This window comes from Solanum dulcamara, chromosome 1 (genome assembly GCF_947179165.1).
Source record: "Solanum dulcamara chromosome 1, daSolDulc1.2, whole genome shotgun sequence".
In the NCBI taxonomy this organism is placed as follows: domain Eukaryota; kingdom Viridiplantae; phylum Streptophyta; class Magnoliopsida; order Solanales; family Solanaceae; genus Solanum; species Solanum dulcamara.
This window is the reverse complement of record NC_077237.1, coordinates 66357194-66429282: the sequence shown is the minus strand read 5'-3', so window position 1 is coordinate 66429282 and position 72089 is coordinate 66357194. Positions and strand designations below refer to the sequence as shown.

General features: G+C 36.9%; 2 protein-coding genes and 1 non-coding gene across 5 annotated transcripts; all 3 read right to left on the bottom strand.

The window, feature by feature from the left end:
- Nucleotides 1-37081: 37081 nt before the first annotated feature.
- Nucleotides 37082-45376, bottom strand: LOC129892965 (geranylgeranyl transferase type-2 subunit beta 1-like). 3 transcript variants are annotated; one of them, XM_055968484.1, is made up of 10 exons: nt 45257-45376; nt 42047-42100; nt 41295-41445; nt 40698-41081; nt 40320-40386; nt 39992-40140; nt 38564-38697; nt 38386-38484; nt 38193-38268; nt 37082-37408 (listed from the first exon to the last, which is right to left on the bottom strand). In XM_055968484.1, the coding sequence occupies exons 4-10, from the start codon at nt 40876-40878 to the stop codon at nt 37308-37310; spliced, it is 807 nt and encodes a 268-aa protein (XP_055824459.1). In that variant the 5' UTR covers nt 40879-41081; nt 41295-41445; nt 42047-42100; nt 45257-45376; the 3' UTR covers nt 37082-37307. The 3 variants fall into 3 exon arrangements, with proteins under 3 accessions (XP_055824459.1, XP_055824568.1, XP_055824507.1); XM_055968593.1 differs by lacking the exon at nt 45257-45376 and adding an exon at nt 44102-45223; XM_055968532.1 differs by lacking the exon at nt 45257-45376 and adding an exon at nt 43591-44055.
- LOC129893669 (geranylgeranyl transferase type-2 subunit beta 1-like) lies at nt 40900-42533 on the bottom strand. Its single transcript, XM_055969087.1, has 4 exons — nt 42501-42533; nt 42047-42100; nt 41295-41445; nt 40900-41081 (listed from the first exon to the last, which is right to left on the bottom strand). The coding sequence occupies exons 1-4, from the start codon at nt 42531-42533 to the stop codon at nt 40900-40902; spliced, it is 420 nt and encodes a 139-aa protein (XP_055825062.1).
- An 11914-nt stretch (nt 45377-57290) lies between the features above and the next one.
- Nucleotides 57291-57397, bottom strand: LOC129903964 (small nucleolar RNA R71). Its single transcript, XR_008770333.1, has one exon. It is a non-coding gene; the product is annotated as a small nucleolar RNA R71 (small nucleolar RNA).
- Between the last annotated feature and the right edge of the window lie 14692 nt (nt 57398-72089).

Sequence of the window (72089 nt, the reverse complement as noted above, 5' to 3'; positions counted from 1 at the left end):
CTTTTGTCCACTTCCCCCCTTTTAGGGTGTACCTATGTCATTCTCCGTATATCTTCAGCTATTTACACACGAATGATTCTATTCCAACATATTTAACGGGTTGCACCATATCTACATCTTCTGTTAAATCATCCCCACGTTAGGTTGCCTTTCTAGGAAACCCTAGCACAATCGTAGGGTGCTGTAATATTTGGAATATCTCGAATCGAATCTCATCTAATGATTGATACTCGAGTAGTATCCGTAATGTAGTAGTGCACTCAAAGCCACATTCCATTCATCCCAATCAGTAATTAGCGAGGGCTCATAATTGGTGCACATTCCCCACTCGAGTGTACTTAAACTTTAATGACTCATGTTTCGAGCTTCGTCATTATACTAACTTTATTCCAGTGGATACCACTAATCATTAGAGTGGAGTCACGTGTACACCTACTTCTTTACGCCTCCTGAGCTTGCATCTTTGTCGTGTGCTTTAAGGCTCATTTCTAATCCTGCTTGAAACCATATCAATTTCGTGGTAATAGGGGCCTTATCTTATTACTTTTTCATCATACTATACTTTCAATTTGTAGCTGTCTTCTTAACACTTCATATCCATCATAATTCTTTATCCCTCGTACTCTTGTCTTAGTCATACCGTTACTTCCTTCAACCATAACTTGTCATAGTTTATCCCTATGTATCAATTCAGGAGAAGCCTCTCCATATCATTTTATTCCGATCTATCAGTCTTTTATAAGTCATCTTCCTTGGCTTATAGCTCCTTTCCAACTTCGTTCTACTATATCAATATCGATCTCCTAGTTTTTATTGCCATTAATTCAGCAATTAACTCATTTCTCGAGGTCAGCCATACTTTTTTAGTCAAATCTCATCATTGTTGCGAGAACCACGTTTCAAGACATACTATAGCCTGCAGCTCATTCTCTTTTTATTTTTACGAAAATTTGGGCAGAGTTTTCTCTGTATTTCTTACTATCTCAACACCTACACGCAGAAAATGCCAACAATGCCTCACAGGGCCAACATCATATATATTCCTATCGTATTATATCGCAGCCACACAGGGCGCCCAATACTGATAGCCAACAGAGACATATATAACAAGGTGAATCCTAGGTCTATTAATACATATACATCCTGAGAGGAGATTAATAATATACCTGGAACTACATTTGACGACACCTCCTAGTCCTGTCCACTAGCCAAAGCATTAATGCAGTTCGACGAGTTCCTAGAACTAGAAGGTCTGTCGCGGTCTCTACCATGGCCTACTGAGGTATGAATATCCTGCCTTTTAGGGCACGTAGCCAACGAAAAAGGAACTCCAACAATTGATCCAATAGGTTGAGCTGCATCCCTTAATTTTTTTCTGAATGGACACTCTCTCACCAAATGGCCTTGACGGCCGCAGGCGAAACAAGCACCTGTAGTAAGACGGCATTCCCCAAAGTGAGTCTTGCCACAGTGAGGACACTAGGGCAAAGGTGTCTTTGACTGACGCGAACCTTTGCTTATTGGTGAACCCGAAACCCTAGAGCTTTGACCGACTCCTGAACATCCCGTGTTATTGAATCTTCCACCTAGGGACTAAAGAGGCACCCTCCAAGCTGGTTGGGTAGGGTATCGACTATACTGGTAAGGCTGTCTGCCTTGAGGCTCCCCCGAATCACCAGCCAACTTAGCCTTCTTATGCTGGCCTCTGCTGTAATCTTTATCGGTCTGGCGCTCACTGCATCGCCTCTTTATCCCCAGCCCATGCCTTTGAACCTGCCCTGCCATTATTCTGGTCAATAATTGAACTGCATCCCTCATTGCCCTGTCTTCTGGCCCTAGCTGTGGGGCTAGAGGCCTAGGTACTGGGGCCTCGGGGGCTGCAGCTACTGCTGCTCTAGGCTTCTCTGGGGGTGGCGGCATAGTAAAGCTCGCCGACTGGAGCATGATTCTCGGCATAGACTGGGCATGAGCCTTAATAACCCCCGAAGTCTGACGTGTTTCATCCGCTATTGACTTGCCCTTCTGAGCAACTGTCGCTTTCTTTGGAGGCATTGCTGCAAACATAATGGTACATTAGTGAGGGATCATCCTAATAACATAGCTCTACCGCACGATCTTAGATCTGAAAGAAAGTAACATCCTAACTGTCCTGTAGCCTCCTGTCTATAGATGTGGTGCACAACACACCGATAAACAAGACTCTACTAGACACGGTCTGTAGACACTCCAAGGACGAACTGCTCTGATACCACTTTTGTCACAACCCAACCCCGTAGGCCGCAACTGGGTTTTGACCTGGACCCTCTAATGCGTATTTATCAACTACACTTAAGTTGAACTGTGTGTGATGTGATACTATATACAAAAACCCCAATAGTTTAAAACTTTTTCATGTACATGTAGCCTCTTTCATTTGTTTCATATTATGAAAGGGCACGCGAGCCGACAAGGCTGCTATAACAAAAACATTCACAACATTTCGAATAGGCAACATCGAAACTAACTCACAAACAACCCACATATACATATGTCTACAGACCTCTAAGAATAGTAACAGCAACATATGGTGGGACAAGGCCCCCGCCATACCCCTGAATGTACAAATATATACATTAAGTGATCAGCATCAAAATTTAGGCTCCAGAACAGTGAAGCACTTCCGACACAGCTGAGAGGAACTCCTATGCTGATGGATCTCCAGAATAAACATTTGTACCTGCGGGCATGAAATGCAGCCCCCCCGAGAAAAGGGGGGTCAGTACGATATATGTACTGAGTATGTAAAGCATAACACATCGTAACTGAGATCATAACTGAAATAGGGATGCAGGGGATAAGTATAACAATTAATAATTTACTGTACCTGCACCTTAGGACACGTGATCCTATACACCATCATATACTGTGCCCGGCTCTCTAGTGAACTCAGTGTCATTATCATTACTTCATAATCACAAATCATTGTGTCATAATGCATTTCATTTCATCATATCATCGTATACGGTATCATACCATCGTATACGGTATCATCTTATCATGTATATCATTGTATTATACCCGGTTCACTACGGGGCTCAGGGTCACAATGTATTGCTTTAATCTCATATGCATTCCTACATAAAGTATCCGGCCCTTTAGTGAGGGACTCGGTGAATGGAGTGGTGTACGTCTATAGCGTACCATCATAATATACATATGTACCCAGCCCTCTAAGGAGGGACTCGGTGTTCCTTCCTTATTTCACCACATATACTATCATATTACTGCCGGCCTGGGACTCGGTGAATAATCATATCGTCATAACATATAACATATATCACACCTCACGTACGGCATCGTCTCCTTGTGCGTGGAACTATACACATCCGGCCCGGGATGCAGTGAAAGAAGCAGTAACACTGTGCACGATAACATATCCCGGCCCATCATGGGACTCGGGGAAGGATGGGTTACAGTCTGCACGAGTAGAGTAGTGAGAAACCATATGCAACTAAGTCATTATCTAAGACTCGATGAAAGAGTCAAGTGAACCATCACCTGAAGACTAGGGGAGTAGTTATCCAAGGTATCTCTTTAGATGTCATTAGGGTTTATATTAGTTGGGGCTTCAGGGATCACAAACATGCATCAAAATAATGCCACATAATTCATGCAATCAGAAATATAGTCTATGCAATCAGAAACACAATTTATCTAGTCAAAGACTAAACTCATGCAATCAATGGCATTTATCATTTCAGAGCCTCTAAAGAGAGGAGCTGGTACCTCTACTTTCTATTCATTATATAGCAGGCTCGAGAATAGTAGTTTGACTACTTTCAGACTCTTAATGCTCAGGAGTGACTACAAGTCACGAGTAACAATCAGAGCTCATAAATGGAATTACCTCTAAACCTATATCATATACCATTTCACTTAAAGTTAATCCATTCCAAAGGAAAGAAGAAATAGGCTTTACATGTACTAGTTTTCATCACATAGAAGACAAAAAGGCAATGACTCAACTATGGCAGAAGTTCTAATACCAAGAAGTAAACAAGAGTCTCGACTCATACTCAGGGCTTTACGAATTGATTGAATCCCAATTATAGTATACATATCATTCATAACTTATATCTAAGACATGCCAAAAGAAAAGAAGAATAGTTCTACATATCTATTCCAAAAACACGCCAAAGGAAAGCTTCACATACCTTGTATGGACTTCTCTTAATCACGTCCACATCGTTGTACTCGAAACCTATTTAACATGGAAATAATTTAAGTATTAACAACCTTGGACTTTTCAGCAACTTAGACTACCCACGAGTATTCATAACATTCATCCCTTCGCTCGCCTTCTCGGCTAGTTCCTTAACTAGTTAGGATGTTAACGAAAATCGGGAAGCACCTCCCCTATAATGTGCCCTATACGAATTCCCAACCATGTCCTTAGAACCTGAACACAACCAACAATGCAACCACCAACCCATACATATACATATTACGACCAAAATTACACAATATAAACCCCCGACAATTAACTCGAAACTAAGATACCAAAACTAGAGTCTTTAATCTTTCTTTCGCGAATTCTTTAATTGCAAAGCGGAGGGTCATGTGGCTGCAACCATAAGCTCCCACACCTCATTTATATAACTTTTAGACCATGCAACACGCCACAACACAACCAGCAGCAGCCCCTACGCGTACAACACCTTATTTTGACAACAACTTAACTATAGCGATTCCAAATTCGTTTATTCCGAACGCTGAACTTTTAAAAACTTTTACCCAACTTCCAGCAGCTCCTAAGGTGTGTAATACACCATAATTTAACATCATAAACTTCAAATTAGAGGGGAAGAACTTACCTTTCCAGAAATTGGCTAGAACTCGCCGAAATCGCGCCTCGGAATTGTTTTCACGTGCTGAATCGTTGTGGCAGCTTGCTGTCCGATTTTTGCTGCACCAAATCCTAATTTTGTACTACTAATACTTCCATATCATCGTAGTATACTCTAATTAATTAATTTACGGAACGAAAATGGGACTTACCTATTTTTTTCTCCCAAGACGTCGAAATTTTCTCCTTAGCTCTTAGGGTTTGTTTTCTCACGTTGCTGCTGGAAATTTGTTAATGAACTGAAGTAATTAGGATACATATCAACTTATATAGGTGGTCCCAAGGGGTGACACGTGTCAGACCCTAAGGATGACACGTGTCAAACCATGATTGGCCACCGTGTCATGCTGCCAATTAGGGGCTGCCACGTGGCAGCGGGGTCCACCTACCCCAAGCAGCTGCATCACCTACTTGACCCTAAGTAGGTGCATCACCTGCTTGCTTGAGGTTCTGCCACGTGTCGCTCCTCCATTGGCTTCCACGCGTCGTCTTTTTCCCTTCCTCGCGGGTTCGTAATCTCGTCTTACTTTAAGAGCTCATGTAATCCGAACTACGTAAGCTTGGTATATCCTTAAGCAACTTAAGTGTATAAGACTCTTAACTTAGTGTCTTACGTAGGTAAATCGAGTCCTACGACTCATTTCTTAACCTCCAACTCTTTCTGGATTCTTATGACTCTATCTCCAACCTCCCTTCTCGCGAGGTATCACAATCTTCTTTCCTTAGAGTTGTGTGATAGTGTCGTAGCTTATCCGGCTCACATGATAGTGTCTAAGGAACTTAAGAAGACGTTCCGAGCTCAAGAGTGTGGGGTGTAACAAACAGTTTGGACATATTGAAGCCGACTATTTGCATCCAGGGGTGTTTTGAACAATAGAAATGCTTACGTACACAAAGTGCATCAATAGATCTTTTTTATTTACTTTTGAAAGTGAGAAATAAAGAAATTACCATGGAGGTTCACGTAGCTTTGACAATCGATTCCAGTGTCATCCTAACTGATAAAGTTAGTGATATACCTACTTATATGATCCTTAAATTTAACTTATTATGCATTTTCGTAAATAAAATAGTACATTTATGACATTGTAGCCTAAAAAGATAGGTCATCATAATTTTCAGGTGATCAGGTTGAAACTACGTGAAAATGTGCCAAAGAAAGAGTTGGAAGCAGCCAAAAACATAGTAGCCAATTTTTTTGGCTAATAAGGATAAGGTGATGTAGTCGCAAGTCAACATGGGATGCTGCATCACCAAGTTTATTAATCACAACACAAAGTAGAATAGGCGGAATAAAATCTTCATATATGGTTCATTAATGAGGTCGCAACTCTAGATGTGGTGTTCCATTTCACCTGGTTCTCATCACAACTCAAATTTTTCAATTTGGATAGACTTCACCATGCGACGGAGAAGATATGATTGCATCAGCCTATGCAATGTTGCAGCACATGTGCGAGCATCAATTTTAGTCAATTTTTGTTATGTATTTTTAGAAACTACAAATATCATTTTTAGAATTTATTTTAGAGTTCAGTTTTTATCTGGTTTATAGGTTTTTGAATGCAATTTTCAAGAAAAATCAACGCTCTCTTGCAATTCACAATGTGAACGAGTTGTTGATTAAATTCAATATGTTGATTCATGATTTTACTTCTCGATCAGTGTAAGTATTTTTTCTCAAATCTTTATTACTGTTTTAGCAATGTCAATGGATAAATAACCCCATAGCTAGGGTTGTGGAGCCCTAAAATGGGAGTAACAGTGATAGTGTTGCTTTGTCAGAAATTCTAGGCGGTATTTCTTGGTGTATGATTAGTTCTTTCATCTTGTATGGGTTCTAATGGAAGTCTTTTCATTAGAAATCATCTATAGAATAAACTTACTTAGGAAAAGAGGTTAAAATTAGAAAAAAAAAACTAAGCACGTGGATTAGGGACGTGAGTTCCATCTGACTTTAGAGCTGAAATGGGAACCACAACCTTAGTTTCATATTCTCATTGACTGAAACGCATTCAAATTATTAGTTGTGAAGCACACAAAACAAACTACTTAAAATTTTACTTTACGCTAGTTTTAAGAAATAAAAACCATTTGTTTTGATGACACGAAAGAGTAATATTCTCACCATATTCTCTTTGGGATTTGATCCTAACATTGTTGGGTTCTATTTTCGACAGTGACCAATTTATACCTTCATAGAGCTGTAATATACACGTATCAAATTTTGGTGTCGTTGTTGAAAAATATGGTTAGAGACTACTTTTAGTGTAATGTTGATGCTTAATCTTTATTTCTTATATTACTTTTGTTTGTTGTTGTTGTTGTTGCTGTCCAATGTTAGGTGAAACCAGTGCATCCCGATACTAGAAGTGAAGGAAAGATTATGTTAGGTGAAATCAGTGCATCCCGATACTAGAAGTGAAGGAAAGACTTTAATTTCTCTTGATATTAAACTTGAAAGGAAATTGATAAATCGGAGAAAGCATCACAAACAACTACATCAAGTAATCGGTGAACATATAACACCTAAACAAATTACAGTTGCAGCAGCTACAACTTAGATGCAAGTTGAATAGGAAGATCGGATTGACATTGGAAAATTCGTTGGTGCCATAAACCCGCCTACATTAGAGGGAACAACCACCTTCCACATCAATGCTACTATGATGCATTTGTTGAACAGAATAGGATTATTTGGGGTTCACAATATGGATAATCCAAACAAATTTATGAGAAACTTTATTGGGGTCTGCTCATCTTTTTCTTTTCCAAGAATTACTCAGGATGGGATCTAAGCTAGATGATGCTCTATGGGCCTATCGTACAACTTGCAAGACCCTAATTGGGATGTCTCTATATCAGTTGGTTTTTAGAAAAGCTTGCCATTTGTCGGTTGAACTGGAGCATAAGGTGCTATAGGCACTCAAAATGTTGAATCTTGATTGGAATGAGGCCTTTAAGTTGGGGGTTGATCAAATAAATGACCTGGATAAGTTCTGACTATGAGCATATGAGAGGGAAGCATTGTATAAGGAAAGGATTAAAAGCTACCATGACCAAAAGATTATGAAGAGAGAGATTAGTCTAAGTGAATGGGTGTTATTGTTCAATTCTAGGCTCCATTTCGTAAAACCCAAAAATATTCTAACTCAGTTCAGTCTAGAAAGCCAAGTAGAAGACTTCAGTTCTTTAGAAAAATGACTTTTATGGATACCAATTATGGCCCGTAGAAGCATCCACGGATCATAGATAGGCCCGTAGAGTCAAATTTTAGAAAATAGTAAAAATAAGTTTGAGATTTATGGACCAAGTGTACGGATTGTATAACTTTGTGCGAGTTGTAGACTTGATTTGAGATCTAGTGTAGAAACTTAGAAGTTTCAAGTGTCCAAGCCAACTCCTTTTACGAGATATAGACCAACCTATGGACCGTTGATGGGTCCATAGATCAAAGTTCTCAAAATCCCCCAATCTCATTAATTTTTGCATGGGCGTACAAGATATTTTAAAGAAGTATTTACGATCCGTAAAAGGATCTGCAAACCCAAAGCTCAGAAACCTCATAATTCCCTGTCACTTTCTACGAGAGGGTTTCTACGGCCCATAGAAGTTTCTTTGGAACGTATATGGGCCCGTAGACAGCCTTTGTTAGATTTTAATGAGGGTTAATTCTATCTTTCCCACCCTTTCCAAGTGAAATACTCGACGTTTTTGGATACAATTAGGGTCTTTTTTAGTTTAGTTTGAACCTAATACTCTCATAATATTTCCTAAGACTAAAATCAAGGATTCAAGTGGAGAAAAGGTAGGGTTTCGAGCATTTTCTTCAAGTTCTTCAAGAGTCTAGTTCTTGCAGTTATGTAAGGCTACTCATACTGTTGGGCTAAGTTCATCCTCATCTCCTACATCAAAATTCAGTCAGTAAGAGTTTAACCTAGGGTTTTCACACAAGTTTTCTTGAATTTTGAGTTCTTCCTCCATCCCTTATTATTGAATCGTGATGCTTACCATTGAATTGTGATTTTTCATGTATTCCTTATTCTTAATTGTTCATGATTATTTATCACATGAACCCTATTTAGAAATTAATGATTAAATGTCCTTGCATTGATATTTATTATACACAATTTTCAGAAGTCAAGTAAGTTCAAGTATTTTCCTTTATTATTGAGAATGAGTTTTAAGGGAACTGAAGGGTTCCAAATGCATCAGTTGTATTGACAAAAGCACGTCTATTATAAAGAAAGAATAAATAGTTTTCAAAAATGATTTTAGTGAGTTAAAATATAGTTCTTCAGTTTATAGAAAGTATTTTGAGCATACGCTCCAAGTATCAGATTTTTTGTTTCCCCAAAAGTGGGACCTCTTTAAAGTTATTGAGCATAGTGCATGTTTTGGGAGAAGTATTGAGTACCAATTTGGGTACGAGTTAAGATAACTCAAATTCCATAACCTGCGCCATCAGCGTAGATAGAATCATGTCATTAGTTCGGACGATTCCTCACCCCTAATCCATGATAAGGACTTTTTAGAAGGATCCATAAGTTTAGTTTTGTTGTCTTATACTCTAGAAAGGTATAAAATGGCTTTGGAAATGTGGGCTAGACATTGTATTATCATGAGGCTCATAGTTATGGTTGTCGGTTAGAGAAACTCCTCAAGAAGTAGAGTTATTCTTTTCAGAATATATATATTGCATTGTCTCTGTTGTGAAGTTTTACATGATTTAATTTTACATTCATGCTTTACATTTTACTCTGTCATTATTAGTGTTTCCTTTCATTTCAATAGTATTTCATTCATCTTTATTACATATCGTATATTCCATGTACTAATGTCTTTTGATGCTGCATCATTTTATGATGTAGATACAGGTATTCAGGATCATCAATAGGTGCACCATTAAGATCATACTTTATCAACTGTTAGTGAGACATCCTTTATTTCTGAGGAATCCACTTCATTTATGCTTCAAGTTTTAGTAGCTTAATTTGAGTTAGTCATGGGTCTTATAATGACACCTATTCATAGTTGGGAGAGACCTCATAGATATAGTTGAGTCAGATCAGTCATTTCAGAGTTATGTGTTAAACATTATTTCACATTTTGTTCAATTTATTTCATATAGATACATAAGTTTTACTTATGATATTATAAATGTTCATCTTTTAAAGCTTCCACATTTATGTTTAATCTTCCACTCAGTAGTCAGCCAGGCCAAGGGTTCGCTTGGATCAACAATGATTTCCTACTACTGGTCACACCTAGAGTGTAGACTCGAGGAGTGATACATTTGTTACTAGATAAGCTTGAGTTAGAGTTTGGAGAGTCAAAGTTAATGGCCAAAGGGTCAAGCAATACTTTTGAACATCTGATAAAGTGAAGTGGATGGAGACAACATACTCAATAAAGTCTGATTGATTGGGTTGACTACATTGTGCTGCGATGTTAAATCAAGTGCTACTCAGGAGGCAATCTGATATTTTATTATAATAATTTGGAAAATATTAAAGAAATATTATCATTCTATGGAAAAAACTAAGACGCGGATATGATGCAACCCACCAGTCTAACTTAGTTCATAATTGTACAACATAAATAGGGGTTTGCAAGACTCCATCAACACCGCATCATGAGATGCAACCACTCTTGCTATTGCAATACTACACAGTATGATAACGCAATTCTGATGTCAAAAATCATTTGTATGCGACCATGGGATACGGTCGCAATATGCTATGTGGTGTGGCAACATCAACGCATTTATGAAATAGCAAGGAAGACAAGAGTCTAGGTGTTGCAATGTGAGATGCGATCAAATCTCACCGTTGTAGTCCAAACTCAATTGTGTTACCATTGTGACCATCTCCTAGGTAAAATAACACATAGTTAGAGTTTGACCCCGAATATCCCTTATATGGTCGCATCTCCACCACATGCGATAAAATTATAAATGGGAAAATTGAGTTTATTTATTTATTTTTCACTTTTCAGAAATCTCAAAACTCCTTCGTTTTCCCCAACTCTACCACTTTCCATGCTATCTCACACACAATCACAAACCAATCATACTCACTTTCATTTGTACATAATAGCTCCCACACACTCACTCGCCCTTGAGGACCTTCACAAATCTATCAAGGACCCCAACTTCTCAAAAGCTTCAATTTTAGTAAGATATTTGGACCTTACTCATAGTTTGGACTAATTAATGTACTAGAATTATTGCTTATAGATTTTTGTTGCATAATCCTAAACTTTCATGTGAAATCTTATGAAGCAGGTAGGTTTGATATTAAAAATTAAATATTGGGGGTGGTTTAATAAAATGGAGGGGGGATCATGGGATTTGTTTTAGATGTAGTTTAGGCTAATAGGGCACCTGTAATGCATGTTTTTAAAAGTATATTGGCTAGATATAGAATTTACTTTGAAGAAACATGATAAAAATGGCGGACCACTCACCATTGGGGATGACGAATAAGATGCAGCGTTTCAACCTATTTTAAGATTGCATTATGGCCCGCATCTTAGACAGGTACCCCTTCAAAACTGGTGGAGATGCAGTGGTGCAACACGCCAAACTATTCTAACTTTGATCAATCCTGAAGAGCCTAAAGAAATTGAGGAGAGTACATTGTCCAATGGGCCATGAGTGGAACCTATAGATTGTAGAAGGGTCTACGGGTCATTGGTGGGACTCGTAGGTCTGTCCAACACTTAGTAAAAATTTTGAGTTTCTGAGACCCCTCTACGAGTGGCTTCTATGGTCCATAGAAGTTTCTACAGATCTTAGAAGGCATCTATAGAAGAGGTCCTCCAAGCCCAATTTGAAGACCCATTGACATGATCCCTTCTATGACCTGTCAAAGGTTCTACAACTAGTAGATATAGCTTGTAGACCCAATACCACATTCTAGTAGCTACTAGAATGTGCACCAAGATTACACGAGCCAATTCAATGACTCAAAGAAGGGTCTGTAGACCTCAACCCCTATGAGAGCCCTAGTTCTGAAGCTTTACTCAGAATCGAAGGACTTAATGAACACTTTTGAATCCTAGACTTTTCTCCCCGCCGAAGCATTTTGTCTACTATCCAGAGTATATGAATCACCAGAATAGTATTTCTACACTACTAAGAACTAAAACTATATTTTAAGAATGAGTAAAGGAGTGTATAGAGAGAAGAGTTACTTGACAAAGCTTGATGAACAAAATGATGAAATAAGGTGGGTATTTATAGGTGTGAAGGAGACACCTAACAATAATTAAAATAATTATAAAGAAAAGTCTAAAAATTTAATGGAATATTATGATGTCATAGATAATGTCAAATGAATCTAGATCTTTCCATGGTTGGTGAGATGAGCCTTCTTTTATCGGAATACCCTTTTTTAGAGTTGCATTTGAAAAAGATAACTTCCTCATTAGGATTTGGTGTCTACATATGAATTGTTTCTGTAGAAGTCTACTTTCATATCATTTAAGAATCAATTGATTTGGAGCATCCTACAGTGAGATATAATTTTTCTTCTAAAAATACTCTATTTCGTCACAACACCATATCTTGCAACAATTATTTATTTGACCTACTTAACTCTGAAACTTAAAATATGGTCTTCACAAAATATGTAGGTAATGATGTTCGGGTTATTCAGAACTTTAAATCACCTAATTTGGATTATCCTATTAAAAGTTATGCCCAAAATACAGAAGTGATATTATTTTCATCAAGAATTAGAACATAATATACAATGTTTTTAGGGGGTGTTACGGAATTAGAGACTTCTTGAGGATGAACCCACCAGTCTTCACCGGGTCCAAATAGAGGAGGATCCCCAAAATTGCATAGATAAAATATGGAAGATCCTTAAGTCTATGCATGCGATTGAGATTGAGGGAGTTAAGTTTGTCTCCTGCAAACTTAAGGATATGGCCAATGTTTTGAACAATCAGTGGGATGAGAATCCTGGTGAGGATGTTGAGCATGATGCTTAGGATAAGTTTGAGAGTGAATTGCTAGAAAAATTCTTTCCTTAAGATATAAGGGAAGCAAAAGTTGAGGAGTTCGTGAATATGAAGCAAGAGGGGTTGACTTTGAAAGAGTGCAGCCTCAAGTTCATCCAGTTATCCAGGTATGCTCTAGAGATAGTCCCTGTGAGGTCCACGATAAGAAAATTTATCTCTGGCCTAGGAAAACATATGAAGAAGGAATGCAAGGTTGCATTATTGATTTCATACATGGACACCTCCAGACTCATGAACTATGAATAGCAGGTCAAAGAGGACAAGCGGAAAGATAAGAAGGTGCACTAGGATAAGAAATCCAAATTTGCGGGTAATGAGACTAATCACCAGAAGAGATATAATGGCAATCGATCTTTCTTTCAGATGAGATATTCTAGATTGGCACCAGCACCAGCACCAAGTGCATTGGCTTCGACAACAGAAATAACCAGAGATCTCAGAGTAACCAGAATTTTAGAGTTCATGGCTCTTAGTCTCATGGTAGTATAGCCCTAGGTTCTTCACATAAACTGCCTTATGGTAAGTGTGGTAGACTGCATTTGGGGGAGTGTCATGATGGAACTAGTGGCTTCTATAAGTGTGGTTAGATTTCTTACTACATGAGAGACTTCTCATCAGAAATGCAAGGTAATAAAGGCAACAAGGTCCAAACATCTTGAGAAGCACCATCCAATAGAGTTGCTTAGAGGGTATCTACTACAAGAGAGGGCGGAGGTTCAAACCGTCTGTATGATAGGGCTATCCGCTAAGACAAATATAACTTGCCAAATGTTGTCACAGTTATGCTTAAAGTTCATTCTTATGATGTATATGCATTACTTGATCCAGGTGCAACCTTGTCTTTGTCCTTGTGTAGATCTGAAGTTTAGGATTCATCCCGAACGTCTTTTAAACCCCTTTAGTATTTCCACTCTTGTTGATGAGTCCATTCTAGCTAAGAGAGTCTATAGATATTGTACAATTTCCATCTATCATAAAGACACCACAGTTGACTTAGTTAAGTTAGATATGGTAGATTTTGATATCATTCTCGGCATGGACTAGCTTTATGCTTGTTATGCCACAGTTGATTTTAGAACTCCAGTTGATAAATTTTGAGTTTTCTAAATAGTCAATTATTGAGTGGAAGGGTAGTCCAACAGTGTGTAAGGGGCATTTTATCTCATACCTTAAGGACAAAAGGTTAGTCTCTAAGCGATGTATCTACCACATTATTCGAGTTAGAGATAATAGTTTGGAGACACCATCCCTTCAGTCAGTTCTAGTTGTAAATGAGTTTTCTAAAGTCTTTCTAGAGGAATTATATTATACCCCGTACCTTTGTCCTTCAGAACGTCTTCTTAAGCTTCTTGAAAGTTGTCCTATGACTCAGATTATCTGTAATATTATCAAATAACTCTAAGGAAGGGAGGACATGATACCCCATAGGAGTGAAGGTTGGAAATAGGGATATAAGGATTTGAAGCGAGTTGGGGGCCAAAATAGAAAGTCGTGGGACTCAACTTACATGCGTAAGCTACCAACTTGTACATCTTACATACTCAAGCTACTGGAGTACATGTTGAGCATACGTAGAAAGGATTTCATAGGTTTTTAAAGTGAGACGAGATTATGAACCCAAGGAATAGGCGGAAGGAGATGTAGCACCTACTCGGAAGCAAGTAGGTGATGCACCTACTTGGACTAAGTAGGTGATGAACCTACTTGGACCAAGTAGGTGAAACACCTACTTGGGTATGGGCCCAGTTCCATATGGCAGCCTAGGGGTGGTGGCATGGTTGAGGTGGCCCAATAAGGGCTTGACATGTGTCACCCTTAGGGGATGAAACATGTCACCTCCTAAGGGAGTGTATATACACATGTAAATGTGAGTAAACTTCAGTTTACACTTCAAATATTCATCTTGTCTTAAAACAGTTGAGAGAAAATGTGATAGAGGGAAGAAGGGCAGCCACGGGTTTGGTTAATTTGAGGTAAGCCTCCGACTTTTGATCCATGAATTAATTATTTAAGGTATCCTATGGTGATATACTGGTGTTTAATAGCAAAAACATTACCATTAGGGTCAGAAAGATAGAGCAGCTAGTAGCCACCAAAGTTCAGCCACGTCAAGGATCTCCAAAGTCGATTTTTGGCAAGTTTTGGAAGCCCGTTTGCTAAGGTATGACTTGACTACCTTCTCCCACGTTTGGGAAAGTGTTTAAACATATTTTGGGTTTATAAATATGAGTTTTAAATGTGAAAATATGAACATTACGGATGAAGGATGTGGAAGGTCATGTAGGGACTATTTTGACGCTATTCTAGCAAGTTAAAGTTTGGCTAGTGTTGTCATTAGAGTGGTGTTGTTTTTGGAGGTATTTTATCTATGTTGCAGGGATGGAACATGGTTAAATATGAGTATATAGTCTGATGGTTTCAGCCTCATAATCCTCCATTTCGTATGGTTAAGGTTTTGCGAAATAAAGAGCTAAAACCCTACTTTGGCGTCATAGTTTTGGGTGAGTTGTGTGGAACTGGTATTGCATGATATAGTAGTGATTTGAGGGTATATGGCTGCTGCTTGTTGTTTTTGGTGTGGATGCTAAGGTTGGAGGTTAAAATTGGAAGTTTGGATAGGGAAAGTAATAGGGGAGATGTTGTCCGATTTCTGTTAACTTTGGAGCTAGCCAATAGACTAGTCGAGGAAGGCGAGTAAGGAAATGGTGCCTATAGATACTTGAGTATAGATTTGGAAGATGGAGAGTTGAAATTTATTAATCTTGGTATTACTTTCATGTTAAATAGGTTAAAGGAGAAACAAAACAAATTGGACTACAATCGAGCTACTACAGGTATGTAAAGCTTGTCTCTCTTTTTTTTTGGGCATGTCTTAGATTTAAGTACAAAATGATATGTGTATGAAGCTTGGGGTAATTCTATTCATGAGCTCTAAACATGATTCATGATTCATAATTCGTGTTCATTTTTGAATGTTAAACTCTTAAAGTAGTTAAGCTCCTATTCCTCAAGTCTTCTATATGCTGAAAAGTAGAGTATGTAAAGCTTAACTCTTCTTTTCTCTTGGCATGTCTTGTCCATAAGTGGTTGGTATATGTAATGTGGAGATAGTTCCATTCTTAGAACCCCAAGCATGACTCGTTAATCTTATTTATTTCTTGATGTTAGAACTCCCGCGATGATTGAGTTATGGTCTTGTAAGCCTTCTACGTGATAAAAAGTAATACACGTGAAGCCTATCACTCCCTTTTATTGAAATGGCTTAATGTAAGTGAAATGATGTATACTATGAGTTAGAGACAGTTCTATTTATAGGTTTTGTATGTGACTCATGACTTGTAGTCACTTTTGAATGATAAGGGTCTTAAAGTAGTTGAACTACGACCCTCAAACCTTCTATAGGCTGAATAGGGATGGAATGTGTAAGCTCTTATACCGAGGGGCTCTTGAACATATTTTATGGTGATACTTGAGGGATGTTTGACATGTTACCAAGTCTTACATGTACGTATATGCATTGTTATGTGATATGTGGATCCGGCCATCATTCCTTTGCACTATTAAATGATATGTGTGCATACGGATCGGGCCATCGTACCTCGGTATTATTATATGAGATATGGATCGGGTCATCATTTCTCGACATTATTGTAAGATATGTGGATCGGGTCATCGTTCTTTGGTATTTACCTGCTATATACATGGATCAGCCTGTACGTTCCACAGCACTAATGGCTATATATACCTATCATGATAGATGATGTATTTGTAACACCGAGTCCCCGAGCGGGTCGAATACGGTATGTGATAATGGTATACATGACTTTATTTTTTGAGGTGCAAGTACAGTACCCTATTAAATATTATGCTTGGTTTCCTGCATTCCTATTTTAGTTGTTATCTCAGTTATGTTATGCTTATATACTCAGTACATATATCGTACTGACCCCCCGCTCTCCGGGGGGCTGCATTTCATGCCCACAGGTATAGACACAGATTTTGGGAGTCCGCCAGCTTAGGATTCCACTCAGCAAGTATGTAAGAAGCTCCATTGATTTAGAGCCGAGTTGTGGTACCAAACCTCCTATGTATATTTTTTTTTATCTAGGGGTACGGCGAGGGCCCTGTCCCATCATATGTTACTGTTAATATTCTTAGAGGTCTGTAGACATGTATGTGGGTTATACGTGTAAGTTATTTTTAGTTATGTCTACATGATGTATTGTAAATATTAAGATACTATGGCAGCCTTGTCGGATTGCACGCCCTTTTGTGATAGGATACAAATGAAAGAGACTACAGGTATATGAAAATGTTATGATCCGCTGGGGTTCTTATGTATAGTTCTTATATTGATTGTTATATATGATAGATACGTATATGAGGGTCCAGGTCGGACCCCAGTCACTGGCCATGGGGTTGGGTCGTGACAAATTACCTAGAGTCCCTCCCAACAAGGAGATAGACTATCTCAGAATTGTTCTCCAAACTCTCAAGGATAGGGAGTTGTATGAGAAATTTTCTAAGTGTGATTTCTATCTTGGATTTGTGTCATTCCTAGAACACATCATTTCTGGTGGAATGGTATGAAAAGAGAAATTGTAGACTTTGTTTCTAAGTGCTCGAATTTTTCAACAAGTTAAAGTTGAGCATTAGAGGGCTTGTGGATTAGATCAGAATATAGAGCTTCTAAAGAGTAAATGGGAAATGATAAATATGGAATTCATTACAGGTTTACCGCGATCTCGCCAATAATGTGATTCCATTTGGGTGAGGTAGATCGATTGACTAAATCAGGCCACTACTTCCTGGTTAAGACTACAAATTCAGTAAAGGATTATATCAGATTAGACATTCGTGAGATATTCAAAATTATGAAGTTCCCTTATCTATCATCTACGTCAGAAGTGCTCAATTCACTGTTTAGTTATAGAAATCATTTTAGAAAGGTCTAGGCTCAAAGGTAAGTTGTAATGACCTTGAGGGTCATTTTTGGAAATTTATGCAAAATTACCATTTTACCCCTATCATTAGTGCCTCCAAGTATTATTTGTTTAGTTTGTGTGTTTAAATTTGTTAAAGTCTTAATAGATAATGAGATGGGCATATTCTCGAGTTCTATAGAGTTAAGAGGTAAAAAAGTAGTTTTTGGTACCAAATGGAGCTTCGTGTCTCTAAACGGAATTCCATCAGTTTCATTAGCTCTGAAATGGGGAGTTTGATCTAGGAAAGTCATCAGAAACAAATTTTGGGGTTAATATGTGAATTTGAGGTCTTAAGTTCAAAAGTGAAGTTTTAAATGAGTTGGTTTGACTTCAGTCAATGTTTTGAGATCCGAGCGTTGGATGAGAATTTTGTTTATTTCATTGCGTCTGGAACATCGAGTTTGATCTATTTGAGCATTGACTTAGAGCCTCAATACCTTAATCATCATTTTGAGTTTTTAGGCCAAAAGTTGAGTTTTAGGCCAATAAGAGGTTTTGGAGGGTATTTTGCTCAAAATACTTCTTTTTGGAAATCTGACGATTCCATTGAATCTGGAATGGAAAATTCAGTGTAGTAGCATATCTGATTTATTTTTATCAGACCCCAAATAATTTCTGAGGGTCCAACCAAGGGCATTTTTTTGGATGGTGTTTTAGCTGTTGTTTCTAATTTTTGGTGCAACTTCATTTGTTCTACGCGATCACGAAGAGTTCATCACGATCGCGACCTACTCATATTTTGTTCTACGCGATCGTGAAGGTTTATTTCTCTGTTTATCGCATTTGCAGAAGGTGGGGATGCGATCGCGGAGTGTATTTTCCTAGTACTTCGCGATCATGAGGGTAAGTGGCTCGCGATCGCTATGCAAAAATTGTGCGTGAACAGTGTTAAGTCGTGAAAATAGTCTTATTCTCGAAAAACCACCATTGTTATTGATCTTGATCCTTGAGTAGGTGATTTTGGGTCAGGTTCTTGAAGGTTTTCATGCGAGTAAGTTCCTTTGTCAATTCCCCATCATTTATCTATGAATTTTCTTCCTTTAATCCTTGAATAAGTCTAGTTTTAATTGAAATTTTGGAGGTTTTTTTCTTGAAATTTCAAATACGATTTTCGTTGATTTCTACCTAGTTTCATGGCCTATTTTTATGGTTTTTTCACCCAAAAACTCCTCTCAATTAGTAGAACGCATTTTTGAAGGAAATTTCCAGATCGACCCTTTTCAAAATTAATCAATGTTTGGACTATTTTACCCTCGGTTCCAAAACCTATTAATATGGGTGTAATTGGACTCCTTATGATGCGTATATTTCATTCTTGATAGTGGGTTGTCATTCCGGCCACATAATTTCAGAGTTGATCACCGGTGGAGGTGTTCGATTGTTGTTTCAACTGTCGAGGTAAGTTTGGTTATCCTTCTTGGGGCTGAGTTTGTGTGATTAGTCAAATTCTAAGTTGTAGAATTTGGGATGGCTTACTGATCTTAGGCATATTTATACGCCAAATAGCCAAATAAAGCCATGCTTTTAGTAGTTTTGAGAGCAAATCCTATGTGGGTCTTTGTAATTTAGTTGAGTTTTCTTGTATTTTTGCTAACAAGTATGATTAGGTGTTTGTAGAATGGAAAATGAGCAAAACGGGCTGAAAAAGGACAAGAATGGAAGCTAAGCTGAAGAAGGACGTGAAAGACAAGTGAAAGAACATGTTTAATGCAAAAAAGAAGATACAAAGTGGGTCCGTATCATGGACCTGGGCACTTAAAATTAAACTTGCAAAAGTTTTAGGCCGTGGAGTTCGTGATAGAGCCGCATCGCAGAGAAGAGAAACTTATTTTTCACTTGAAACTAAGGAAGCATGTCCGCGTCACAGATCTGGAGTGCCATTTTTGGCCGAAGTTTCCAACTCTATAAATACTCTAGTTTTTAGTATTTTTAATTATTATTCAAATTTTAATTGCTGGAGAACGACTTGAGAAACTTTGTGGTGGAGAAAACTAGGATTTATCTCTTTTGTTTTCATATTTTGAATTCTTGATGATTAAATAACTATATTTTGTCATGAATCAAATTATGAGTAGCTAAATTCTCTTATTCTAGAGTTGTGGATATAAGTTATGATTTGAATATCGATTTCTTTGTTTGAAGATGGGTTTATCAATAGAAGTTATTCTTGAATTATTGCTCTTATTATTAGGCTTGATCACCATTAGAATATATTTCTTGTCCATTCTTCAACTCGAGAGAGGAATAAAGGGATAGAACAAAGAATGCAGGGAACGTGTTCATTCTAGGTTAAGACTTAGAGTGTTTCATATATAGGATAGGGATATATCTAGTATATCTCATTTGGTTACGAAATAAGAAAATAGTTTAATGCTCCATAATTGGTTCAGATCTATCCCCGCTCAACGATGTAGTTAGACTATCAATTGTGGTAGGCCATTAGAGGTCGAGAGGCCATGATCGTATAATTAACCTTGTAAATCAATATCTTGATAACCCATCGGATTCCAAAGTGAGAAATATTAGACTTAAAATCATGCTAAGCTGCAGCCCTAGAATTTTCCCCAAATCTGTGACAAACTCCATTTGAAATTGAATCAATTGTTAGTTGGTTAGTTAATTAACTTAAGTAAACTGTTAGTTTGAATAACCACTCAAACCTTCTTTCACACACGTCTATTTACTTGAAGTATATAAAAAGTTAATCATCTGCTAAATTAAAGTCCTTTTGGGTTTATAATCCGCTTTGAAATAGCTACTATATTACTTGGCTGACCGTGTACACTTGCGTGTGTTATTGGTAATAACACTTACCTACTGGTGGGTTATGATAGGTGTCATCATGACTCGATAAATCAGATTGTGACAACTTCACAGAGCGGTCTAAGATCTGTGGTCCCCTAGATGGGCCGTGGATCCAACCGAAGAAGTCGACCCTTCAGCAAATTAGAACCCTCAACTTCACGAGCCACTTCACGGATCGTAGAGGTTTTAACGGTCCGTGAAGAGTGCCCATTCAAGTGACCCATTTAGTGATTTTTCAAGGGGCATTTTAGTTTTTTTAATTATTTTAATATTATATTTGGACTTTTTGGGAGTTATTTCCTAGCCTATTAACTACCCAAAACCCTCTTCTAATTTCTCATTCTCTCAACTACTCCCTAAACAAAAGTCCTCTCACTAGAATTCTCTCCCAAGGCTATCTTCTTCTTCAAGTTAGGGATTCAAGGACCTTCAAGATCAAGTCTCCTAATTTCAAGTGCATCTAGGGCTTTGATTAATCAAGGTTTATGGAAATTTCATCCGTGGAGTCCCAAAGATTTCTCAATTCTCTTCTTTATGAATTTCATCTAAAATCTAGTTTTGATCAATTTTTGCATTTGGTCAATTAAATTATGTTTGTATTCAATTATAATGATCTATTCATGCATGATTTGAATTCAATTACATGTTTTCAATCAATATTTACAAGGATCCATGCATTATGCTAAGAATTTCAAGTATGAACTATGAATTTATGGTCATGAATTTTATGAATTATGAATTATGTTCAAGTATGTTTTTAAGTAAGAAACTATGAATTGAGAAAGATTTTCTCACAATATGCAAGATATCATGATTTGGATGTTTAGACAGGTAAGTATCCACAAGTTCAAGTTATGATCATGGTTTTCAAGGAGCTATTGTTATGATGTATTTTCATGATGTTGGATTAGTAGATTTAACTTTCCTAATGACTATGTTTTATATCCTCCGTTGGAATTAACTTAGTACCGAGCGAACTTCATATTGGGGATCCACAAGGGAACCCAGTAGACACCCTTAGTTCTAAAAATACATGCCACCGTAGGTGCCTTTACAACTAAGATAGTGGATCAACATATAGCTAATATTCATGTTTGTATGGAGGTTATCTTGGAAAGTAGCCTCTCTATTCTCGGTGTGAGAGTTACATCAGATTTCATATTATAGCTCACATGGTCTTAAATGTCATTTAAGGTTAATATCTCACATATGTATATGTTATATCTATAAGTTTTAATGATGTTTTATGATGCATTGACCTTATGAAATGTTTTCAAGTGCTTTCAAGTTTTATTCATGTTTTTAATATATTGGTCATGTATCACATGTTCATATTAATTGTGTTTGTTTCTCATTGTTCATGCATGTTTCTCACATACTTAGTACATTCCATATAGTAATACATACTTTTTGCCTACACTGTATCATAATGTAGGGTCTGACGATGATCACTTGCAACCTACTCATGGCTCAATATTGGAGTTAGTTTTCCTGTTGTTGGTGAGTCCTCATGTTTCAAGGATGCGACCTTTATGATTTCTTATGTTCCTCACGACTTTTATTCTTTATCTTGCTTAGGTAGGAACTTGTCCTACGCCCCGGCCAGACTAGTAGAGGCATGTTAGTTTTTTCTATGTCTATGTTGTCATGTTCATTCAGAGGTTGAGTTTGATTTCTCCTTTATCAATATATTCATGATGATACTTATATTCCGCTTCCATATCTTTAAAGCCTTATTTATATTTACCTTATGTATCCTCATGTATGGTATGCTAAGAGGCTTGGTTGGGGTTTCTCGGGATCATAATCGTCGTGTCGCGTCTAGGGCCTAGCTTGAATCATGAAATCACCTAGATTAACTTTCTACCTCCACCATGATCAATCTACTAGAATTAAAAAATCAAATAAGTGTTAGATTGATGGAAGGACTTACTTTGACGGAGAAAATCAAAGGAAAATTAAAGAAATCGCCTCTCCCTTGCCCTAGTCTAACCTTGAAAGAGTTTTGAGAGTAAAATAACATTTTAGTCTGAAAAATAGCATTTAACTGCGCATAGATTTTGTGGCGTCCCCTCTATGGTGGCTCAGCATGGACAGTTTTCAGTAAAATGGTCATAACATTTTACTCCAGACACCAAATGATACAAACTTAGTGGTGTTGGATAGAAAAATCATAGACATTTAATTTGATAGGTCATTATTATAGTCTAAAAGATATGGTCATTTGAGGTTGACCTTAGTTTAAACTTAAGCCCTAAACTAAATCAATAAGGGCACTTTCACCTAACTTTGTGATAAGGGCATTGTTCGACCTTAATTCATAACTAATATACTTACATACCAAGGAATTGATCCAAACCCTATGAAAAATGAGATTCATATACCTTTACCACATATATTTTCAGTAATGACGGAATAGGTCATTACATAAATAAATACCCAAAAGAAATGTATTACTACTAAATAGATTTTGTTAATACATAATAAACCAGTTAAGATGCTTTCTTACCTTGAGAATCTTCATCATTGATTACATTAGCATTACTAATTGGAATATCATCCTTTTCTTCCCCTTCTTATTTTTTTCTTTTTCGCTCTACTACTATAGGTCCATGGCTAATATTTTCACTAGAATGATCCAAAATATCTATAGAATTATCTTATTCAATCTCTACCGTTGGATATTTTATTTCTACTGTTCTTAGATCAAATATAATGACATTAAAATAAGAACGAACATTGTAGTTGAACATCAAAAAGTACCTAATACTTATTAAGTAATGGTTGTTGAAATTCTTCCATCCTTTGGCTAGCTAAACCTTGAGAATGTTTCAATTCAACCTCTCATGCATCTCCACTAGAAACCTCAAGACACACTATGTCCTTGCAATGTCTGCTGACACTTTCTTTTTGGAATCCTTTGTGAGCAAAAGAAATTTGAATTTAGTTTCATACATTTTGAAATAGGGATAGAAGCGGACCTACATAATTAAAGGTAGACGGTACACACAATATTTTTATTTGACCTATGTTAAATTATCTCACATTAATTAATGGAATGAGTTATAGGTCTTGCCTATTTCTCACCTCATTAGCTAGCTTCTTCTGTTGAATAAGGCAAAAGATTTAAGTTTTACATGATATATATATTTATATAAGGATGTGTCTTACTTTGATACCATGTAAAAATTGAATCTTGGACCTTATTCAATAAAAAAATCTAGTTAATTATGTGAGAAATATGCAAGACCTGCAACTCATTCCATCAATTAATGTGGGATAACTGTGTGTACCATTTATTGTTAATTATATGGATCCACTTTTATCTCCGTTCCAAGATGTATGGAGCTGAATTCAATTTTTTTTACACACGTAGAATTATAGAAGAATTTGTCAGCACATATTGCAAGGACATATTAAACCTTGTGTGTTTTGAGGTTTCTAGTGGAGACGCATGGGAGGTTGAATTGGAATATTTTTAAGGCTAAATTTAGCTAGCCAAATGATGAAAGGATTTTAATGACTATTACTCTAAGTATTTGGTACTTTTTGATGTTAAAATGCAATGTTCGTTCTCATTTTAATGTCATTATATTTGATCTAAGCACAGTAGAAATTGAATATCCAACGGAAGAGATTGAATCATATAATTCTATAGATATCTTGGTTCATTCTAGTGAAAATCTAAGCCATGGCCCTATAATAGAGGAGTGGGAAAAAAAGACAAGGGGAAGAAAAGAATGATATTGCAGTTAGTAATGCTAATGTAATCGATGAAGAAGAGCCTCAAGGTAAGAAAGCATCTTAACTGGTTTATTAGATATTAGCAAAATGTATTTAGTAGTAATACATTTCTTTTAGTTATCAAAATCAAGAAATAAGTGAAAGTTGTGAGGAGCACGAACAACAACCCAACATTGATATTGGTAAGAGCAAAAACTTGTTATATTTGTTAAACTAATTAATAGCTTGTCTTTGGTATAATTAGATACTTGTATATATCAACGTGAGTATAACTTATAAATGAGATCCTTAATCTTCCTTAAAACCAAGTAGTAACTCCCATGTTTCAATTTATGTGATTTAATTTGAATAGACACAATTGTTTAAGAATAAAATGAATATTATTGTTGTAACTAGTGATTATAAACATGTCTTAACACTAAAATATATGATCATAAGATATAAAACTTGTGGTTTTAAATATTTCATAACACTTTAATTGAAATTATGTCGCAGTAGTTGCAATACTTATATTAAATTTGCTGCAAATCAGGAGGACAACGAAGCTAATAGTGGAAGTGAAGAAGATGGCCCAAAGAAGAGCAGTTGATACAGCTTAGTGAACCGTAATAGTGACAATTCGTATTATGAAATTGTTATAAAAAAACACTACTTCTTTGGTAAGGTTCAATAAATTTGTACATTCTATTTTCTTGTAAGCTAGATTTTTCATTGTACTAATTATTTTTTAAAAAATCTAACGATCATATTTGTTTGATGAATATGTTTATTAGATTATGAGATTTGTCAAAAGGATATGCAAAATTGACATAAAGAAAATAAGTCTTGTTAATGAAAAAGAAAAAGAGTGGAGAGTGAAAAAGTGCATATTGGGCGTGCGATTATCATAGAAAGAGGAAGCGCTGAATCTCGAACACATAACAAGATCGCTAGTGGTGACACTTGTCACTTCAAGTTGATTTAGGGCCATGTTGATGTTAATGCTTTGCATGTTCAGAAGATCCCAACACCTTGTTCCTTGAATATCTCGACTTATTAATTCTACTGGTATCTGCTACCTCCTATTAAATATTAAATTCATATTATATGTTCACACTCTAAGACTCCAAATGTTTGTCCTTGGGCGTGAAAGGAGCGTTTTTGGTCAAGGGGATGAAATTTTATATTCTTACATGATTTTGAAAAATTCTCATTGAATTAGATCCATATGTAATTTTCTAAGAAGTATATAATAATTTTGGATATAAATGAACAGTGCACAAGGAAAGAAAGTAAAGTTGCATAAAAATAAAATTTGAAAATCGTCAGTGAATCCAAGATTGAAAAGAGAAATTAAAGAAGAACGTGAAGAAAGTACTTATAAGACGATATAATTCATGTGAGTAAGAAATGATTTGAAAAAAACTTGGGAGGAGGAATGTTAGAAGATGAGTTCCCAATAGAAGAGTCACTGGACTTGTTTATCACGACTGTAGTTGAGCAAAGGATGAACATGTCATGCCTCAAGAGGGTACCCTAGGCGCGACCGGCACTCGAAAGCCATTTCTGGCCTCCAAGCAAACCACCTGATTCAGTCACACTATCACTCATTCATATTCACTCAGAGGGAGATTCAATCATAGACACATTATTCATAATATAAGGGCCGAGGGCCAATCACTATCAACTCATCGATACAATATAATAAGACTTCTTCAAAATAGCAGTCCAACCTTCCCACGCTCTAGTCTATGAAACCTCTATCAAAGTCTAGAAGGTGCCAATGACAAGCCCATGGCTACCAACATTCCAAAATAAAAGAAACAACAACAAACTATACAAGGAAACTCAACATCCTACGGAAACTAGGAAGACTCACCAACTGGCTGGAAGTGTATGTGGATCTTCAACAGAGCGCCGGTTGATAATCTCAAGTATCTGTCGTTGCATCATAAAATGATGCAGGCCAAATGGCGTCAGTACATGTAATGTACGAGTATGTAAAATGGCCGGATGAAACAAACATCACGAAAGCATCAATATCAACTCAAGATCCCAACTCATATATATATAACAACTTACTCAAGTGTCCTAAGTCTAATAAGAAGTGATTTAGACCGGACCAAATCTCATGCCACTCAACTCAACTGACTCGGAGTACTATCAAGACCTAAATAGGAGTTTCTCTTATCCGACAACCATCACTTATGAGCCAGTGAAAGTATAATAAACCGATGTTGTTGCCGCGTCCGTTCATACTTTGCCAGGGTATGAACGAATCAACCAATCATGGATCCAATCCAACCAAGTCCTATAATGTTAGGACAAACATCTTGGGGAAACATCCGACTTTAACGGTTCGATCCCCTCCTACGTTTGGCGACGTAGTTATTGGGTTCGAGTATGGACTTTACTCTTACCCAATTCAGTGCTCGATACTCCTTCCAAGACTCAATGCTCATAAAACTCCATCCAATCGACTCAATCAAATCATATCGACAAGTCTCATTTAAACCTTGTCTACTCATCCACTCTAGCACAATCAATCATCTCTAAATCATATCTTTCAAGAGAAATTTAAAGGCACATTTATAGCAACATGTGAACATAACCAATCATTTCCTCTATCCATTTAATCAATCTTTGAAACTCATTACAACTCCGAGGCCTTAAATCAACAATTCAAGGTAAGCATCATTTTTAAGAAGATAGCAACCTTTATCAAAATCTATATAATTAAGAAGTACAATAAAGCATGTTTAACAACTCATCTTCATCAACTCACACTCACATCAAGGCTCTTTTAGGGACTTCGTAGCCCAACAACATCGACACATATAGAATCAATAAATAGGGAACAAAACTCACTCAAACATAAACCATACCAAGAAACTCCATTTACATGGACATCTAACCTCAAAGCAAGAGTAGGGCACATGGGTGGACTCAACCCATGTTTTGGATAGCCTTACATACCTTAGAATAGATTCTTGAAGAAACCTTGTTGTTGGGTCTTCAATGGCAACTTGAATCTTGAAGCTCTTGGAACAACTCTTTGCTAGGAATGGAAAAGAAGAAGAGAGAGAGAGAGAGAGACTCCTAGGGCTTTTTAGAGAGAGAGAGGGGGGCTGCAATTGTGATCCCAAAATGCCCAAAGATGATACATATATAATTTGGGATATTTCCCAAATTGCCCCTTCTTAAAAGTTCTGAAAAATAGGCAAAAATGCCTCTGGCGCAATAGTGGCGCGTCGCGCCATTGCAGTGCCAGGCATATTTCGCCTAAAACCTGCACATCGGCTAGTGGCGCGCCGCTCCAAGGACCGAACTACTGAGGCACATTCTTGGCGCGATAGTGGCGCGTCGCACCCTTACAGCGCCAAGGCCAATATTTTCTGGGTTCTGGAAATTGGTTTGAAAACCCCGCACACCTCGTAGTGGCACGCTGCGCCAGGGGCCAAACTACTGAGGCATGTTCCTGGCGCGATAGTGGTTTGTCGCGCCACTGCGGCGCCAAGCCCAGTTTTCCAGCAATTTCAACCCAGGCCTGAAAATCCCTGCTGTGCTAGTTCATCTTAGGATCGTCATATCTTTTGACTCCGAACTCCAAAAATTACATTCTTGGTGGCGTTGGAAAGAAGACTCAATGACCTTTAATTTAATGAGTCGTGGTCTACTCAGATTGTCGTCTTTCAAAAGATAGGGTCATTAGAAGTCGACCCCATATACGAACTCATCCTAAAACTTAGCCACGACGAACCTTTTGGACTTAGCTTGGTCTTAGGGGTCCTCTTTGACCCCACATCACCTCCAACCCTCTTCAATTCCTCAGGGACTCATCTTAACTCAAGAACATACTTTGAAATAATTACGATTGACCCTACATGTGTATAAGGAAGGTCCAAATTTTAGGGAGAAATTTTGAGGGGTGTTATATTATTTCCCCCTTGGGATCATTCTTCCTCGAATGACGAGCAACCAAGAACGGACTCGGGGTACAAATCACAATCAACATTTCAGTCATTCAACCAATCAAATTCTCAAACAATTATCAATCAAAACACAAAATGCATAAATGAATTCAAGTCAAGGAAATGGATATTACCTTCAACATTCTCCTCGGTAGGCACGAATAGATGTGGATATTTAGATTTCATGGCTTCCTTCGCTTCCCATATGGCCTCCTCAACAATTTGGTTCCTCCACAGGACTTTGACTGAGGCGATCTCTTTGTTCCTCAGTGTTCGAATTCGGCGATCAAGAATTTAGACCGGAACCTCCTTATAAGACAAGCTATCCTTAATTCTAATGCTATCAATGGGGACTACCAATGAGGGATCGCCCAAGTACTTTTTCAACATCAAAATGTAGAACACCGGATGAATAGAGTATAGCTCTGAGGGTAACTCCAACTCATAGGCAACACTCCCAATCTGCCTCAAAATCTGGTAAAGACCAATATATCGAGGAATGAGCTTCCCCTTCCTTCCAAACCTCATGACGCCATTCATGGGTGACACCTTCAGGTATACCCAATCACCCACCTCAAATTCTAAGTCTCTCTTCCTCACATCGGTATAAGATTTTTGGCGGCTCTGGGCTGTCTTTAGCCTATCTTGAATAACTCTTACATTCTCTATGGCTTGGTGAACAAAATCAGGCCCAATCAACTCAACTTCACCAACTTCAAACCACCCAATGGGTGATCTACACCTCCTCCCATACAAGGCTTCATAAGGAGCCATTTGAATGCTTGCATGATAGCTATTGTTATATGCAAACTCTATGAGAGGTAAGTGATCATCCCAATTTCCCTTGAAGTCAAGCACACATGCCCTTAACATATCTTCTAATGTCTGGATGGTGCGCTCTGCCTGGCCATCTGTCTGGGGGTGGAAAGCCGTACTCAAGTTCACCTTCGAACCCAGTCCCTTCTGAAAGGATTTCCAAAATTGGGAAGTAAATTGAGCTCCTCTGTTTGAGATGATAGAAAAGGGAACCCCATGCAGTCTGATGATCTCTTGAATGTATAACTTTGCATAATCTTCTGCGGTGTCAGTCGTCTTAATCGTCAAGAAGTGAGCTGATTTCGTCATCCTATCCACAATCACCCAAATCGAATCGTGTTGCTTTTGGGATTTTGGCAAACCAGTGATAAAGTCCATGTTGATCATCTCCCACTTCCATTCCGGAATTTCTATGTTTTGGGCTAAACCACATGGACTTTGATGCTCAACCTTCACCTATTGGCAATTCGGGCACTTGGAAACGAATTCCGCAATATCTCTCTTTATCCCACTCCACCAATAGATTTCCCTCAAGTCATGGTACATTTTCGTAGAGCCCAGATGAATAGAGTATCTAGAACTATGCGCTTCGGCCATAATCCTTTCTCAAACATCATCGACATCAGGTACACACAATCTATTTTGGTACCTCAACACACCATCTCCCCCTTTGGTAAAGACCATTACTTCTTGTTTGTGAACAACTCCCTTCAATTTGAGAAGGACGGGATCTCGGTCTTGTTTCTCCTTTATCTTTGCCACAAGTGAGGATATAGACCCATTCTGAACAGTAACTCCGCCTTCATTGTTCTCTTCCAGACGAACTCCCAATCGGGCTAATCTATGTACCTCATTTGCCAATTCCCTCCTTCCCTCCTCTACATGGGAAGTGCTACCCATAGACAACCTGCTAAGAGCATCAGCAACAATATTAGCTTTACCTAGATGGTAGAGGATGCTCATGTCGTAGTCCTTGAGTAGCTCGAGCCATCTCCTTTTCCTCAGGTTGAGTTCCTTCTGGCCGAAGACGTATTGTAAGCTCTTGTGATCGGTGAACATATCAACATGCACTCCATACAAGTAGTGGCGCCAAAATTTAAGCGCAAACACCACAGCTGCCAGCTCAAGGCCATGAGTTGGGTAGTTTCTCTCATGAACCTTAAGTTGTCTTGAAGCATAGGCTATCACCTTTCCCCTCTGCATCAGTACACAGCCCAATCCAATTCTAGATGCATCACAATAGATCACAAAGCCCTCTGGCCCATCGAGCAAAGTCAAGACAGGAGCAGTGGTTAGCTTGGTCTTCAATTTCTGGAAACTCTCCTCACAAGCATCGGACTATTGGAATTTAGCCTTCTTTTGGGTCAGCTTAGTCAATGGCGATAATATGGATGAGAATCCCTCTACAAACCTTCGATAATAGCCGGCCAAACCTAAGAAGCTTCTTATCTCCGTCGAGGACGTGGGTCTGGGCCAATTCTTCACTGCCTCAATCTTCTGAGCATCAACCTGAATACCATCTCCAGATACAATGTGGCCTAGGAAGGCCACTGATGTATGCCAAAACTCACATTTGGAGAACTTTGCATATAATACCTGGTCCCTCAAAGTTTGTAAAACAACTCTAAGATGATAGGCGTGCTCCTCTTCATTCTTGGAGTAGACTAGAATATCATCTATGAATACAATCACAAACATATCAAGATATGGTTTAAACACTCGGTTCATGAGATCCATAAGAGCTGCGGGGGCATTTGTCAACCCAAAGGACATGACCAAAAATTTGAAGTGGCCATAACGAGTCCAAAAAGTGGTCTTCGGGATATCACATTTCCTCACCTTCAACTGATGGTAGCCCGATCTTAGGTCTATCTTTGAGAAACAGGTGGCACCCTGAAGCTGATCAAATAAGTCATCTATTCTGGGGAGAGGGTATTTGTTCTTTACGGTGACCTTGTTCAGCTGCCTGTAATCAATACACATTCTGAGGGACCCATCTTTCTTTCGCAAAAATATGACCGGAGCACCCCATGGTGAGACACTCGGCCTAATGAATCCCTTATCTAACAAGTCTTTCAACTGCTCCTTCAACTCCTTCAACTTAGCCGGAGCCATTCTATAGGGAGGGATTGAGATAGGTTGGGTATCAGGAAGAACATCAATCCCAAAGTCGATCTCCCTATCAGGAGGGACTCCAGGCAGATCTTCAGGAAAGACATCTGGAAACTCGTTGACAATCGGGACCGACTCAAGGGATGGAGACTCAATATCGTCATTTTTCACTCGAACGAGGTGATAAATACACCCCTTTGAGATTAGCCTCCTAGCCCTAAAGTAAGAAATAAACTTACCCTTAGGCACAACAGGACTACCCTTCCACTCTATGACAGCCTCATTCGGGAATTTGAACTTAACGATTTGGGTCCTACAGTCAATAGAAGCATAACAGACATAAAGCCACTCCATGCCAAGGGTTACATCAAAATCAACCATGTCCAACTCAACTAGGTCGGCCAAGGTATCCCTGTGATGAATTGACACAGTGCAATCTCTATAGACTCTCTCAGCCAAGACAGAATCACCGACCGGAGTAGCTACACTGAAAGGCTCAAGAAGGCATTCAGGAATTTTATTGAATTTACTAGCCACGTAAGGAGTCACAAAATATAGGGTGGCACCCGAATCCATCAATACATAACAATCAAGAGAAGAGACTTAATCATACCCGTCACGACGTTTGGAGAGTTCTCCTGATCTTGGCGACTACCCATGGCATATAAACGGTTTGTACCTCCCCTCGTGCCTGAAGTAGTGCCCCTCTGATCACCCCTAGCCGGTGGTGCGGTAGTAGAGAACTGGGCCTTGTCTCCCCATGCTAGACACTCCTTCTGAAAATGGTTCATTTGGCCGCATTTATAAAAACCGGCCCTCCCCGCTCTGCACTCTCCCAAGTAGAGCTTACCACACTTGACGCATGGTGGCTTACCTTGCGAACCTTAACCCACGCTAGCTTGGGATTGAGAACCTTGGGGTTTGAAATTCTAGCGACTCTGTCCTTGCCAGTCATACCTGTTCTGCAGCATAGGTGCACTTGCGATAGATGAGGCATAATTGGGAGGCCTCTTCTGGAAGAAGGACCTGTTGCCCTTGTTTTGCCTCTGATTATCCTCATGCCCGGCTGATCTTGCCTTCTTGCTCAGATGCTCCTCTCTGTATTTTCTTTTATCATCCTCCACTTGTTGAGCATACACCATTAGTCTCGAAATATCCATGTCTGAGATCAACAATGCTGTTTTGCACTCCTTCTTCACATGCCTCCCTAATCCGGAGACGAACTTCCTCATCTTTGACCTCATATCTGGGATCATTTCTGGAGCATACCTGGACAGCTGGATGACTTCAGGCCATACTCCTTAACTGTCATGCCTTCTTGTTTCAGATTCACAAATTCCTCCACTTTCGCTTCCCTCAATTCTCGGGGAAAGAAGTGGTCAAGAAAAGCTCCTTCAAATTCATCCCACATAGCAGGTTCAGCATCCTCACCTCTACCTTTTTCCCATTGGTTATACCAAATGTTTGCTACATCCTTGAGTTGATAAGACACCAACTCAACCCCCTCAATTTCCATAGCATGCATAGCTTTCAGAATTTTCCACATCTCATCAATAAAGTTTTGTGGCTCTTCATCAACCTTAGAACCCATGAATGCCGGCGGATTCATTCTCAGAAAGTCTCGAATTCTGGCCGCAGCAGACGGCTCTTGGGAACAAGAGCTGGGAGTTGGCGAACTCTGGCTACCATTTCGAGCAGCCATTAATTGAGTGAGCATTGTAATTGCCCCTCTAAATTCTGCCTCTGACGTGGGTGCAGGCGGGGTAGCAGGCACTTGAGGTGCCTCCGCATATCTCGCAGGCCGGCCTCTAGCCCTTGTCGGGCGTACCTCTGACTGGGTCATATCTTTGTTATCAACATTCCTCTGGCTAGCCGTACGTTTTGAAGGCATTATCTGTAACGTACAAACGCACGAATTAGAAAGGAGTTTTATAGAGTTTAACTCTATCGCACGAATTCCAGAGTATGAAAGAAGTGAAACAATTCCTAATGTCTTGTAGCCTCCTGATTATAAGTGTGGTGCACAACACACCCATAAGCAAGACTCTACTAGACACGGCTTCATAGACTCCCTAGGACACTTGAACTCTATTCTCTGATACCATGTTTGTCACGCCCTGGGAGGGTACCCTAGGCGCGACCGGCACTCGAAAACCATTTCTGGCCTCCAAGCGAACTACCTGATTCAGTCACACTATCACTCATTCATATTCACTCAGAGGGAGACTCAATCATAGACACACTATTCATAATATAAGGGCCGAGGTCCAATCACTATCAACTCATCGATACAATATAATAAGACTTCTTCAAAATAGCAATCCAACCTTCCCACGCTCTAGTCTATGAAGCCTCTATCAAAGTATAGAAGGAGCTAATGACAAGCCCGTGGCTACCAACAATCCAAAATAAAAGAAACAACAACAAACTATACAAGGAAACTCAACATCCTCCGGAAACTAGGAGGACTCACCAACTGGCTGAAAGTGTATGTGGATCTTCAACGGAGCGCCGGTTGATGATCTCTAGTATCTGTCGCTGCATCATAAGACGATACAGGCCAAATGGCGTCAGTACATGGAATGTAAGAGTATGTAAAATGGCCGGATGAAATAAACATCACGAAAGCATCAATATCAACTCAGGATCCCAACTCATATATATATAACAACTCACTAAAGTGTCCTAAGTCTAACAAGAAGTGATTTAGACCGGACCAAATCTCATGCCACTCAACTCAACTGACTCGGAGTACTATCAAGACCTAAATGGGAGTTTCTCTTATCCGACAACCATCACTTATGAGCCAGTGAAAGTACAACAAACCGACGTTGTTTCCGCGTCCGTTCATACTTTGTCAAGGTATAAACGAATCAACCAATCATGGATCCAATCCAACAAAGTCCTATAATGTTAGAACAAACATCTTGGGGAAATATTCGACTTTAACGGTTCGATCCCCTCCTACGTTTGGCGACGTCGTTATTGGGTTCGAGTATGGACTTTACTCTGACCCAATTCGGTGCTCGATACTCCTCCCAAGACTCAATGTGCATAAAACTCCATCCAATCGACTCAATCAAATCATATCGACAAGTCTCATTTAAACCTTGTCAACTCATCCACTCTAGCACAATCAATCATCTCTAAATCATATCTTTCAAGAGAAATTTAAAGGCACATTTATAGCAACATGTGAACATAACCAATCATTTCCTCTATCCATTTAATCAATCTTTGAAACTTATCACAACTCTGAGGCCTTAAATCAACAATTCAAGGTAAGCATCATTTTTAAGAAGATAGCATCTTTTATCATAATCTATATAATTAAGAAGAACAATAAAGCATGTTTAACAACTCATCTTCATCAACTCACACTCACATCAAGGCTCTTTTAGGGACTTCGTAGCCCAACAACATCGACACATATAGAATCAAATAAATAGGGAACAAAACTCACTCAAACATAAACCATACCAAGAAACTCCATTTTCATGGACATCTAACCTCAAAGCAAGAGTAGGACACATGGGTGGACTCAACCCATGTTTTGGATAGCCTTACATACCTTAGAATAGATTCTTGAAGAAACCTTGTTGTTGGGTCTTCAATGGCAACTTGAATCTTGAAGCTCTTGGAACAACTCTTTGCTAGGAATGGAGAAGAAGAAGAGAGAGAGAGAGAGAGAGAGAGAGACTCTTAGGGCTTTTTAGAGAGAGAGAGAGGGGCTGCAATTGTGATCCCAAAATGCCCAAAGATGATACATATATAATTCGGGATATTTCCCAAATTGCCCCTTCTCAAAAGTTCTAAAAAATAGGCAAAAATGCCCCTGGCGCGATAGTGGCGCGTCGCGCCATTGCAGTGCCAGGCAGATTTCGCCTAAAACCTGCACATCGGCTAGTGGCGCGCCGCGCCAAGGACCGAACTACTGAGGCACATTCTTGGCGCGATAGTGGCGCATCGCGCCCTTACAGCACCAAGGCTAATATTTTCTGGGTTCTGGAAATTGGCTTGAAAACCCTGCACACCTCGTAGTGGCGCGCCGCGCCAGGGGCCAAACTACTGAGGCATGTTCCTGGCACGATAGTGGAGCGTCGCGCCACTGCGGCGCCAAGCCCAGTTTTCCAGCAATTTCAACCCAGGCCTGAAAATCCCTGATGTGCTAGTTCATCTTAGGATCATCATATCTTTTGACTCCGAACTCCAAAAATTACATTCTTGGTGGTGTTGGAAAGAAGACTCGACGACCTTTAATTTAATGGGTCGTGGGACACTCAGATTGTCGTCTTTCAAAAGATAGGGTCGTTAGAAGTCGACCCCATATACGAACTCATCCTAAAACTTAGCCACGACGAACCTTTTGGACTTAGCTTGGTCCTAGGGGTCCTCTGTGACCCCACACCACCTCCAACCCTCTTCAATTCCTCAGGGACTCATCTTAACTCAAGCATATACTTCGAAATAATTACGATTGACCCTACACATGTACAAGGAAGGTTCGAATTTTAGGGAGAAATTTTGAGGGGTGTTACAGAACAGTTGTTGAGGAAATAATTTTATTGGACAAAGCTATAATGTGGCGCAGACTTATAAGGCAAAAGAGGTAGACCTAAGAAGTTGCCCTAAAATATGAATGAAGAAATTAATAACTATTTTATTTTAGAAAAACACATGAGTAGTGTTTGACTAGAGATTTCGAATCAGATTTTTTTAATTTATCTCCAAGAAAAATTTAAAATTTCACGCATATTTTTGAAGAAATTTCACTTTCACTAAAGTTTAATTTTTTTCAAACAAAATACATGTTCAAAGACAACTTCAAGTCCCAAAAATTATGACTTTAAATACTCAAATTTTTAAATTTCAGGTTTCCACTTTAAAAATCTATGGCTAAACAAGAAGTAATATAGATCATGTGTGCCACTTGGTATGGTGTTATTTATTGCCTTCAGATAGTTTTTGTTGGTTTGATTTTTAAAAAGCATCTACTTTGGATGTGCTAGAATCTTAAATGAACCCATTTATATTCATCCAATTTTAAAAAGTATATTCATCCGAATAGTATGACACATAATTCTTAGCAACGTTTAAATACTCCATTTGTTCTCTTTTATTTATTCATTATTTCAAATATAGATTTCACTTTTACTTGTTATTTTTGGCATATTCATGTTTTACCCTTAACATTAATTGCTTATTCTCCAAATTATTTCTCAAGATCTAATATTAAACACCAATTTATAGAGATGGTATGATAAAATAGTCATGTCAAACATTATGTATGTACAAATACATCTTCAAATCAGTCCGACGGAAAATATATTGTGATTCAACATGTGTTAGTTATAGGAGTGCATCTTCCCAAGTCACTCCTTGTACCAAATTTTAGAATGCATACATTGTTAAAAGTCAAAAAAGGATGCACTAGAAACAAATACATTAGAATTTGGACGTCGTGATAGCTGCATCCGCTGCTAGCACACTGACGGTCAAGTTGCTTAAATAAGAGCCAAAGGCACCCCATTTTCTAATTCTCTTAGAAGAGATGAGCAACAAGAAATTGTAATGTAAGTTTAGAGAAAATAAGGTGTCCAATACTCTTTATGTGTTAAACATACAAGGACCAGAAACTCTCTGAGTATTTACAGTTAAAAGGCAAAAGAAAGCACAAGGTGTTGAACCCACCATGACATAAAACCCAAGACACGAAAATACTGCGATCCAGAGCCCTCAAAGACACAAAAATATGGAAATGGAAACAACGGTATATATATTAAACTGAATCTCAAACTTTCACCAGAACACAGGTTGCACAAGAACAAGAGATAAGGCCAATCAGACCCGCAAACAGCATAGGAACATGAATCCAGCCATGGTGACGAAAACAATGCTTCAGTTCTAACAACACCAATCACTTTCTTTGAGTATTATACATTTAGGTAATTTCATACTAAAAGCAATTATGCACCAGAATCAAGGAAGACGGGAAAGGATAACTTTGTTTACGACACCAACAGGCAACGCATAAGCAGGATCTATAGGTTTCAGTCCTGGATATTCAAGAAGTGAAAGCCCTGCAGTGCAGAAAATACAAAGGAATAAGTTATGACAGTCGGGTCTGAAAAGTCAACTTTAACTATACAGAAAAAGTGAACCAGGATAACGAAGTTGACAACTATCGGTTCACCACTTTTATGGAAATGTTCGGACTGATAAACAAACTCATTCAACAACTTAGTTATGCAGTTACAACTTTATAGCAAGTGGATCTAATGGGGTTGACTTAATAAATCATTTCAATATTCCTATTCATCATTTGCCTTTTAAAATAAATTTATATCTCTGAAATCATCTCAGATGCAGGAGATTATTGTAATTTCTTCTAAAGACAAACATGTATGCACATCATTTTACTAACCTCCCCACTCCTCCATCAGAAAGTTGGCATAATTGATTGAATTGCTAACACACCCATGGTGGGGGTGTTTGTAACTAATGATCCTTAATCACGTTCATGGCTAACACACCCATGTTGGGTGTTATTCCAAGATACCACATTAGTTGTCAGAAAGGTTGGAGTCATGGCTCACGTTAATGTGAATGGCTGATTATGAACACCCTTGTTAGCTCAGAATCTTATTCAAGGTAATGACATGTACTACAACATGTAAGTAACAAACCATATTGTAACAAAAGATTTTTTATGATTTAGATCAGGGTCATGTATTCTTAACAAACTTCGAAGCTTCCATCTCTCATCAGATATGAAGTTATCATGCTCAAAAGTAAGACATCCACATGTCATTACAGACAAAACTATGCAAACCATTTTAAAAAGCATGATCATCTAACTCCTACCAGCGATTCCAAAGTAAGTGTGGAAGACGTCAACCGCGTCATCTGGCCTATCTGAAATTCCACCCTTCTCTTTATCCTACATTTACCAAGGAAGGTAAGTTTTGTAAGTTGATGAGAGAGTCATACAATTACATGAAAATATGATATCTATGACTAAAATTCAACTGAAACAACTGGTCAAATGCAGAGTAACCTGACAGTCCAAAATAAATTTGGCAAGCTTCTCCTTGTCGATCCAGTGCACTCTGTCAATCATGATTAAGCTGGAGAGAACCCACCAAGAGTAGCAGACCTAAGAGGAAACAATAGGGATATCAATGAAGCTCAAGTGACATACAAATAGAAAGTTCAATTTAGCATGAATAACCAACATCAGGAAGCTTCTCAGGACGCCCATTTAGACCTCCAGATTTGACTTGTCTTTCGCATAACCACCAACCAAGGAGGTCCTTATCAACATGATGCAGAGAACCAGTTATTGCAAGAGCTCCGACACAACAGAAAACTGCAATGCAGAGGCATAGAAACGATTGCAGTACAGTAATGCAGCAGAAAAATGACTCACATACGATAAGAAGACTAGCGAAAGATGGAAACTAAATGTAACACAAGGAGGTTAAATACAAACAGATAGCCAAAACCATGCTCCCTCCTTCTAACTTTTCACGGATACTATGGCTTTTGACTAATTGTCGTCTAAGTAGCTCGGACTCGGGTGTGGGTGTCCGAGACACTCTCTGATTCGGCAAAATCTAAATTGTAAGATTTGGGGATACGAATCCGGGTATGGATACAGGTGCGGGGATTCAGCTAAAAATATTCAATATTATAAAAATATAGTTATTAAGATAAAAGATACTCTTTCCCACAGAAAAGAAAAAGAAAGTCATTCAAGACCTTCCACCAATTCTCCTTACAGATCATTGTTACTGTCTACCATAAGTCGAACACAGCCGCTTGAATATTTAGCATCTCTCTGTTTGGCTTGACACATGAAGCAATGTATATTGACCAAGAGGAAAAGTATCTTGGTCAAAGTATCTAATGTGGGTTGATGGAATCCCACACGTATCTCGCACCCGCACCCGTCTGATGTATCTGATGTGGGTTGTCCACGGACTCTTGGTCAAAGTATCTGATGTGGGTTGACTGAGTCCCACACATATCCCGCACCCGCACCTGCACGCGTCTCGTGTCGACACGGGTGCGGTAGCAAAAATAAAGAGTCTGCGCAACTTTAGATGCTCATATACATTGAATGATAAATAAAATATTTTATTAGGAGAAACAAACTCCTCCAGCAGATCCCGTTTGTTCCATGCAAAAGAAGAGACAAGCAAAATAGAAGATTTTTATTTCAGAGCATTCTCAGTTAGTTTGCATCAGTTCATTTAAAGCAGATAATGCCCATAAAGGATCACAGTACTCTATCCATTGCTCATGACTGACTATTTCATATCTTTTGACAGCTTGAATATCATGCGACACCAGTACCTTCTCATTGATGATCTTAATGCTTCAGTTATTGCCAACTAATCCGGGTTTCTGGTATGACTTATAAGTGCTAATTGTCATGATTGTATATAAAAATTATGCTATTATGAGACCCTAATTACAATAACTTAGGAGTGGAATCCTGGATTTACTGGAACATGAAATGTTAAAATCTTGCAAATATTTTGCATCTCTGGAACAAACATAATACAGAACTCAAATCAGATAGGGGCTCTTGTTCATGTTTTAGTTCATACAACTATAGGAAGTATGAAAAAAATCATTTATTTCTTTGTTCAACATACTTTGCCCAGCATGAGATTCTGCTCCAGGTGTGCATCCAAATCCACCATCCACATTCTTGCAACTTACAATATATTTCACTGCTTTTGCAACATCAATTCTATCCAACTGGCGCAGCAATGCTAGAGAACAGATTGCAATGTAAGAAAACCTAAAAGAAGACTTAATTTAGGTCATACATTCTAAAATTACTATTATTTGTTCCAAAAATCTAAAATGAAGGACAAATCGCTGCTAGTATAAGTAAAATTTAAAGAAAATAAAATATGTGAATACTACACTGACGCATGCTGAAATATTAGAACAGTAAGCAAAATGAGCAGCTATTACCGTGTATCAACTTCACCCCACATGTCACCAGAAAAGGATCCATTTTCATTTTGCAGGCCTGCAATATCTGGCCGAAAAGTCAAGTTTATCCTTGGCTACAGATCCTCAATTGCTTTTTAATGGATTCAAAGCCAATTACATTAATATTAATCAACTGATGAGTGCCTTCTACATTAGTTTCACCATATTTTAGGTGTCAGAGCAATCTCACCAAATGACCCAAACATATCCAAGTACTGATTTCCGAGGTTATTGGCAAAACAGTCAATGCTATTAGTGCTACAAACTTCATACAAATACATATAGGTGAGATCTAAGAGGTCCATGGACAGGAACTCCAGTGCAATGATAGATTCCAGAAGAAGTGATGAAGGATACAGCTTGACACCTTATCAACGTCAAGAACATGTAGTTTATCAAATAGGGCCAAGACTTGAATTGCACTAAGTGTATACAGCATATGTGGATCATGGCCAATATTACCACCAAACATATCCAAGTACTGATTTCTGAGGTTATTGGCAAAAACAGTCAATGCTATTAGTGCTACAGACTTCATACAAATACATATAGGTGAGATCTAAGAGGTCCATGGACAGGAACTCCAGTGCAATGATAGATTCCAGAAGAAGTGATGAAGGATACAGCTTGACACCTTATCAACGTCAAGAACATGTAGTTTATCAAATAGGGCCAAGACTTGAATTGCACTAAGTGTATACAGCATATGTGGATCATGGCCAATATTACCACCAAATCCACCTGCATATTGGACAAATAGAGAAGTGAACTTTTACATAAAGACCATGTAGAGTAACTTTAACAATTAACTCTTCCACAAGGGAGAGAAAAAGAAACAAAAACTATAAAAGAAAACCATCCTCAATACAGAAGCTGGCAGACTAGCTGCAGGACAGTTGGAAATATGTACAAAGTTTACTGTCACAAAACAAAACGAAGTGCAAGAAAACACACCAGCTTCATGTTGGCACTGCATGACCCATGAAATAACTTCATCTTGATCCACAGCATCAAGCTTTCTCAAAATATCAAGAGTTGTCAATCCCCAGTATGCCCCATTTAACCTCAGATGCTCCATCACCACAGATTCAAAATCATCTTTCCTCTGAAGTTATATGAGCACATTTTAGAGATAAAAATAATATCATGGATACACATATACAGTAAGCCAACAATCCACAAACAATTTATTTATTTTTTAACTACGTTTACTCATGCTGCAACTGAACATAAAATATTTGCAGGTCAATCACAGCTACGAAATTAGGGGATTCATTTCTCCTAGAGTTATTGAACATTCTTTGTCCTTACTAACTTCCACATTGAAGTCTACTAGAAAACACATGAATTAATTGTTCCCAATTCCATTTAACCTTTGCCTGTTTGTTAAGAAATATTTTGTCTTCCAGTAGTATGTTTGAGCAGTGCCAGTCATATGTAAGAAGTAGATATGCATACCAGAAAATCCGATGCAGAGAAGTAGAAAAATTACCCGTGAACAAGTAATGCAATAACAAATATAATATAAAATGAAACGGAAAAAAAAAAGTAGATCTGGAACAAGATGAGTATAGACAAGAAAGAGTTGTTCGGATAGTAAGCACCCGTTACTTCCAACCCTAAGGTTGTGAGTTAGAATCACTAAGGGAGCAATAAGGCGGGAGCTCCTAGGGAGGGGTTTTAAAAAAAAAGAACAAGATGAGTACCTTTTCAACTGCTAAAATGTACTTAACATGCTTTTCCACCTGCAGTTCTCCCATCTGCAGTTATTATGGCACATAAGTTAGATTATGATAATAGGCATAAGTGTGTCAAAACAAAAAGAATTAACCCTAAACAAAATGTTGAACTCCATTCATAACATCCCAGTCTCAAATTTGTAATCCAGCTTCGCCAACACCATAACTAAGTTTCCTGCTTTATCATTGACCCAAAGGTCCCAAACTAAATAACGCTAAAGGGATACTGCAATATCCAAATATACAAGTACAATGAAAAGAACAATGTAACAAGAAATGGACATTTAAGTAGCTTTACGTTTCTTGTAGTGAAGACATCAAGATATTTGCTCTTACCTAGAAAACAGGAAGAGGAAAAGCAAAGCAGGATTAAAATAAGCTATGATTTCAAAATAGAGTTCACCCGTCCAAAAAGGCTCACGGGAATACGAAAAAGAAAATCCAACTTCGCCATTGTTCTAAAACCCCAAAAAACATGGAAAAAAAAAAGAGTTTAGTTTATGTCGCCGTGCAAATGAATGTTAACACCTCTTGCCTGTACATTTTAAAGTCTGTTTTTTTAAAAAAAAAAAATCTGCAGCCAAGGGAAAACCTATTTGACTCATCCAAAGGGCTCTTCAGAGTGGCAACCAAAAAAAAGTAGGGCGTGCAAATGTCTACTGGGATGGAAAACTAAAATGCTATACATTGAAACATTCCTTTAGTTTCCAAAAGCTTGTAAAAGGCTCAAGAATTCGGACCTTTTCACTAAGGGGAAAGTGTGAGAGGCACCCTTCGAGGACCAACTAATTATTAGGTTCAGTTATCAGTTGCTTCAAAGGAAACACCAAAAGGGAGGGGAAAGAAAAACACATTGCACATCCCTGCACTATCCTTACATACTTCTCCCTATATGTTATGTAGTTTGAAATAAAATATACAAGAAAATGCTCTAAAACAACTAAGGTTGTGCACTGGACTTCTTAATAGGTTTTCACTGGTCATAAAACCTAAAATTAACAATTCAAAAACTACAGAAAAAACTATGGTAAATCAACTGAAAATCATGAAAAGGCATCCAATATATCAGCCACAAAAAAGTAGCAATTCTTTCCAATGTTCTTTTTTTCCACATTATTTCACTTAAGCAAAGGGGTCCTAAATCTACGAAACCTAACCATATAAATGCATAAAACCTGAATGGCAAATCATACAATCATAGAGAAATAAAAACCAGTACACCGCTATAGAAAGGTCATCAAACTTGATTAGTTAAGAAGCTCCAATATAGCTAGAATAAAAGCAGCACCATATCGTCATGCTATGCAATTGCACTCCCGACTGACCATTTTGCAGATCTTATACATAGTAATGAAATACCAATACTCCAAAGATCAATAAAACAATATTCCTCAAGAGCAACATGCATCTCAATCCTTTCTTTTGCTGGGTCAGATAATTTACTGCTATCTACAACATTAAGGACCTGGGCAATGAATATGGGAGAATGTATTATAAGCAAGGCATGATACCTCTACTTGATGTTCGGGATGCATGGCTTTGTTTAATGCACAACAGGGAGGCAAGAGGCCAAATCCGAAGATATGCTGGGAGGCATCTTTGACTTTGTAGCTATTGAGTTTGAGAGCTTGGTGATAGTTACTCTCTTGGTATCATGGGTAATGAAAGTGGAATACAATGAAGGATTCAAGTTTCAGCTCTTGAACTTTTCATTAAAACAACAGCCCCAATGAAGGCATATTCAAGAATGCATTGGTTAGATCTGGTTTGCAACTACAATCTGCTTATGGAGTCATTATACATGACTTGACTGTTTTTAGTTGCTACAGATCTCTTGATAAAGAATCTCTGGATAGAGGAACAAATGTTATAGAAAGTTTACTAAGTAGTGATGAAGTTCATTACATGCTTAGCTCCTTAAAAACACTTGTATTGCATAAAAAAAATAAAGGTGAAAACCGAAAAAGCAACTGTTGAAGATTGTGGTACAAGAAGTTACAAGGTTATGTCAACTTTACTTACTGTTATCATATATAAAATGGGAGAAAAGTTTGGATATGGAGCAATATAACAGTAAAAGGACCATCAGAGAGTTCTTCTAGAATGAAACATTTCCTTGCTAATGATTTTTCTGCTGCAATCAATTATTTTCACCAGCAAAGCCTGAGTCGAGTATGTCATTACATCATTAAAGCTCTTGGTTAAGGGGGTAATAGAAAAGGCAACTTGGAGGACATTTCAATACTTATAGGAGGAGATCTCATTACTGAAGAATGTGCTTTGAATCTGAACAAATATCATATTGACATGATTGATACTGCTAAAAGGATTACTATTTACTATTGCCCTTGATGTCACCATCACTATAAATAAAAGTGAGAATAGAAAGCTAATTGAAATGAAAAGTGGGCTGCTACAAAGAGCCATGGAGAAAGGCACCGACATGTTTGATAAACAGAAAACTCAAGAAAATTTGTCAAAAGTTCTCTGGTAGTGTGGTTTGCTATGGCAAACTTCTCTCATTTACCATATGGTAGTTTCCAAAATGACTACTTTTTTTAATAATCATAGTATCCGGGTCAACTTACATGTACCTCGACTAATTTCACGGAATACCCATCATTTCCCATTAGTAATAGGTAGCACCTAACTCTATCCACCAAAGCTAGAACAAATGAAAAAAATCACAGTGTTTTTTGTAGTTTCCAAAATGAGTACTTTCCTGTCATTGAAGTTTCTATAGAATTAATTTTTTTTGACAACTATGTTGTCAAGGCCAGCTTTCGCGCACATTGACTAATTATATGGGATACCTGCCGCCGAGAATAAATCACTAATTGTTTTTGTCTCTGTTGGGGATTGAAGCTGAAACCTCATGGTGCTCACCACTAAGGCACACCCTTGGGTGCTTCTAAAACATTAATTATACCATTTTCTTTCACTTGTTGATTTATGCTTCAGTATATTTTGAAAGTGAGATGAAGATTTAAAGGATCGATGTTGACATGAAGAAAAGAAAGATCCAGGAAGTGGAAAAGCAAGTAGGTCAGCTTGCAAAACAGATATTAAACTCGTATTACGACATGGGAAAGTGAAGTAGAAAATGAGAACACTTGCTATTGCCATTGGTGGTTCAATTCTATTACAAGTGAAAAAGGAGAAAGATGGAAACTTCACTGGGAAAGTCGCCGGAGAAAGTTGATGAGAAGCAAATCACCGACGTTGAGACGGGTTGTTCTTCAATCCCAAACTTAGGGGTCAAATGAAATCAGCACAACAGCATTAGGTACAAATTTTTGCAGGTAGTTAATTTTTTTATAAAAAAAAATTAATTTCTATTATTTATTTAATACATAATTTATGAGCTAAAGTATTTTTAGTTTAAATTGATTTCATAAAGTAAAAAAATCATTATCTGTTATGATATAAACATTGTGGATGTCCGTTCACCCTTTTTTTTCTAATCCCGTTAATCTTTCTTTTCCCCTAACCCAATTAATCGCCTTTTACCCAACCCAATTATTCATTCTTTGGCTTTGTAAATTTGGCTATAAATAGTCATGCCAAAGAATGAAAAATATATAGACATTGATATCTTCTCAACTATTTCTGTCTCTTTTATTGTCTCGTTTTCTTATGTTACTAAATTAATTTATTTTACAACACGTTATCAGCACGAAACTCTAACTTTTTTTTCAGAAAATTAACTTTTATATCAGGTATATCTACTGAAGAAATTTAATTTTTAACTTGTCTTTGTTATTTTTAAATTAATTTTATCATGTCAAACTTGTCAAAATTGGAGTTTGTGGCACTTGATATTTCTGGCAAAAATTATTTGTCATTGATACTTGATGCTAAAATCCACCTTACCGCTAAGGGTCTTGGTGATGCTATAATCGAAGAAAATACAGCATCAAGTCGGGATAAAGCAAAGGTTATGATTTTCCTTCGTCATCATCTAGATGAAAGCCTAAAAGTTGAATACTTGACAGTAAAAGATCCACTTGAATTGTGGAAAGACTTAAAAGGGAGGTATGACCACCTCAGGGCACGGTATTGCCAAGGGCTCATTATGAGTGGATGCACTTACGGTTTTAAGATTTTAAAACTGTAATTGAGTATAATTTTACTGTATTTAGAATAACTTCCCAATTAAAATTATGTGGGGAAACTATAAATGATGAGGACATGTTGGAAAAGACACTAACTACTTTCCATGCCTCTAATGTGATATTACAGTAGTAATACCATGAAAAGGATTTTCAAAAATATTCTGAATTGATCTCATGTCTTCTGGTGGCTGAGCAACATAATGCCCTTTTAATGAAAAATCATGAAGTCCGTCCCACTGGAACTGCCCGTTACCGAAAGCAAATATGGTAGAACCACATGGCCAGTCTGAAAGAAGACAAAATAAAAATCATGGCCACAATAATGTGCGTGGAAGTGGCAATGGCAGAAGATGATATAATAATCATCATGGTGGTAGTCAACATAAAAGGAATAACAATATCAGTTCTCAAAGTGGCCCTTCAAGAAGTAACTGTCATCGTTGTGGCATGAAAGGCCATTGGAAATATGAATGTCGGACACCTGAGCATTTTGTAAGACTTTATCAAAATTCATTCAAAAGAAAGGCAAATAGAGGTGGTGCCTCTTCTTCAAATACTCGGATAGAGTCACACTTAGCGTTTGAAAATAATGTTGAGGCAGGACCTTCGCATAATAATAATGTTGAAGCAAATCTAGCTTTGAAGGATGACGATTTTAATGACCTCAATGATATTACTCATTTGGAGGTTGAAGACTTTTTTAAGGATTATAATTGATTTTTAATTTCATTGTATGATTTTCAATAATTTGTCATTTTTATGTACCTTGAATTATCGTATTTTTACGTTTATCTATTAAAAAAAGGGAGGGACTTATGTTTTTCTAGCAAAACTCACTCCTTTTGTGTCCATTATTACTTTTTAAATATACATTTTCTGTTATTTCATTCCCATATGTTTTATAGCACATTTCCTACATTTTTTTAATTCTTTTACAACTTTCTACATCAATTGCACACCATATTATTATATATTTCTATTTATGCTGAACCACTCATATACCACCGTATTTGTATCTATTTCTATATAATAATTACATTTATCACTACTACATTAATTCGTGATTCATTCTTTATTACGCTACATGTTAATACATCATACCTTTTAACTTATTTTTTTTTACTTGAAATTCTAATTAATTATAATTAATTTTTTTATGCAGTCACTACACACTTTGTGTTTGTTGCTAATTTGATGATTTATATATTATTATCCAAATTAATTACATTATTTTAGATGTGTTCAGTTTTGTTATTAACTTATATTATACGTATTTACTCACAGTTATAATATCATCTTTTAAACAATTTATTACTATATTATGATTTTTATTTGATTTTAATCTTGTTTTATTTTATTTTATTTTTAAATTATTTATTTTTGTTACTTATGTGCATATTGTTTTTATTACTTATTTCTTATAATGTATTTTTATTTTATGAAGATAAATAAATTCTCCAGTCTTCAATTGGATCTAAGATGAGTAATGGAGATATGTGCATTTTGGATAGTGCCACGACTCATACGATATTAAAAGAAAAAAAATATTTCTGTCATTTAATTATGAAAAAGGCCTATGTCAATACAATATCCGGTAGTACAAAATTAATTGAAGGCTCTGAAAGAGTGGCCTTATTACTACATGGAGGAATGATATTGACAATTGATAATGCATTGTATTGTAGTAAATCTCAAAGAAACTTGTTAAGTTTCAAGGTTATTCGTCAAAATGGTTATCATATTGAGACTGCGAATGAAGAAAAGATTGAATACATTTATATTACTACAATAAATATGGAGAAGAAAATTATGCACAAAAAATTACCTGCACTTTCTTCTGGATTGTACCATACAAATATTGGTACTGTTGAATCACATGCCATAGTAAACAAAAGGTTTACCGATTCTAATGATTTTATCATTTGGCATGATCGGTTGGGCTCCCGATTATAATATGATGCGCAGAATTATTGAGAATTCACATGGACACACTTTGAAGAATCAAAAAATTCTTCAATTTAAGAAATTCTCTTGTGTTGCTTGTTCTCAAGAAAAACTGATTATTAAACCATCAACAACTAAGGTTAGGATTGAATTCCCGGCGTTTCTGAAACATATACAAGGTGATATATGTGGGCCAATTTACCCTTCATGTGGATCATTTAAATATTATATGGTCTTGATAGATGCATCTACAAGATGGTCACATGTGTGCTTATTATCAACTCGCAATATGTTTTTTGCGAGATTGTTAGCGCAAATTATAAGGTTAAGAGCACAATTTCCAGATTATGCAATAAAGATAATTCGTCTTGATAATGCTGGTGAATTTACATCTCAATCCTTTAATGATTATGTATGTCGGTTGGAATAAAAGTTGAGCATCTGGTCGCTCATATTCATACTCAAAATGGTCTAGCAGAATCATTGATTAAACACATCCAATTGATAGCTAGACCATTGCTACTAAGGACAAAACTTCCTATTTCAGTATGGGGGCATGCTATTTTGCATACAGCAGCACTTGTGCGCATAAGGCCAACAAATTTTCAGGAATTTTTTCTGTTACAGTTGGAGTTTGAAAGGGAGCCAAATATCTCCCATCTTAGAATATTTGAGTGTGTGGTATATGTCCCAATTACTCCACCGCACCGCATAAAGATGGGTCCTCAAAGAAGGTTGGGAATATATGTTGGGTATGAATCTTCTTCTATTATAAAATATTTGGAACCTATGACTGAAGATTTATTTACGGCAAGATTCGTTGATTGTCATTTTGATGAATCAGTATACCCAACATTAGGAGGAGAACATAAGCAATTAAAAAATGAGATAGATTGGAATTCATTATCATTATGGCATTTAGATCCTCGAATAAATCAATGTGAGCAAGAAGTTCAAAAGATGATTTAATTGCAGAATATTGCAAATCAACTGCCGGATGCATTTACTAACCTTCCACGAGTTACTAAATCGCATATCCCAGCTGCTAATGCTCAAGTTCGAGTTGATGTCCTGGTAGGACAACTTATTCAAACAAATGAGTCTAGGCCACGCTTAAAACGTGGAGGACCAATTGGTTCCAAAGATAAAAATCCTCAAAAAAGAAAAGGAATAAATAATCAAGATGATCATAATTTGGAGGCAAGTGGTTAAGAAGAGCCTAGAGACACAACAAATGGTGATACCACCGAGAAGGTCCAAGTACCTGAAAATAATGAGAATGAAGAAATCTCAATAAGTTATGTCTAGATAGAAAAATGGTGGAACCAAAATAATATTGTGGTCGATAATATTTTTGCTTATAATATTGCCATTGAAATAATGCAACAGGATAAGGATCTTGAACCAAAATCTGTCGATGAATGTAGACAGAGAAATGATTGTCCAAAATGGAAGGATGCAATTCAAGCAGAGTTAACTTCACTTGAAAAACATAAAGTTTTCGGATCAATAATCCGAACACCTGAAGGTGTCAAGCCAGTAGGGCACAAATGGGTTTTTGTGCGTAAACGAAATGAAAAGGGTGAAGTCGTAAGATATAAAGCACGACTTGTAGCCCAACGTTTTTCGCAAAGATCTGGCATTGACTATATGGAAACATATTCTCCTGTGATGGATGCAATTACCTTTAGGTATCTAATGAATTTGGCGGTTCATAAAAATCTTGAAATGCACCTAATGGATGTGGTCACTACCTATTTATATGGCTCATTGGACTATGACATTTTTATAAAAATTTCCGAAGGGTTCAAAGTGCCTGAAGCATACAAGGATTCTCGAAAAACTTGCTCAATAAAGCTTTAGAAATTCTTATACGGGTTGAAACAATCAGGGCGCATGTGGTACAATCGTCTTAGCGAATATTTGCTAAAAGAAAGATATAAAAATTATCCAATTTGCCCTTGTGTCTTTATGAAAAGGTCTGGATATGAATTTGTTATAATAGCAGTATATGCTGATGATTTGAATATTATTGGAACTCCGAAAGAACTTTCAAAGGCAGTAAAATATCTAAAAAAGGAGTTTGAAATGAAAGACCTTGGAAATATAAAATTTTATCTTGGTCTACAAATTGAATATTTTACAAATGGGATATTTGTCCATCAGTCAATATATACTGCAAATATTTTAAAGAGGTTTTATATGGATAAAGCACATCCATTGAGTACCCCAATGGTTGTGAGATCTCTTGATATTAATAAAGATCCATTTCGACCTCATGAAAATGATGAAGAGCTTGTTGGTGCTGAAATATCATACCTTAGTGTAGTTGGTGCATTAATGTATCTTGCCAACAATTCTAGACCAGATATAGCTTTCTCAGTAAACTTATTAGCAAGATTTAGTTCTTCCCCAATGCGCAGACAGTGGAATGAAATTAAGCATATATTCAGATACCTCCGAGGGACCATTGATATGGGATTGCTTTATTCAAATGAATCCACATCACAATTGATTGGTTATGGAGATGCGGAATATTTGTCTGATCCCCATAAAGATCGATCGCAGACAGACTATTTATTTACGTGTGGTGGTATAGCTATATCATGGCGTTCAACAAAGAAAACTATGGTTGCTACTTTTTCAAATCATGCAGAGATAATAGTCATTCATGAAGCAAGTCGAGAATGTGTTTGGTTAAGATCTATAACTCAACACATTCAAGAAACACGTGGTCTTTCTTTGAAAAGAGACATTCCAACAATATTGTATGAAGACAATGCTACATGTATAACTCAACTGAAGGGAGGATATATCAAAGGAGACAGAACAAAACATATTTCACCAAAATTCTTTTTTACTCATGATCTTCAAAAGAAGGGTGAAATAGATGTCCAACAAGTTCGTTCAAGTGACAATTTGGCAGATATGTTCACCAAAGCATTGCCAACTTCAACCTTTGAGAAAATGAGATACAAAATTAGAATGCGTCGTCTTCGAGATATCAAGTGATGTTTTCATCAGGGGGAGCAAAATACGCACTGTACTCTTTTTTCCCTAGCCAAGGTTTTGTCCCACTGAGTTTTCCTGATAAGGCTTTTAATGAGGTAGAACTCAAGGCATATTATCAGATGTTTGTATTTTTTTCCTTCATTAGACTTTTTCCTACTGAATTTTTCCTAATAAGGTTTTAACGAGGCACAATATCTATGGGGGTTCAAAATAACTACTATGTATATTATTTCTTGTAAAGCTTTTAATGAGACACATTACACAGAACATCCAAGGGGGAGTGTTATGATATAAACATTGTGGATGTCCATTCACCCTTTTTACCTAATCCCATTAATCTTTCTTTTCCCCTAACCCAATTAATCGTCTTTTACCCAACCCAATTATTCATTCTTTAGCTTTGTAAATTTGGCTATAAATAGTCATGCCAAAGAATAAAAAATATATAGATATTGATATCTTCTCAACTATTTCTCTCTCTTTTATTGTCTCCTTTTCTTATGTAACTAAATTAGTTTATTTTACAACATTATCATTGTTATCATCATTATTGTCATTATTATTATTATTATCATCATTATCATCATTATTATCATTATTATCATTATTATCATCATCATCATCATTATCATTATTATCATTATTATTATCATCATTATCATCATTATTATCATTATTATTATTATTATTATTATTATTATCATTATTATCATTATTATTATCATTATTATTATTATTATTATTATTATTATTATTATTATTTTCTGCTTTATTGCTCATCTTCAGCTTGATAGCCCGTTGCCTCTGGTTTTGGGCTAAAGGTTAAGGGTAGGCTTACCTGCCAATGGGCGTTGACATGTGCCATCACAGCCTGAGATAGCGAGTCGTGACACAAGAATAACTACAACTTTGCCAATGTGATATCAGTCTTGTCCAGTAACTCAGCACATACTTACTCTAACTCAAGTGAATTCCTCCTGCAAAATACTTGACCTCTATCCCCAGAAAGAAATGTAAAGGACCAAGATCTTTCATAATAAATTTTTTTTCAAGTTGTGAAACCAACTCTGAGACATGTAATGAATTACTTCCTATTACAATCATATCATCTACGTATAACAAGAGGAATATGGTACCTTTGTGAGTCTGCAAAGTGAATAGGGAGGGATCTATCTTACTATAGAGGAAACCAAGATGTAGGAGATGCATGCTAAACCTATGAAACCAAGCTCTTGGTGCCTCTTTAAGACCATACAATGCCTTTTTCAGTAGACAAACATGTTGAGTATACCTAGGATCAACAAATCTAGGAGGTTTACTCACGTATACCTCTTTTTGCAAGATATCATAGAGGAATCCATTTTTGACATTTAGCTGCCGGATTCTCAGTTAAAGCTAACAACAATAGATAGAACCACCCTAATAGTTGTGGCCTTAGATACAGGGCTAAATTGTTCTTCAAAATCTATCCCTTTAAGTTCTGAGAAACCCTTGGCAACAAGCCTGGTTTTGTATTTATCTACTATTCCATTGGCCTTCAACTTGGTCTTGAATACCCATTTTGAATCAACTAAGTTTATATCAGTAGATTTGGGCACCAATAGCCACGTCTTGTTGTTATGCAAAGTGATCGTGGGTGAAGTTATGCTTCCAATAGCCAACATAACCCATGTTTGTAGTCAAGTTTGAGAACGAATTGTTAAAATTTAGTTTATTTTTAGAGTATTTGTGGGTTATTTTAGCTAACAAACGTGATTAGAAACTTTCAGAGATAAAAGAAGAGAAATAAACCTTAAAAAGGGCATCTTGATGAAAGTGGAGCTTGAAGATGAAGTTGGGAACGAAAGTGAAGAAATTATGTTGTGAAGGAACACCTCTGCATCGTGGATTTTACTACAGGGATTGAAGCATGATTTTGGATTAACTATTTGGTGAGAAACTTAAGTCTGCACCAGATCCGTGTCATGGACCTGGCTGATGCTAGAAGGAAATTCGTCGAGAAGAGCAAAATGAAAAATTACACAGTAAAGAAACAAGTCTACATCGCGAAATTCAGTACAACTAATAAACCCTCATGTTTTTTGAGGCTATAAATACCACGCTTGTATTTTTTATTATTCATTTAGTTTTTATTCAATTTTTTGACAAACAGGACTGAAGGAAGAACTTCTCTAGGGTTACTTTTCTCCTTGTCTTTCATTTTAAGCTACTTTTTAATGCCATTAATTATTTTTATGATTGTAATCAAGACTATGAGTGTCTAAATTCCCTTATTCTAGGGTTGTAACCATAAGATTATGATTTAATATTATCTGGTTTGGTTGAAAATGGGTCTTGTACATAATTACTCCTATATTCTTGCTTTCACTGTTTTAATGCTTGATCACCATTAGAATACATTTATTGTCTACCTGTAATGGAAGACGGATAGGGGATAGAACTTTATAATATAGGGAACATGTTTGTTCTAGAATTGCCTAGGATAATTCGTGTATAGGAGGCCCGTGATACATACTTATACACCATATTTTAGTTATTAGACAGGATGATAGAATAAACTCATCTTTGTTGGTTCATGCTTATCCCCATTCAATGATATAGTTAGGCTTCCAGTAAAGGTACGCAATTAGTGGTCGGAAGACCATAATTGTAACATCAATCCTGTAAATTAGTAGTTAGAAGACCCATTGGATGCCAAAGTAAAGAGTATTGGACCTGAAATCTATACGTGTGTCACGACCCAAGCCTAGGGCCTAGACGTGACATGGCGAATGAAGTACCCGAAGGCACCTCACCCAAATCTCTTAGCATTCATTTAGTTTTTCATAGGTAATGACATACAATAACAAGCGGAAATAAAAAAGGAAACGGGACTAAGGAAAATACCATAGAACAAGAATCGTTAACGACTTCAAAAAATTATCCATTTGTGTCCAAACATACATCTAATAATAGACTTGGTGGGGGCTACAACATGTCCCTAACCCCTCCTCAAAATAAGTGTCAAAAAATGCCTTAATAGAAGTCTTACTATTCTACATAACATAAGCTAGAATTAAAAAAAGGATGTTGTTCCTGAAATATGGGAACTCACCACAAGAAATCTTCAAACAAATCCAAGCTAGCCACACGGAGGAGGTCGAGGAGGAACCCCTATCCCTACATGGTGATATCATGTAGTCAAAAGTATGTGTTAGTACTTTGAATGTACTAAGTATGTGAGCAATGAATGACTTTAAAGAATAAATAGGACATAAGCCTAATATGAAATATAATGCAATGCATGCATAATCAATCATGTACATAATATTTGAAACCTTTATTTGTGGAGAGATGACCATAACCGATATTTAAGACCATGCGAGCTATTACATGAAATCCAACATATCCCCCTACGCTGGCACGGGAAGACTACTTGCCAGGTAGAACTCCAATCAACTTTAAACATTCTTTAATTTTAACTTTAACATTTGATGGATACAAAGGCCTAGACAACAAGGGCTCTTATGGTGGCACATAGTTAATGCAATATGAGACTTTACTTAAGAACCTCTACGGTCGAGTCCCTATCTACATGCTATATTCGGTACTAGGTCAAATCTCACGGAATAATGTTTAAATATTAATATAGCATAAGCATTATATAATTTTAGCATTAAAACATCAAACAGTGGAATAGCTCATTAAAATCTTTGGTTTATAATATCATCATGGCTGGCATACCCTATTTACCATCCCACTAATGAACCTTGATTTATATGAAAATTAGGTCTACAATCAGTGATGGTATTTTGGTACCATGCTAATCGAACCTACCTTTTATAAAAAAAATGTTCAAAAGCATTGACGGCATATAGGGATGCCATGCATGTCATATCATAGTCTTAAATAATTCATTTGATTCAATGTGAGGATTGTCCTTTCACATTGAAAACTTACTTTGGCTAAGAAGCCCTTCATCAATCAATCATTTCATAAAGACTCTCATTCATAAGCATTTACTTCATAACATTCATTTGGAGTCAAACTTCATTTCAAATTTGCTTTATTATAAGAAACTAGGTGGATTCATTTCGTAAAAACCTTTCAATGAATTTAAAGAATTCTTGCATGCATGAGAGTAATGGAAATGCATAAAATACACATTCTTAAAGAAACCCCACCATATATGTCTTAAAACTCTTTTCAAGCTTTCATATAGGCACGTTAATAACATCATAACTTCATGAAATCAAGAGTCAATATCCATCAATATATGTAAAGAAACTTCAAATATATCATAATCTATGCATTTAAAGTCATCATGTAAAGCCCATAAAATTTTGTCATTTTGAATTGAAATACTAGGTTGAGAAAATATTTGGACTCCATGAGTGGAAGGACCCATGGATGAAAAAACTCACATACCTTGAGGGAAACCAAATCCATAAGAATATTTGAGGAAGAAAGGAGACTTGAATGCCTTCAATTTGAAAGCCCTAGTCTTGGCTTGAAGCCCTTGGAAGAACTTAAGAGATGACGATTTGTGTTGGAGAAGTTACAGTGAAAGAAATGAGGGATTTGAAGGGTCTACGGTATTTAGATAGGTGAATTTTTTCCCCTCAAAACGACACTACTTTGGATTAAAATGCAGGAAAAGACCAAAATGTCCCTTTAAAGATTTGGCCGAAAGAAACTTCATGGGGACCCTTCATGGTCCGTGGTGCTCACCCCTGTCCATGGTGGGGTCCTGTGATAAGGGACTTAGAGAAAGTAAGAAAAGGGACTGCAGGGTAGTCTCTAAAGTTTCTTTACAGATACCTTGACGGTCCGTGAAATGCATCTTGTCCCGTGTAGGGTGACCGTGGTGAAGGTCTTGTAGGAGGCCTGCAAAAGTGACCACCATGGACTACTACATGGTCCGTGAAAGTCTCCACAGCCTGTGGGGTCATCCATGGACCTTGCCTCTGGAAAATTCCTGAGGACTTTGGGGAGGTCTCACCATGAAGGGCTTCACGGCCAGTGGTTCTCACCATGGTCTGTGGTCCCCTATCGTGGTTCATCCTTTGCAGACTGAGCCTTTGAATCTCTATCATGGTTTCACACCACCGTCCGTGTATCCTACCACGTTCTGTGAAGGCTTCCGTGGTCAGCTTTGGTTGCTAGTTTTTTGAAACTTTCTGAGAATTTGTCCTTGGTTCCATGGTTTAGGACTTTCCATGTTTGTGGGGTCTTGCAACGGGGGTCTTGCAATGTGCTATAACCGTGGAATTCATTCTTCATTTGATTAAAATCCAAGTAATTATTGAATCACTTTTAATATTATTTTTAATAGGTTCAATTTAGACACAACAAAACTCAACTATTTGCAACACACATAAATAATTTATTTCATTGTGAAGTTAGCAAGTGCCTAATTAAATTACTTTAGGTTCCATAATCCAGCTCTAAAAAGATTCACTTTACTACTTGTGAGACCGCATAAACTTTCGTGTGCTTTTGTAGCAACAAATTTTTGGCGTCATTTCCGGGGACTTTAAATTTGGAAATTATTTCTTTTAGAAGTTTCTTTGTTATTTGTGTTAGTGTGAACAACGTGATCTTAGATGTGATTTTTTGCAGGTATCCTTAAAAAAGCACACTGGATAGGACTGGAGAAAGTGTAGAGCCGCTAGCTGAGCTTGAGAGATTTTTATATCAACAAAGGAGGAGAGCGGCTTCTCAATATCCGATACAATAAATCAATTTGAATGATAATCAAGAAGTGCCTGTGGTGGTACCTACAAATATGGCAGCAAGATTTGTTAGGGATATGCCAATCCCTCAAACTACAAATATGGCAGCAAGATTTGTTAGGGATATGGCAATCCCTCAATCCCTCGAACTAAAGCAAAATATGGTGCAACTCTTGCACACTAGTGGTCAATTCACTGGATTGACACATAAGGATCCTCAAGTTCATTGGCAAAATTTCCTGGAGTTCAGTCACACATACACCAACTGGAGTGTTACTGTACTATGTAAAACTAACCTTGTTTCCATTTTCTCTGTTGGGAGAAGTAAGGAGGTGGCTGAAAATGAATACACCAAACTCAATTACTACTTGGGATAATTTAGCCCAAAAGTTTCTGAACAGATTCTTCCCATCAGGGAAGACAACAAAACTACGAAGTGAAATCTTAAGTTTTAAGCAGAAAGCTGGAGAGAATTTGTACCAAGCTTGGGACAGGTTTAAATCTTTACCTATTAGTTGTCCTCACCATCATCAATCTAATAAGGTGTTGGTTCATACCTTCATTGAAGGGTTGGAATCCAATACCAAAATTCTTCTTGACTCTACTGCAGGTTGACAGGCCTTGGAGAAGACCTATGATGAGCTCCATGCCCTACTCAATCGTATAACTCAGGGAAATCCTGAGTGGAATAGAGGGAGCTCTAGACCTGTGGTTCAAAAATAGGCAGGTATGCTTGAAATTGATGTAGTGACAACATTAATAGCTCAAATTTCAGTAATGCATAATATGATGAACACACAATTCAACAACTTAACATTGGGGAAACAACAAGCTCCAGTAAATGTAGTACAACAGCATACAACATGGTGTGAGGTATGTAGTAGAAGTGAGCATCTATCTAAATATTAGTGAGCCAATCCGGAATTGATAAATTTTGTAGGTAATGCACAAAGGGGTGAAGGCCAGCAAAACTATAGTAACACTTACAACCCAGTTAAAGGAACCACCCTACTTTCTCTTGAGGTGGGAGTCAGCAAAATTGGCACCAAGGGAAATCTCAACACAGACCTCAAGGAGGAGGACAACATTATAATCAACAAGGCCAGGGTAGCCAGCAAGCAGGAAGTTCAGGAAATATGAGTGTGGAAGACATTTAAAAAACTCGTGGCTGACCATGCTAAGTTAGACGTTGAGGTTCATCAATACAAGTTCATAACTCAAAATTTAGAGAAGCAGGTTGGACAGCTAGTTAGTGCTCAAAACCCTCGCCAGCAAAGTGGTCTGCCAGGTCCTACTGACCCAAATCTCAAGCAGGTAAATATTGTAAGTACCCGAAGTAGTCGCCCATTAGTTGAGTGTGCTCCGTAAAGCAAAGTTAGTAAGGGTAAAGATAAAGAAACGATCGTTGAAGCAAGTGAACCTAGATTGCCAAAAGCTTACTAGGAACCAAAAGCAAAACCATCTCCTCCATTTCCACAAAACTTCAAAAATAAAAAAGAGGAGGAGTGTTTTGAGAAGTTCATAGACATGTTGAAACAGGTACAAATTAACTTATCTTTAATTGATATTTTGTAGGGTATTTCAAAATATGCTAAGTATGTCAAAAAATATAGTGGCCAAAAAGAGTAAGATGGAAGAATATGAGACAATAGCACTTACTGAAGAGTGTAGTTCAAGAATTTTGAATAAATTCAAACTCCCAGCTAAGCAAAAAGACCGGGGAGTTTCACAGTGCAGGTAACCATTGGTAAGTGCAGCAATGGTAGAGGTCTCTATGATTTGGGTGCAAGTATAAACCTTAATTCCCAGATCTATGCTTAAGAAATTAGACTTGGGAGAACTTAAATTGACCACAATTTTATTGCAATTTGTTGATCGTTCTGTGTCTAGGCCAGATGGTATCATTGAGGATGTGTTGGTTCAAGTGGGATTCCTTATTTTCCCTGTAGACATTGTGGTTATATATTTTGAGCCATACCTAGAGGTCCCTTTCATATTGGGATACCCATTCTTAGAAATAAAAGGAGCACTAATTGATGTATCTACATGTAGATTAACCATGAGGGCACATGACAAGGTCAAGGTATTTGATGTCTATCAAGCATTGAAATTGATCGTGGTTTATGAGGGGTTGTCTGCAATAACTGTAATTGATGAGGAAGTGGTAGTTCAATGTGTATTAGTAAAATCCCCTTAGAAGAGTGTTAGTGGGTCAAGATATTGAAAGTGACGTGGAAGCAAGGAGTTACCTAGCGTGTTAGACATTCTGAACGTAAGTATGTGGAAGAAGAATGTGGAACCGCTAGACAGAGTATTGTGTCCTACACCCAAACCATCCTTAGAGGAATCTTCTAAATTGGAGTTGAAGCCACTTCCAACCTATCTCATGTATGCTTTTCTTTGTATTAAAAATGCTTTACCTATGATCTTTTCTTCTTCGTTGTCTGAAGTGCAGGTCACATAAGCTCTAAAGGTGCTAAAAAGGTGCAGGAAAGAAATAGAATGGAAGATGGATGATCTAAATGGGATTAACCTGGCTTTATACATGCACATGATCTTCATGGAAGAAGGGCATAAGTCAAGTGCACAACCATAAAGCAGACTAAATTTTGTCATGAAGGATGTAGTAAGAAAAGAGATAATCAAATGGCTAGATACAGGAATTATATACCCTATTTTAGATAGCAAGTGGGTAATCTCAGTCCAGTGTGTACCAAAAAAGGGTGAGATGAATGTGATAACAAATGAAAAAAATGAGTTAATCCCCATCAAAGCAGTCACTGGATGGCATATTTGCATGGACTATAGGAAGTTGAATGATGCCATAAGAAAACACCACTACCCAGTCTCATTCATTGATCAGATATTACATAGGTTGGCTGGAAAAGAATACTATTTCTTCCTGGATGGGTATTTAGGCTATAATTATATCACCATTGTGCCGGAGGACCAGGAAAAGACTACTTTCACATGCCCTTATGGGACATATGCCTTCAAGCATATGACATTTGGATTATGCAATGCTTCTGCCACATTTCACAGATGCATGATGGTAATCTTCCACGATATGGTGGAAGATTTTGTAGAAATTTTTATGGATGACTTCTCAGTCTTTGGGGAATCTTTTGTTCTTTGTTTGAAAAACTTGGATAAGGTCTTAGCAAGATGTGAGGATACCAATCATGTCCTAAACTGTGGAAACTGTCATTTTTTGATAAAGGAGGAGATTGTGTTAGGCCATAAAGTTTTTCCCACCCTAACGCTATCTTCCTTATTAGTGAACCGAAGGGCATGGAGATTAATGTGGGCGTTGTTATAAATTCCACTATTTAGAAGTCGAGAGTACATAGGGGCAGAGGTTATGCCCTTTGAGTCTTAATTACGTTACTGTGCCGATTAGCAGGGGTACCTAAGGAGCCATTTGACTACATGGTCACTACTGAGCCCTTTAACGTTACAAAGATTAAGGGGGTAGATACCATTTATGGGCCCACCCTCACTTCAAATGAGAGGACTAAGCGTGATGAGATGATTATGGCTCGTATGTATGGTTTGGATATGCTCCAACACCGGATAGGGTGTTTCCCATCCATCGAGGCTAAACTACTCGAGGTGGAAAACTAGTATTCCCTCCATGACCATGCTAAAGCTTCACTTGGCATAGGGCCTGACTTCTTTGAGCTGACTTATTATGACTTCACAACTGATGAGGACTAAAGGCGGATCGGTTCTGATGTGGAATTGGATTTCGAGGCAGATGAGGCTCCACCCTTGGCCCTTATGAATCCAAACAATGCAAAGGGAATAGAAAAGTAAATAAGGCGATCTCCCACTTCACTCCTTATTTATGCTTTTATTGTGTTACTGTATCACCCCCTAAAAATGTTATATATGACATTTCAATTCTCGATGAAAATAATATCTTTTATGTATTTTGGGTATAACTTTTAATAGGATAGTCTAAATTAGGTGATTCAAATTTGTGAATAACCTGAACATCATTACCTACAACTTTTGTGAATACGATATTTTAAGTTTCGGAGATTAAGTAGGTCAAATAAATTAATTATTGCAAGATATAGCGCTATGACCAAATGGAGTATTTGTAGAAAAAAATCATATCTCTATGTAGGATTCTCCAAATTAGTTGAGTCTTGAACGACATTAAAGTAGACTTCTAGAAAAACAATTCATATTAAGATACCAAATCCTAACGAGGAAGTTATCTATTTCAAACACGGCTCCGAAAAAGGGTATTCCATTAAAAGAAGGTTTATCTCACCAACCATGAAAAGATCTAGATCCATTTAACATCACCCATGATATCAATAGTCCTCCATTTGACATCACCCATGACATCACAATTTTCTATTAAATTTGTAATTTTTTCTTTATAATTATTTTAATTATTCTTAGGTCCCTCCTTCACACCTATAAATACCCATCTTATTTCATCAAGCTTTCTCAAGCAACTCTTCTCTCTATACACTTCTTTACTCATTCTCAAATTATAATTTTAATTCTTAGTAGTGTAGAAATACTATTCCAGTGATTCATATACTTCGGGTAGTACAAAAAAGGTTCCAGCGAGGAGAAAAGACTAGAATTCAAGAGTGTTCAGTAAGTCCTTCGATTATGAGCAAAACTTTAGATTCCAGCTATGTAAGGCTTTAATGAGAGTATTCCTTCCACTCTCATGCCTAAAGTATTTTAATTATATAATAAATTATTTTTATTTTCATTAAGCTTTACTCTAAGCTATGTGGGCGTTTATCCATGGGTTCTTCCAACCATGTAGTTCAAAAACTCTTTCAATTAAATCTCTTGATTTTAAGTAATATTTTTTATGGGTAATTCTTATTTTTACTTAACAGCATGAAATATGGTAAAACTAATGATTATTGTTCTATTTTCATGCAACATGATTTCATATGTATGAATTGATGGTTTGCAAGTAATTTCTCTATATATCTCTTTAAAGGTTCTTGAAATTCATGGTGGGTTGTTTAAAGCATGATTTTTAATTAATGGATTTCAAAGTATATATGCATATTTATTTACATATATGTTTGCAAGTTGAAGTGATTTGAATCCACCTAGTTTTACTATATTTTCAATAAAGTTTGATCTGAAAGCTTTGACTTCAAATAAATATTATGAAAGCAATATCTATGATCAAAAGGGAGTCTTATGAAATAAAAAAAATGATGAAATGATATGAATGATGGATTCTTTATGCAATAAGGACAATTCTTGCATATTTGAATCACCAAATATTTTAATGAGCTATTCTACCGAATATGATGTTTTGAATTCTCAAGCTATATGCTATGAATATTTTGAAGTATTAAATTATTCTGTGGGATTGACTTAGCACCGAATGGGGCATTGAGGTGAAATTCGGTAAGGGAATCCTAGTAGCAACCCTTGTATCATTAACTATGTGCCAACATAAGAGCCCTTGTACGATTAGGCTAGTGGATCCATGAAAGCCCTTATAGTTAAAGTTAAAGAAATAAATGAAGTTGACGGAGTTCTACCCGGCAAGTAATCTCCCCAGCCAACATAGGGGGTTATGTTGGATTTCATGTAATAGCTCGCATAGTCTTAAATATCGTATATGGTCATTTTCCCACAAAATGAATGTTTTAAAGGATATCTATATGATTGATTATGCATGATTGCATTATGTTTCATATTACATAAATATTTTTATGTTTCCTCAATGTTCATGCATGCTTACAAACTTAGTATATTCAGAGTACTAACGCATACTCTTTTGCCTATATGATATCACCATGTAGGGACTGGTGCTCCTCCTCATTCTCCTCCATATGGTTAGTTGAGATTTTATTTGAAGACTACTTTTGCTGAGTTCCCATATTTCGAGAACAATACTCTTTTATCTGTCTAACTTATGATATGTTGAGATCTTTAGACACTTACTATGACATTTCTTTGTATTATGATTGAGGGTGATCTAGGAACTTGTCTTAGCCCCGTTAAATCTAAAAGTTATAAGTATTATTGGACATATGTAAGTTGAAAATTTTCTATTATAATTTCTGCTTGCTTATTTATTGTCATTACCTATGAAAGGCTAAAAGAATAGAGGCTTGTTTGAGGTAATTTTGGGTTCCTCATTCGCCATGTCATGTCTAGGCCCTAGGCTTGGGTCATGATAGTTGCACTAAGGACAGTTCTTATGTTTTAAGTGTGGGGTGGGGGATGCATATTTACTTCTATAAATATTCTATCTTGTTTGAGTTGTATTGTTTGGTTTGTTATTTTTGGTTCCACGATATTTGTTTTTGGTTATTTGGCCGCGGCTAGTCCCTTTGAATCGTATAAAAAAATTAGAGTGTTGTAGAAGTAAGTAGAAGTCGTAGTTGAGTGACGTTTCCTGATGATGGATGGATGACGACCATCCTAAGGGAATTCATCGTTAATTTATTTTGTGAGGTATTTTGCTAGACTACATGATTGCGTAAGTAGAAAATGAAATGGTTGAAAGCATGAAATCAATGGCAGTAGCTAAGTTGAAACACCTAAAGCTCTTTTGTTAGACTTTGAGTATGCAAGCTTAATTTTGAATTCAAGTAAATGTTGGGTTGAAATTTCATAAGAGTTGTCATTCTTGAATTAAGCATGTACCATGTAAGTGAGGTTGATTCTATAATTCTTGTTGTTTTTTGATTGCTAGAACTTGCCTGGTGTGTGTGTAGCAAAAAGAAAAGGAGTTTAGAGTTTAGGGAAAGAATCTAGACATTTCTTTGGTAGCCTCATTTTAAACCACTTGTGATAACCACCTTGATGTAAATCCATAGTTAACCCCTTTTGAACCTTAGACTTGTTTCTTTGGTAGCCTTGTTTGAAGCTTATTCCCTTTTTTTCTTGAGATCTTAAATTTGATCCAAAAAGTCCAAGCATTTTAGGAAGGAGAAAGTGAAAGAATAGGGAAGTCACAAGCTCTGCAACCAAGTGAATAACCATTGGTGCGTGAGAGATGAATTCTTGTTGTTAGGGAGTGAAAAAAAGAGAAAAATGTACGGAAATAAATAAAACCATTGTATGGTTGAAAGAAGAAAAAAAATTTAAAAATAAAAAGAACTCCCTAACGCAAGTAGTAAGTGCTTAAAAATAAAGGGGCAAACTTAAAAAAAAAAGAGGTAAGAGTGAGGTTGTGAAAAATGTGCTTAAAATGAAAAGATGTAGTGTATTAAAGCGATTGGGAACTAGTCACTATTCATATCCAAAAATAGTACCTACCCGTCCCCTAGCCTACATTACAACCCAAAAAGTCTTAAGTGATCCTTAACTCTTAGCTACCTTAAATGAGTTGCATATTACACTAAGGACAAACCTATGTTTATCTTGAGTAACTTGTGATTTTGTTTGGGAGAGTGAGCGAACTTTGCTTAATACCCATTGTTGTTGCATTGAATATAACTTTGAGAGAATACGGGTAAATCTTTCTTGGTAAGGGCACATGTCTAATGAAGGAGTGGTAATTCGACATGAGTTTTGACTTAACAAATCATATGAGTTTGATTCATTATAGAGTCAACTCTTAAGTTTAGGTTGTGTTGGATTACTTAGTCAGGCGAACAAAGTTAAACATGCCTGTGAAATGTAAACTATTTGTGCAATCGCTGTGGTTTGGTAGGACTGTCTTATGTAAATTGTTTTCAGTATTACATGTATAATATTTGGAGTTTGTTCGAGGATGAACAAAACTATAAGTATGGGGTGGTGATCTTGGGTGCATTTATTCGCCTAATAGCCAACATAAATGATATTTGTAGTCAATTTTGAGAATGAATTCCTAAAGTTTAGTTCATTTTTAGAGTATTTGTGGGTTATTTTTGCTAACCAACATGATTAAACACTTTTAGGCTAAACAAAGAGAAATGAAACTTAAAAAGGGCATCTTGATGAAAGTGAAGCTTGAAGATGAAGTTGGGAACGAAAGTGAAGAAATTATGTTGTGAAGGAATGCCTCTGCATTACGGATTTTTCTACAGGGATTGAGGCATGATTTTGGATTAATTATTTGGTGAAACAATTGATTCCACATCACAGACCTGACTGATGCTAAAAGGAAATTCGCCAAGAAGAGTAAAGTGAGATATTATACAGTGAAAAAACAAGGCTGCGTTGCAGACTTCAGTACAACTAATAAGCCTTCATGTTTTTCAAGGACATAAATAACATACTTGTATTTTTTTTATTATTCATTCATTTTTTATTCGAAGTTTTCACGAACGGGAGTGAAGGAAGAACTTCTATAGGGTTACTTTTTTCCTTTTGTTTCATTTTAATCTACTTTTTAATGCCATTAATTATTTCTATGATTGTAATCAAGACTATGAGTGGCTAAATTCCCTTATTCTAGGGTTTTAGCCACAAGATTATGGTTTGATATGATTTGCTTTGGTTGAAAATGGGTCTTGTGCATGATTACTTCTATATTCCTGCTTCTAGTATTTTAATATTTGATCACCATTGGAATACATTTATTGTCTACTTGGCACTTGGAAGACGGATAGGGGATAGAATATTAGAATATAGGGAACATATTTGTTCTAGAATTGCCTAGGATAATTTGTGTATAGGATGCCCGTGACAGATATCGATATACCATATTTAGTTATTAGACAGGATGATAGGATTAATGCATCTTTGTTGGTTCATGCTTATCCTCTCAATGATGTAGTTATGATGCCAACAAAGGTACGCAATTAGTGGTCGAATTAGAGATAACAAAACTCAACTCTTTGCAACACACACAAGTAACTTAGTTTATTGTTAAGTTAGCAATTGCCTAATTAAAGTCCTTTGGGTTTGATAATCCGGCTCTGAAAAGAGTCACTTTACTACTTGTTAGACCGCTTTCACTTGCGTGTACTTTGGTAGCAACACAAAGCATTAATTTCCTCCTACGTAGCTGAAAGACAATGAGGTGAGTTTAGTGCTTCGTTAGTAGTTTTTGGTTCTCTCAGAATTTCTTCTTTGTTATTTGCAACAAGTGATAGGCGATATCCATTTGCCATATGTCTATTGATCATGTGATGTTCTTGTGGTGCAGGAGGTGGATCAATTGAAGCAGCTGGATGCATTATAGTATTTCCAGATAGTTGGGTCTAATCTATATTCCATCTTGAAAGGTCAACTTTTAGATGTATCCCTTGTATGCTAGTCATAGATATAGTTATAGGAAGTGGTGGTGCATCACATTCGTCCTTCTATAGAACCTGATCCTTACCACCATTGTCTGGATCAACACTTTCAACCTATTCCATGCTACCATTGTCTGATTCTGTATCTGAGGAGTTTGGAGTACTATCATTACCAACAGGTATACGTGTTCTTATGTGGTCAGTGACATTATCATCAGGAACTTGTATATTAGGATTATCATGCACTTCCACTAAGTTAGGAACATCATGTGCCTATAGTTTAGAGAAAAATTCAAAAACGTATCTAGATGAGGTGAGATTTTGGCTAACCTTGAACAGAGTAAAGGGTGGGCTAAGAGCTTTTTATAAGGGGTCTTTTTTCAACAATATACCCCAGGCTCACCTAGATCCTATTTCTCTTCTAGATGGCGCCTGCTAAAATGAGTATTTAAGGCTGCCCTTTCATACCTTACAATGAGTATATTAGATTTCTATAATATTTGGCTTTACTGTGTTTACAGGGTTCTGAGATTTCTTTTAGTTTGTATAAAAAAGACCTTTGGTATAAACAACATTATAGCTCTATATTAAATGATGATAAAAGTGTGACTTGAAGGCACAAAGGGTAATGTGTTTTCATCAAAGACAACATGTCTAGACACATACACTCTCTTTGCTGACGGATGATAACATTTGTAACATTTATGCAAACTATTGTATCCCATGAACACACAAGGATAAGTCTTTGGGCTGAACTTGCTACTACTCTTGATATATAGGAAACACCTACAACCAAACACCTTTAGGATATTGTAATCAGGTTGCTCACCATATAACTTGATGAATGGATTCACCATCTTTAAGACTGAGGAGGGTAGTCTTTAATGAGAAATACTGAAGCAAAAACGGCCTCAACCCATAGAAACAAAGGAAGATTAGCATAGGGTAGAAGAGTTAAACTAGTCTCAATAATATGCCTATGTTTTCTTTCTGAAACTTCATTTTGTTCAGGTGTGTTAGGATATGAAATATGCCTGACAATACAATAATCTTTCAAATATTTAATGAAGTATGTTTTGATGAATTCCCCACCTCCATCATCCTGGAATATCTTAATCTCTTTAGAAAACTGTTTTCCACATTTTCTAAAATTTGAGAAATAATTCAAATAAGTCAGACTTCTTTTTCAATGGATAAACCTAGGTATACCTTGTGTTCTCATTGGCAAACACTAAATAATATCTCATATGCTGAGAAGATTCAACAGGAGTAGATCCCCATAAATTACTATGTATTTTTAATAAAGTTTCCTTCTCAATTTTATTCCTAAAGCCAAATGAAAGTTTACAACTTTTGCCCAATTAATAACTAGAACAAACAACATGAATTTTACTCCAACTACTAACATTTATGCAAATATTACTACTCAAAACCTTTAAAGACTTCAAACTAGGATGTCCTAATCTATTCTACCACATATTGTCTGATGTGTTCTAATTGTGTGTTGCAGTCAAAGCATGAAGGTTGTTATCTTCCAAAGCATATAGTCCCCTTTTCTTAGATCCCTTGGCCAATAGTGTCCTTGACTTCTTGTCCTTTACACAAAGTTAGTTCATCAAATTCAAGGGTGTAAAATTATCCTTTGCAATCTTATTAACTGAGAGTAGATTCTTAGAAATCTTTGGAACTACAAGAACTTCTTGTAATTTTAGACATGATTTAGTTATATTTCTTTGATGACCCTCCAGTTCATTTTCTTCTCAATGCCTTCTTTTCATCATTTAAAATATTTATGTAGTGACCCCAAGTCACTTGTACTATTTGGTACTTACTATTTGATTGCCTAGTCATTTGTTTGGGTTTTATGTCTGTTTTCTCATTTTAGCGCTTTTGAAACTTGAAAAATTGACATTAGTCAAAATATCGGGTTAACGACCTCAGAATGAAATTCTGATGGTTTTATCAGCTCCAGAATTGCCAAATTAGGATAGTAGCATGATTGGTTTGAGTATCAAGGTAATCGATATGAGTTTAGAGTCATTTGTTTGGGTTTTATGTCCGTTTTCTCATTTTAGCGCTTTTGAAACTTGAAAAATTGACATTAGTCAAAATATCGGGTTAACGACCTCAGAATGAAATTCTGATGGTTTTATCAGCTCCAGAATTGCCAAATTATGATAGTAGCATGATTGGTTTGAGTATCAAGGTAATCGATATGAGTTTAGAGTCATTTGGCATTTTAGCCTTTGAAATTTTGCCTAAGGTTGACTGTAGTCAAAATTCTTGGAAAATGCACTCGGATAAAAATTCTATCAATGCGGTTAGTTTTAAAATATCGAGTTTGGTCTAGAATGACCCTCTATTCACTTTTCAAGGCTTCTAGTCTAATCCCGAGCCCCGTTGTGAAAGTTAACTAAAAATGGCACTTGGGTGTAGGACCCACTTTTAGTCAAAATGAGCTCATACGGAAATTCCAACTGCGCCATTGAGTTTAAAATGTCGAATTTGATGGGGTAACATAGTTTTTTTGCGCGCACGAGCTTTCGAATGAGTCCCAAGCACCACATTGGAGACTTTAAAAATGAAAATAATCTGCTGGTGCGCTGGTGCATTGTATCCGGTGCACCCTCGACTATAAGACAACCATTTTCAGTTTTTCTTCTAACTTTCAAAGTTGAACATCTTGAGCTATAGATCTCTAAATTGGGTGAATCAAGAGGCTAGGTTGTGAGATTGTTCAAGGGGAACACATTGGTGAGCTCGAAAGCTACTTTGGAACCTTTGTTTGAGGTAATTTCTCATTTTTACCTGCTGACGTGTCTACTTTATGAACTCAATTTGTGGGATATTTTGCAACTTGATTTCTCCCTCATTCTAAGTCCAAAATTGATGATTCCAATGGCCATTTTAGTGTTTTTAGAGGAGAAATCATTGGCGTGGTTGGAATTTGTATTTGAAACTTTGTTAGAGGTAAGAATTATGTTTTACCAGCTGCCATAGCTCATTTTCAAGCTCAATATATTTTGAAAATGTTGGAAGATGATTTCTTGGGCATTTTAGGTCCGAATTTGGTAATTCAAGTGTTACACCTAATAAAATTACCAAAATATCCCTATAGTAAAGAACGCTCGCACATTGCATCATCCTTAAATTTTTCTGTTAATTCGAGGTCAGAATATCAATCAAGGAAAAAATCATATGAGGAAGTGGTCTCGGTTGAATTTTAGCTCAATCGAATTAAAAGATAATTTTTTGGGGAAAAAATACAATTCCAGAGATGTATACGCCAAGTCCGCGTCGCAGACTTGGCCAAACTTGGTTCAAAAATCACTGTTGAAAATTTTTGGAAAAAAATGAGCTATGAGGGAACAAGTCCGCGTTCCCCCAAGGCCAATTTTTCTGCCCATTTTTAATTTTAAGGAGGGGCATTCCGGTCTTTTTTTCACCCCTCCTATACTTAACCCATGACTGGTATAGGTTATTTTCGACCTTAAAAAAATTTCTAAACATTCCGAAGTCCATTCTACGTATTCTAGCTAGAGACCTAGGGCTAAAGAATGGTGAAACGGCTAGGGTTCAAGAGATTGAAGCAATTTCTTGTCAGATTGATTGTCCTGTACTCAGTTCAGGTATGTAAGGCTAAACTAAAGCATGAAATATATTCTTTCATGTTCCCCACAATTGTTATAGGTTGAATTATGAATGAATTGAGTCTCCATGATTGTGTTTCTTGAGAATTTTCTTTAAACTTAATATATTTTTACATAATATTGCATAATTGATGATTTCTATGAACTTGTTCTTGAACAAATAATTTTTGACAATTTACTTAATAAATCCTCATCATATTTTGATTAATATTGGATGAATATGATTAAGGATTGAGTCTAGAGCCTTGAACTTGTGAATGTATGATTGTGATTGGATATGAGCATGATGATAGTCTTGATGAAACTTGATAGTCTTTGCATCTTTATTATTGAACTAAATTGAATGGTCTCAACTAAATATTGTCATAAATGATTGTACCAACTACTCATAAATAAATAATTTGGAAAGGATTGGAAGATTAATTATCCGAAAGTATTGATTGAATAGAATCGATGAACTGATAAAAGTCCATATGAGACTTGTTGATTTGTTTGATTGAAAGATTGATTGTCCAAAAGAACTAATTTCATAGAACCGATGAACTGATAAAAGTCCATATGAGGCTTGTTCATTGGTTGTTTGAGATTGATTGTCTTATGTGCATTGAGTCTTGGGAGGAATATCGAGCACCAAATTGGGTAAGAGTAAGTAATAACTCGAATCCAATAATTACATAGCTAGCTTAAGAAAGGATTGAACCTTTAAAGTCGGATGTTTCCCTTTTCTTTAATGTCCTGAAAAGATAGGACTTGATTGTTTGATTTGATCCTTGATTGGATGATTTGTCCTTTACCCTAGCAAAGCACTAGACGGTTGTGGTAACAGAAATGGGCTTATTGTACAAACACTGTCTTATAAGTGATTGTTGTCGGATAAGAGAAACTACTATATAGGTCTTGATAGTACTCTGATTTGATTGGATTGGATCGGATTGGATTGTATTGGATCAGATTTGGATTGGATTGGATTGTATATGATTGGTCTCTACCTAAACCTTACTCTTACTTTAGACTTATGACTTCCTGATTGAATTCCTTATCTTTATGATTGTGATATCTGAACTAGTATTATTCTACCTTATGCATGTTTTATTTTTCCATATTACATACTTGTATATTTTACGTATAGACTTCCATTTGACAAGTACTATAGATCATCAATAGGCACGTCGTTGAGGATCTATTTGTACTCAGTTGAATGGTGGGTCCTCCCTACTTTCAGAGGATGACACTCATTTATCATCAGCTTTAGAGTTTAGACTTTCACTTTTATTTTATTTGAGATAGCCATGAACCTGTCATTGGCACCACTTAGACAATTGATAGAGGCTTCACAAACTAGATTATTTGTTATTGATTTGAGATTGTCTTTTGGCTAGTTTCATTCGTACTAGTCTTGTTGATTGGATTAGACAGATTGTTGGCCTTTGGCCTTATTTCATAAGTATTTATTTGATCATCTTGATGAGTTGAGTCTTCCGCTGATAAAGAGTTGATTGAATGATTATGTGAACAGGCCAAGTGATTTGCTTGGAGACTAGCAATAGTCTCTAAGTTTCAGCCACGCCTAGGGTATCCTCCCGGGGCATTAAAAACTTGGTATCAGAGAAAAGAGTTCAAGAGTCCTAGGGAATCTATAAATCTAGGTCTAGTAGAGTCTTGCTTATGGGTGTATTCTGCACCACACTTATAATAAGGAAGCTATAGGACATTAGGAATTGTTTCACTTCTTCACATTCTGAGTTCGTGCGATAGAGTTTAACTCTATGAAAGTTCACTTCTAATTCATGCGTTCACACTTTGACTTCAGATTATACCTCCAAGAAGAGATGCAGGCCGAGATAGGGGCAAAAGATGCCCAACCAAGAAAAATGTTAACCAACCTGGACAATAAGTTTTTGAGGTGCAAGAAAACCTAGATATGCCTACAGAGCAGCCACCATAGGCTGACATCACAAATGTTGTGATTCGCCAGGCCATTCAAACCTTGGCTCAAGCAGTGATAGTGCTAAATTTTAGACAAGGAGTAGGTAAACAGGATGCTCTAGATAAATCTAACATCCGTGAATTTTTAAGAATGAACCCATGGGAGTTTACAAGGTCTACACCTAATGAGGACTCGGAGAACTATATCGAGGTGTTGTAGAAAGTGTTTCAGGTGATACATGTGGCCGACATTGATAGAGTTGAGTTGGCTTCCTACCAGCTCAAGAGTGTGGCCAGACTATGGTTTGATTAGTGGAGAAACAATAGAGTAGAGGGAGCACCAGTGTTGACTTGGGCAATATTTAAGGAAGCTTTCTTGGGTCATTTCTTCCCGAGAGAACTGAGAGGGGCTAAGGTAAGAGAGTTTTTGAATTTGACAAAGGTCTCTACGACTGTGTAAGAGTAGAGTC

Bases quoted from the DNA above. Each gene is read 5' to 3' on its own strand.
- LOC129892965 (XM_055968484.1), bottom strand. From the start codon at position 40,878: ATGAAGTCTGTAGCACTAATAGCATTGACTGTTTTTGCCAATAACCTC. The intron at 40,141-40,319 runs GTAATAGCTGCT...GTCTTCTTTTAG, and splicing joins TGGGGTGAAGTTGATACACG to GTTTTCTTACATTGCAATCT. The intron at 37,409-38,192 runs GTAGGAGTTAGA...TCTGCACTGCAG, and splicing joins CACTTACTTTGGAATCGCTG to GGCTTTCACTTCTTGAATAT.
- LOC129893669 (XM_055969087.1), bottom strand. From the start codon at position 42,533: ATGGCGAAGTTGGATTTTCTTTTTCGTATTCCC. The intron at 42,101-42,500 runs GTGAGCCTTTTT...TAATAACTGCAG, and splicing joins ATTTTCTTTTTCGTATTCCC to ATGGGAGAACTGCAGGTGGA. The intron at 41,082-41,294 runs GTGTGTTTTCTT...TCCAATATGCAG, and splicing joins GCAGTGCCAACATGAAGCTG to GTGGATTTGGTGGTAATATT.